The following is a 72,089-nucleotide window of genomic DNA, read 5'->3' on the forward strand; positions in this document are numbered from 1 at the left end:
TATCCATGCCAATCCTTTGTGAGATGTTTTTAAAGCTTTTTTAAAAGATGTTTTTAGAGATGTTTTAATATATTTTAAAGTCTGTTTTTAAGAAGTTTTAGAGTGTTTTAAATGCTTTGTTTGCCGCCCTGGGTCCTTCTGAGAGGAAGGGAGGGATATAAGTTTAATAAATAAATAAAATACTATCAATGAAGGATGAATAAAAAAATCCTGTGGTTATATGATGACTGATTATTCTTTGCAAATGTACCTTTCTAAGTTCCTTTGTTGATGCATACTGAAATTTCATAAAATATATCAAAGCTGTTGATAACATACATAAATTCTCTCTCTCACACACACACAGAAAAACACACAAAAATGTTTAAATCACAGGTCATCAGCTATTACAAATGTGTTCATTTGTCTGCATAAACCTGACATCATATGTAGTAATGACCTCATGAAGAAAGATTGAATTCTCTTAACAATAAAGGATAGAAACAATATGAAATTTTGCCAGTAGCCTGCTCTTCATAATATGTCAACAAGCAGTATACCAGTCAACAGAAATCTGATTTATTGGGATAAGAGAGACAGTATTTTTAAGTTTTGGTACCAAATACCATAGGCTGAATCCAACTAAGTCTTACTTGGTTGAAATACTAGGAATGGTTAGGTGGTTTGTAGCAGAACTTGGAAAAGTTACTTTTTTGAACTACAACTCCCATCACCCCAATCCAGTGGCCATGCTGGCTGGGGCTGATGGGAGCTGTAGTTTTAAAAAGTAACTTTGCCAAGGTCTGGTTTGTAGGAAGGAGGTGGAGAGGGATAGGCTGCTGTCAGCTCTCCTCAATGATGAGCTGGAGTTCTTGGGTTCATACAGCAGAAAACAAGAGCAGATCTAAGTACCGTCATCTGATGTAAGAGGGGGGCTGATAACACTTTGTGGTGATTTCATGGAGAACACAACTCATATTATTTTGCATCCTCTGTTTATATTTTGGGCAGAGCTGAAACTCCTGCCAACCTGGCATCAGAATGCAGTAACTCACTTCTTCCTGAAACTAGCATTCCTATATACCAAATCCAAATGCTGTAAAACTTCAATAAAACTGCTGGAACATAATAGTATAGGTAAAACAAGATTGCTGAAAAATGCACAAGGACCCAACGCTCTGTGCTTCCCAGTACTCTGGGGAAAAGGGAGGTGAAATAGCTATTACAGAGTGTACAAAGTTTCCAGTTTTGTTATGGATGTCTCCAAACCATGTAACTGCAGCATACTCTCTGAGATTGTATCAGTTCTGCTAGAAGTTGATATGGGCACAACAATTAACCTGAACATTATATGGGAAAAATATTTTGATCCCCCCCTCCCTAAAACAATCCCAGCATAAGTTAAAAGCTAGGTGGTAAATTTGGCATTCCGTTGATACATGACCCCCTCACAAACAAAGACTGTCACGAACCAGGAACTTGATATGTACTGCTTGTTGGTGAGGGTGCTGAGAAGTAGACTCCTACTTGCATATGTGGTGGGCATGCCCATGGGTTCAGAATATTATGGAACAAAAGACTTATGAAGTATCACAGTTGGCACTCTTAAATGTATATGCTAACAAAAAGAAAGGTTTAAAAGCACAGATTTAATATGCCATTTATTAATATGCAGTTCGATCAGTAATAGCTAGAGCATAAAAAGGTAAAGGTGTCCCCGCACTTGTAGTGCAAGTCGTTTCTGACTCTTAGGGTGATGTCTTGCGACATTTACAAGGCAGACCGTATATATGGGGTGGGATTGCCAGTTCTGTCCCCGGCCTTTTTTACCCCCCAGCATATGCCGGGTACTCATTTTACCAACCACAGATGGATGGAAGGCTGAGTGGACCTCGACCCCTTTTACCCAAGATTCGAGTTCCTCCTTTCGTTGGAATTGAACTCTGGCCGTGAGCAGAGCTTCGGCTGCGTTACCGCTGCGTAAGACCTAAAATGACTTCATTTGAATGCTTGGTATAACCAAGTCTAGCATGTTGCTGGAAAAATTAACAGACTAAAAATAGACATATGCATGGACAAAGGAAAAGGGACATGTTCACTCTGGTTTGGTATGATTTTATCCAGAAGTTGACAGCAAAATGCCAGACCACTGCCTTTGACCTATACCCAATTCTGGCTGGTATGAGGGAACGAGACTTTCATTGGAAGGCTGGTTGCAACAGTTCAAAGATCCAAAATCCTAGATTACATACCTATGGGGAAAAAATATATAAAGTACCAGTTGGTCTCTGCACCTGAAAATGTAAGAAGGTGTTATATTTATGGTGATTGAGCCAAACAGTATATGGTAATTACTGTCTTGCTTTTTGGTTTTTTTCATCTTACATTATTTGAGATTTGAATGTGTATGGGGGAAATTGTTGTCAGGATGTGTTGTAAGGATGAAAACTCACAAAGCTAAGAATCTACAAGATGATATTGGAGCAACTCAGTCTCTCTCTTAGGGTCTGTCACCATTCCCATCTCTCATGCTAATGACTTACTTCCAGGGGCTAGGTTAAAGGATATACAAGATAAATAATGGATAGCAAAAATAAATGCTTTAAAAGGCCTAATGGTGTAATGCAAAATGAAATGAAAATATGCATTTTCCTAGGTTTCTACAGATAAGATCTTGTTCAGAAACCACAGTACAGTATTTTTTTTTTCATGATGGATCAGGCCTTCCAACTTAAATTTTAGCATTAGTCTCAATAAATATATAATTTCCTTGGTTAATGATTTTTTTATGGCAGCATACCATTCATCCATGCTGTAGAGTATTGGCTCTTCTGGTTTGCCTTGCCAGGAACTGCTGAGTAAACTGTCAGGCACTGGACTTCTAGTTCACCATTCCGCATTACAAAAAGCTCCCTGCTGCGTGATGCCTTACCGATGAACCAGTTTGTATTAATGTGTTGTTTTTTTTGTGCATCCTCCATATAGGTCCCTCTTCCTGATTCAGAAAGAGGGTAGGGTTGCCAGGCTCAGGGTCTGAGACTGATCCTGTATCTTAAGGAGAACAGAAAGTCAGCCAAGTGCAGGAGCTCTTGCAACCCTGTAATGGGAAAAACCACAAGGTGGAATTCTCCCTTCCCCCTGCACAACTTTTAAAGATACAGAAGACCTCTTGGAGGCTGGGCCTGGCAACCAAGAGGACCTCTGTATCTTTAAAAGTTGTGTAGGGGGAAGGGAGAATTCCACCTTGTGGTTTTTCCCATTACCGTGTTGCAAGAACACCTGCACTTGGCTGACTTTCTCTTCTCCTAAAGATACAGGATCACTCTCAGGCCATGGACCTGGCAACCCTATTCCTAATAGCTTTCCACGTGCCTTCTCCCCAAGCTGAGCTTCTCTGAGTCTCACATTGCATCCAGGTGAGTGAAATTTCCAGAGTGGAGGAATATGCTACACTGACTCACTCCCCTAGATAGCTCACCTGAGCCACTGTCCTTTAAAAAAAATGCCTTAACATTCATGGGTGATGCTTGGGATAAGGTGCTACAGACAGAGTTAGATACTAAGGAGCAAAGATCAGTTTCTTAGTCCTGTGCTAGCAGTGAAATGTGTATGGTTGGAGAAGGAGGAGGCAGCCCTAACTCTTTCCCTGCCTATCACCTTTGCCTGCTTTCCCGTCCTGCTCAGTTCCTCCGACTTCTATTCTGAACAAGGAGAGGTGAACACTTGTGCCCCTCCAGTTGTTATTGGATTACATCATCCAAGGCTAGCAGAAAGGTCAGGGACAATAAGCGTTTTCATAGAGAAGAACATCCATTGTTGCATGCATGAAGTGCATGGGGATGCTGATGGATATAATGAATACAGAAGACAAATGGGGAAGGGATATCTTTCCTGGATTATAAACCTCTTACAAAGCCGTACTCATTTCTGGAGAGATGACTAGGGCTGTTGATCACTGCGCTCTGCAGGTGAGGGCCTCCTGCAGATACCATCTTATCAGGAGGTTCGTTCTGCACAATATAGGAAATGGACCTTTAGTGTGGCAGCACCTACCCTGTGGAATTCCCTCCCCTTGAATATTAGCCAGGCGCCATCTCTGCTATCTTTTCGGCGCCTTTCGAACACTTTCCTCTTTCAACAAGCCTTTTAAGTTGAGACCTATCCCAGTCTGCATCTGTGTCGGAATTGTTTAATATGTTATTAATAATGTTTTTAACCCTTTTTAAGGTTGTTTTTTAAAAAATGTTTTTAGCGATGTTTTGTTTTAATGTATTTTAAGATCTGTTTTTATGATGTTTTAAAGTTTTTTAGTGCTTTGTTTGCCACCCTGGACTCCTGCTGGGAGGAAGGGCGGGATACAAATTAAATGAATGAATGAATGAATGAATGAATGAATGAATGAATGATTATTATTTATTTCTGGTCAAGTCCTTTCTGATGTTGCAGTGTTGCCTGGGCGTTCCTCTGAGGCCACACACCTATGCTGCTCCTCAGAGTTGAAGGCTGCCAGATCCCCCTGTGTGTAATAGCCATTTAGTCCAATTTTGCTGTTCTGTTCATTCTTCACTACAGCCACTCCGAGACCTTGCACGCCACATCAGTTGCTTTTCCTGGAGGAGTATACCATTCCTCCCCTGCTGGCTTAACTGCCATCCTACTGTCAGTTCTCCAGGAGGAGTCATGTTAGAAGTGTATAAAATTATGCATGGCATTGAGAAAGTGGATAGAGAAAAGTTTTTCTCCCTCTCTCATAATACTAGAACTCGTGGACATTCAAAGAAGCTGAATGTTGGAAGATTCAGTACAGACAAAAGGAAGTACTTCTTTACTCAGCGCATACTTAAACTATGGAATTTGCTCCCACAAGACGCAGTAATGGCCACCAGCTTGGATGGCTTTAAAAGAAGATTAGACAAATTCATGGAGGACAGGGCCATCAGTGGCTACTAGCCATGATAGCTGTGCTCTGCCACCCTAGTCAGAGGCAGCATGCTTCTGAAAACCAGTTGCCGGAAGCCTCAGGAGGGGAGAATGTTCTTGCACTCGGGTCCTGCTTGCGGGCTTCCCCCAGGCACCTGGTTGGCCACTGTGAGAACAGGATGCTGGACTAGATGGGCCACTGGCCTGATCCAGCAGGCTCTTCTTATGTTCTTATATTCTTATACTCCAGTTTCCTTAGCAACAGTTGCCAGAAGCCCCAGCCCTCACAATTCTACTTATTCTCTGTTTTATTTATTTATTTCACAAAATTTATATACCATGTGACTGCAGAATACCTCTGTGTAGTTTCATAAGGCAAATGGCTTTATAAAACATAAAAAACAAGAGCAATGGTATTCAAACCAAAACCACATGAATAGTTATATCTTCTGCCATTCATGTATTTCCAGGACCATGACACTATGATAGGAAATGCTGAATTTGAGGAACTTTAGCCCTGTCGTGGAGGATGTATAAGGAACCCTTGCTGGCTTTGGCTGATGGGAGTTGTAGTCCAAAATATGTGGAGGGTGCCATGTTGGCAACCACTGCCATACCATGAGGAACATTATCTGGCCAGACTATTTCTCCCTTTAGGTGGTTGCTCTTCATGGGTTGGGGAACCAGGGTCCCTCTAGACGCTGATGGACTCCAACTCCCATCAGCCCCAGAAACATAGCCAATGGCCAGGAATGATGGGAGCTGCAGTCCAACAACATCTGGAAGGCCACTGATCCCCCCATCCCTGCTACAGTGTAGGCACAATTGCTTATAGGACACATATACTTGTGGGACACTGATGCCACTAATCCAGAGCTCAACAAACCTCTCCACCACCCATTCCCATCCTAATGGATGCAACGCTGGTGGGAGGCTGCTGGTGTGCCCCTCCCATGCCACTACTGCTCTCTCTCTCTCTCTCTCTCTCTCTCTCACTGGGTTTACTGTCCATTTGCCATGCAAAGGATAGGAGTGCTACTTCCCTTTCAAACTACCATATATCCATTGCTAGCTTCCCAGTCATTAACCTTCTGGTACACTGCTACACCTGGCTGTGTCTTTCCCTCTCAGGCTGCTTATCTGCAGGTAGAACATGCTGGAAATGGGAGTGAACCCTTTCCTTCAGGAGTGGGGAATCTGTGGCCCTCCAAACATCACTGGATTCTGAGTTTGGACTCAGACAGCATGGCCAATAGTCAGGGATAATCAGTGCTGTAGACCAGCAAAATCTGGAGAGCCGCAGGTGCCCCCATGCCTGCTTTACTGAGTGCAGTACAGTGTGCAATACTAACTGAAATATAAGCATTTCACTCGGGTCCATTCTGTCTTGTTCAGCTGATGCCATAGCCTCCAAAGTTCTACCTAGAAACTTTACAGCAAGGATGGGTTATAGTGAATCAGACCTTTCATCCATCTAGTGTAGTATGTTCATCACTGAGTGCCCATGGCTCTGCAGACAGGGGACTGGAAACAATGGGGATCATACCAGCGATCCCTCTTAATGCAAAGCAGATGTTCTTCTACAGTACTTATCTGTGGTCCTTTCCCCAGTCATTTGGAGCAATAATGTAATCTCAACTCTGCCCTCAGTGGGATTTTTTTTTTTTAAAAAAAACACCTTAAAGTAATTCCAAATTGCCCTGCAAATGAGGGAGAAAAACAGAAGACCCTTACACAGGGGGAGATAACATTCAAGACATTGTGTGACAGATTTTGACCCAGCATTCATTCTAGTATTCCCCCCTGTATTGATTGTGAGATTGCCTATAGTTTCTCAGATCTTTGCTCCTTCCCCTTGAAGAGTGGGACAAGATTATCCTGTCTCCAGTGAACCCAGCTGTGCCAACTGTGGCCGCTCATTTCTCATATATCAGAATATATATCAGAACAGGTATGTCTCTCTGGATTTCTTGCGAGAGGTACTTGCATTTATGGGTTATGGTCTCATTTAAGCCGATGAATTTAGATCACTTGAAGGATTTGAGTTCAACATGGTTTCCAGGGAGGTATTTCCATCCCTTCTAATTTCCTCACTCAATCTAGTGCAGATAAAGCAACAGGGAGAGCTGTCAGGGGCAAAGGAGGTTTTTTGGCTGGCTTCAGATCCACTTCCTCTCACTGTGTCTCTGGCACAGTAATACACAGCGGTGTCCTCGGCTTTTAGGTTGTTCATTTGCAGATACAGCATGTTTGAAGGGTTGTTCCTAGAGATGGTGAAGCGTCCTTTCACCGAGTCAGCATAATATTGGTTGCTACCATCATACCATATTCTTGCAATCCATTCCAGTCCCTTCCCAGGAGCCTGTCTCACCCAGTTCATGTGGTAGCTGCTGAAGGTGAACCCAGAGGCTCAGCAGGACAGGCGGAGGGATTCTCCAGGCCTTTTGACATCCCCTCCAGACTCCACCAGTTGGACGTCTGCTTGGACACCTGTAAAGAAAGACATTTTGAAGAGGTCTGATTCATATAACCCCAGGAATGGAACTTCCCTTTCTGTCTGAAAGGAGAAAAAATACCTCCATAAGCTGCTAAAGTGAAAACAAATGGAAGCCAAAGCATCATTTGTCTCCTTGTTCCTTTGAGGGCGATTGACTGGGAAGTTGTTGAGCACACAGGTTTATGCCTCCTGAGCTGGCTGGGGCAGGGAGAGGGAATGACTGATATAAAGAGGAAGCCTCCCCTGCATTTACATAAAGCTCAGCATAAAATAGCAACACAGCCCTTTGGCAACACAGATCTCTTTATGTGTATACATTGGAAAGCTGATTTGGGAAGGGGGAGAATATCCCTTCAATATGTATTCATAAGAATAAGGTGGGAATTGTGCACACATAGTATGTGACAAGAAGGCAGGTTTAGATAAAAATCTGAGTTAAAGATATAGCTGCTGACCTATGGAAGAAATGGTGCTTCAGTCTCCTTGTAGGATTTGTGGATACCCACCAGAGATAGCTTAAAATTAAATATCCTTCTTTGAGCAGGGCTGGCCCTATTATTAGGCACAGTGAGGTGGCCACCTCAGGCAATAGATGCTGGGGGAGGGCAGGGGGTGGCAGCAAGGTATGAGAGGCCAGAGCTGTCTTGAATTCCCCTGAGCTAGCTGGCTGCCCTCAGGTATGGTAGAAGATGCTGCCATGTTGCCTTTGTTGATTTGGTGGCCAGGCTGGTTAACTTGTGACCATGGAATGGAGGAGTGCCATCTTGTACTTCACCTCAGACAGCAAAAATTCTTCTTAACATGTTTTTAACATCACAGGTCAGAACACAATTGCAAAGTCTAATTTGGCACCTAGAACGTTATGTAACACTGCCTTAGCAATTATGGGAAACTTTTTGTGGGGAAGTCTTTTGAGGATTTAAAAGTCTTGGATGATCAGTTTTTATCCAAATGGCTTAGGAAATGATCAGCATCGCAGCTGAAACCACAAAACAGCACACTCAGCTAACCCTCTTATTTCCCTCCTGGGAAACAGAGCAATCAATCATAATGCCTCTGCTGCCCTCTCATGTAAAGGAGGCGAAGGGCATTTCATGAAGAGATGCAACCAGCACAGGCTACTTCAACACTGAGCATTGCCTTGACAATCCACATCATAAAAATCTTCGGACTTTGGACCAGGTGATCTGACCTGGCACAAAGCTGGTTCATAGAGATTACCTAGGAGCAGGCACAGGACCAGTCAACGTTCCTTTTGCTCCTTGCTTCTAGTCTAAAATGTGAAGTTGGAGCCCGATGAGCTGCAAGGGAACTTTGGAGTTCCTGAAATCAAACGGGGGTGCTTCCATATAACCCTTTATCGCACAACCACCAGGTCCCTTTCAGTCACATTTCGGGTATGTTCATATGACATCATTTACTTTTTGGAACAGCCCATGTTTTACCAGCACTTCTTCTGCGACTTTCCCTAATGCAGAGAATCCAACTGTCTTTAAAGGAAGTGAATATCCATGCAGGCTTCACAGATGGGAATACCTCCACAGATGGGAACGCTTAGGGGCTTTGTCAGCCAGGATATTGAGGAGTCTGTAGCTTGATGCTGAAACAAGGGGTATAGAGTGTTGTTGAGTTCAGAGTCCTGGAGCTCTTAGGAATAAGAACCTGGACTGAGAATATGGTTGTTGGTGAGCCTTGCCACAGAATGCACTAGGGTGGGTTCCCCTGCACACGCCACAGGCATGTTTAAAGCATCAAGGTTTTGAGTGCAGTGGCCTGAACTATTACAGGCCCAGCAGACCTGTTCAGATTGAACCCACTGTGACTCCTGGCTGCATCCCAAGGCCGAACCATATGCACATGCCAACAAGTGGCCACTATCTGCCCTTTCCCCCACAGCCGGCCTAGAAGATGTCATGGAATGTAACCACAGACCCTGATGCTCAATATAGCAACACAAAGTTGGGTCCAAGGCCACCCTCTGTCTAAAATCCTCATCATACCGCAACCAAGCGGTGCCTGAGAAATCCCGAAATGCCCTATGAATGATGTCCTGGTACTTTATCATAGATAAAGCCCTGGACAGGTAAGTCTGGGTCATCACACCTATGCATATGGTATACGCATTGAGGCAATTAGGCCAGAAGTGGTCAACCATCCTCTTCTTGGCCGCTTCCTTATCCTTTACCTCTCCAGCCATGTTGGGTTGTTCTTTCACCTCGCGAAACAGGAGGGTTAATATGTCTATATATTCCCCACACCAAATCTTTTTCCTAGTGGTCTACGTGAGGTGATCACCCAGCGGGAAAGATGAATCACATTGTAGGTACACTCCTATTGGTAAGGGCAAAGTCAGGGATAGCTGAGCTAATGCAGCCATGGGTGGCTGCCATGGAGTCACTGCTACCAATGGCCACAGGATGTGGGGCTGTGAGGGAACTAACACTCCCCCCATGCATACCATCTGCTGTGTTGTTGTGCCTGTAACAAGTGGAGCCGACCCACTCCCTTGCCCCGACTGTGTTACCACCAGAACTAGCTGGGTGTGAGTGATGGCAGCGACAGGCATGCCTGGCTCATCTGCAAGAGTGGGAGGGGATGCCAACGCTGCAGACTCTGGTGCATTCAACGCAGGCAAAGCCACTCCAGCCGCTGACAGCATGGCTGGAAGCTCAGGCACAGCTGCATCCAGAGGGGCAACTGCAGCTCCCAGGAGAGGATCATGTGTAGAGCCACAGGAATGCCAGTCATCTACCAAGATGACTCATGTGGGACCTCCTGAGCTTTGTTGGCTGAACCCTGTTCCAGATGTGTCACCCTGTCAACGAGATCCCAAAGAAGCCAGCCTGGTAGACTTTTTCACTGGTGCCTGAGGACTATGTCCTGCTTCTAGGTCCCCCCCCGGTGTTCATTTTCGAGCACCTCAATCCTGGCCACAAGGGCTCTCACCAACTCCCAGTCCTCATCTTCATCTGATGACAGAGGCTGTGCCTGTGGACATTTAGCCCCCTTTCTCAGTACCTTAACCCCTTGGTTTTGTATAACCCTTTTAGGTGGCATTTAGCTGTGTAGCAAGAGTCCCTCTGACTGCTGTTCAACAGGGTGTAATTGAGACTATTATTCCTGCTAGGTTGAAACAATAAGCTAGTACAGCCTGCCTTAATAGTCGTGTTGGCTGTACAAAAATAACAACCACTTGTTTCCAGCTACTGGCACTCCTTCGGGGAGGGGAAGCCTACCTGAAGCCTCTACTCCCGACAATAGTGCAGGGCCCTACACCCCAAGTGCCAGTCAAACCAGAATAACAATGCTAATGATAGTAACCAATGGGTGTGATGATTGTGATAACTATACTAATGTGAAAGGAAAAAACACTTCAAGGGAGCCAATATGATAAAGAACTGCCAAAGAAGTGTTATTGATAAGCAACAGCAAAAGTACTGATGATCATCAGGAGAGAGTGTCCAAGCATGAACGGGTCCCTCTCAAATCATGGTCACACAGGTTTATATAGTTGTACATATGTCACACAAAACATTCTAGATTTATCCCATACGTGGTAAGCTCCCCAATACATGAGGTGTGGTTAGTAGTACATGTGATGTATCTCCTCCTTAGAGCGAGGACAGGTTTCAGAGCTTGTGTTGAGTGCATGCACCTATGTTGCTTCACAACTTTTGGATGTGCTGCAGATGCTGAGTTGCACCCTCTTCCCTGCACAGGTCTTGATCTGGCAGATAGAATACATAGTCTGTTGGTTGTATCCTTTCCTCCTCTCTCTGCTCTTATATAGCTTTGCAACAGGATGAGTCAGCACCGGCTGTTTCCTGTGGTCATTGAGGTGACTCCTCCTTCTACCTAAAAGGAGAGTCATGCTTTCTTCATGACTCACCTCTTTCCCAGGCTTCTAAACACATAAAAGAGCCACCAAGTCTATGTGACCAGATGGATGTCTGACATTGCCCAGTAGCCCCCACTCCTCTTTCTCTATTCTTTCACAGAATGAAGCTCTGAGTTACTACTCGTTGTTGTTATGTGTCAAGTCAATTACGACTTATGGCGACCCTATGAATCAGTGACCTCCAAGAGCATCAGTCATGAACCACCCTGTTCAGATCTTGTAAGTTCAGGTCTGTGGCTTCCTTTATGGAATCAATCCATCTCTTGTTTGGCCTTCCTCTTTTTCTACTCCCTTCTGTTTTTCCCAGTATTATGGTCTTTTCTAGTGAATCTTGTCTTCTCATGATGTGTCCAAAGTATGATCATCTCAGTTTCATCATTTTAGCTTCTAGTGACAGTTCTGGTTTAATTTGTTCCAACACCCAGTTATTTGTCTTTTTCGCAGTCCATGGCATGCTCAAAGCTCTCCTCCAACACCACATTTCAAATGAGTTGATTTTTCTCTTATCCGCTTTTTTCACTGTCCAACTTTCACATCCACACATAGAAATCGGGAATACTATGATCTGAATGATCCTGACTTTGGTGTTCAGTGATACATCTTTACTACGGTATATAAAGACATAATTTTAAGCAGTTCCAGACCTTTATATAGGCTCAGTTAGGGCATTAATGTGACAATTGGTGGAATCCACATATCTAGAAATAATATGACATTACAGAGGGCTAGATACTTACTTTTTTAAAAATAAAGAAAACTCAGAGTCTCAAGCTTACATAAAATCATGATTATTTTCTTATCTCTTTCAATTAGCTCCACTCATTTCTTCACAGCATTTCATTTAACAACTCAGCTGGAGAAACAATGGCCTTTAATGATAAAATGGAAATAGGAGGTGGATTTGACATCGTGAACCTGCTCATATTCCCAAACAACTCCTTCCACCGAGTGAAAGTTGGATGGGTGGATCCTGATGCCCTTACAGTGAAAGAATTCAGCATTAACAAAGATATAATTGTGTGGCACATATATTTTAACCAGGTATAATTTTAGCGTATTCTTGGGGACCCTCCACCCTCCTGGTTCATCAATTGGGTACCAGAAAATGCATCACCCCCATAAATATCTCCATTTCCATTGGATAAGGCCATTGTTTAATAACAAAGCCCATGCAGTGTTCAACCCCACTGGCAAAACTGGAACAGATCCTTGCCTGAAACCCTCAAGAACTGTTGCAGGTTGGTGTAGACAACACTGACCTAAATGAAGCAACAGTCTTCCTATGCAAATGTTATTGGGACTGAGTAGTTGACATCTTTCTTTGTAGATCAGCCTGCATTGTAACTACTTCAATTTTTTATGGACAGGTGCTTCCTCTTTCTCTGTGTAATGAACCCTGTCAGCCTGGTAATCAGAAGAAGAGGAAGGAAGGGGAAACATTTTGCTGCTATGATTGTGATCCATGCCCAGAAGGGAAAATTTCCAACCACAGTGGTGAGTGATGTTTTAGTCCATTTTTTCCATCTGTTGTTGTTATGTGCCTCCAAGTCAACTGTTAGAATGCGAAGTGAAAGCTGCTCTTAAAATACTTGGAAGAAACAAATCACCAGGAACAGATGGCATACCAATGCAGTTGCTACAGGTTACTGAGACTGAATCTATCCAAATTTTGACAGAAAATGGTCATGAAATATGGAAAACTAAACAATGGCCCACAGACTGGAAGTGTTCAATATACATCCCAATTCCAAAGAAAGGGGATCCCAGGGAATGCAGTAATTATTGAACTATTGCCTTAATATCCCATGCAAGTAAAGTAATGCTCAAGATTCTACAACAAAGGCTCTTACCAAATATGGAGCGAGATATTTTCCCATTATATAGGATTAATTCATTGTTGGGTCAAATCTATGACCAGTTAGGGTTTGAATGATCTTTCAGTTTCAGTTTCTCAGTGTCTTATTTTCCCAATCTTATGTTCAGTTCTCCAGGTTTCTGCAGCATTTTTGAAAAGAAATCCTCATACATTTCTTCAGCATTTTAGTGCAAATGTTTTGTGGATAGACACATTTTTGTTGCAGTTTTGACTAATGTACACATTTTTGCAATTTCACCTAATATAATGGATTTTTGTATGTTATTTTCACTAATATATTCATTTTTATACACACTTTCCCCTAATATATGCATTTTTGTGAACATTGCTTTGTTGAAGAAATGCATTACCAAATTCAGGTTAAGTACAACTTTTGAAGGATAGCTGTGTCTCAGTTGTTTCAGCAAGTGCAAATTTGATATATTCACCTATTAATGCAAACTGAATTGAATTTCTCTTCATCCCTAATGGGCACTTACAAATGGTAAATTTGCAAATGATGTGTGTGTTACCACGTTGCTGTATCACAGATGTGAACAGCTATTTAGTGCTGTCCAGGATCTGCTCTAGGGGACTTTTAGAAACCAATATGGTTACAATCTTTTGAACACCAATTTCAGAGTTAATCCTATTAAACCCAATAAAATGAATTTGTCTGTATATTTTAAAATATCCTAAAATCAAATGAAATCATTTAAACACAACTAGAGATGAAGTCAACAGTAAAATAATGATGTTGATAAGCCAAAGACAGAAACAGTTGGGATAATATTAAAATATTAGTACATTTGGAACTAGAAACAGCAAAGAATCTTGTGACACCTGTAAGAAAAACTAACGTGTAATGGCATAGGTTTTCATGGACTCTAATCAACTTCATGAAATGTTACCTTGAGTTGTAGCTATATGAACACATGATGGGGTGGAGAGCTGTAAATAGTGAGAACTAGAACAGTCAGAACCACAAATTATCAGAGCTTGGAAAAGTTACTTTTTTAAACTACAACTCCCATCAGCCCCAGTCAGCATGGCCACTGGAGTGGGCTGATGGGAGTTGTAGTTCAAAAAAGTAACTTTTCCAAGCTCTGCAAATTATACAACTATAGTTAACCAGTGTTGAGAAAAAAATGCACAACAAATGTCACTGCAGACATTTATAATTAAGCTATAAGGAAAAAAACCAATCTGATGAGTTTTGGAGTGTATTTTCTACCCCAATCAGATCTTGACCCCAGATAACATTTGTGTCTGTTGTGCCAAAAGAAGTGTGCTGGCCAGTACCCAAGCACCCAGAGCCAGAAAACACTAATTCAGAGGAGCCAGATTGTTGCTCTTTGTTGATCAGTCCCTGACCATTGTTTCTATGAAAAAAACTATGGGGTGTTTTTATCACCCGAGACCCCTAACATTTTTGTGGACTGCAGTCCACTTCATCGGATGCATGAAGTGCTATCCTGGGTTGGGGGCATATGTACAAATGATGGTGGTGGGGAACTGTAAATAATGAGAACAAGAACAGTCGGAATCACACATTTCAAATCAGCATAAACATCAAATGTCACTGCAGACAACTACCATCAAGGCACTTATGATTCGGCACTGAAATTCAACTCTTTTCATTTTTCAGATATGGACGACTGTTTCAAATGCCCAGAAGATCAATATCCAAGCAAAGACAGAGATGGATGCAATCCTAAGACAATAACCTTTCTGTCTTATGAAGAGCCTTTAGGGATCAGTTTAGCCTCTCTTGCTGTTTTGTTTTCCTTGATCACAGTCTTGGTGTTAGCAGCTTTTATTAAGCACAGAGATACCCCCATTGTCAGAGCCAACAACCGGGACCTTAGCTACACTCTCCTCATCTCTCTACTGCTCTGCTTCCTCTCTTCTTTGTTATTCCTTGGAAAACCTGGGAAAGTGACCTGCCCCATCCGTCAACCAAGTTTTGGCATTGTCTTCTCTGTGGCTGTTTCTTGTGTTTTGGCCAAAACTACCATTGTTTCTTTAGCATTCATAGCCACAAAGCCTGGCTCCAGAGTGAAGAAATGGGTGGGAAAGAGACTATCCAACTCCATTGTCCTTTTCTGCTCCTTCATTCAAGCAGGCATTTGTACTGTGTGGTTGACAACATCTCCCTCGTTCCCTGATTTAGACACATACTACACTACACTAAAGGTCCACTTCCTATGTTGTGTGGAACGGACGTCCTGATAAAAAAAGGGAAAAAGATGGCGACTGAGGTGGATGCTTAGCAGGGAGCTCTGCACTTCAACTTAAAAACATCTTTAAAAAAACTTCAATGCCATCAATACCATCATTATCATCTGCCGGTTTGTCTGCCTGTCACTACGGGCTGAATATTGCTGCATACCTGGGGCTGTTGTCGCCGCCGTTACCCGCTGTTGTCGTCCTTGCGGGCAGCCCTTACACACTGCTGTAACCAGGAGGGCAATGCCCCAGCGGTGCCCCACCTCACATGCCATGACTGCTACATGTATTTCTCTCTTGTGGATGGGGACAGAGGGACTAATCTAGGAGTTATTATGGGCTATTATACCAATCCTTTCCATTCGCAGGTCTCAAACACACTGAGCATATATGTGATAGATTCATATGCATGAGAATTGGAGAATAACAGCTATGATTCTATAATGAAAGGTTCTGTTTTTGGTATTTTCTTTTTGTCCTAGTACCAATGCTGTTATTATAATTCTATAATTTATGGTGGAATTCAGTTCCCCTGTGAGGGTGTCTGGATCATGTAGGAGCCTGTCAAAAGATCCCCTTAAATATTAGGCATCATCTCTGTTATCTTTTTGGTACCTACTGAAGACTTTCCTCTTTCAACAAGCCTTTTAAGAAGAGACCTTATCCTAGTCTGAGTCTGTTCTGGAATTGCTTTTTAAGATGTTTTTAAAGCTTTTTTAAAAAAATGTTTTGTTTTGATATGTTGTAGAGTGTTTGTAGTGTTTTTGCTTGCCACCCTGGGCTTCTTCTAAGAGGAAGGGCAGGATACAAATTCAATAAAATATAAATAAAAGCTATGAGAGGTAGGTTGTGTGGAAACCTTTTGATGTGTTGCTTGTGGCACATTGGCAATTGCACCACCTTATTTGACGTGCTCTCTGAACTACATATCCTTAAATTCCTTAGTTCTTGCTGGAATCTCTTTCCTAAACATGTTAATTGGAAGTAAATGGGATTCTTACACAATGTACATTTGATAAGACAAGACTTTTATGAATCAGTGAGAGACCTCCCACCCTCCTCCCATGGATTCCAAGCGTCTTCAGAGCTCCACGGGCTCTCTTGCCTTCATAAAACCTCTGGAGTTCTTCACTCAGATCAGTTCAGAGCCCTTCTCATCATCAGAGCCCTACTGAGATCCATTAATTTATGTAGGCTTGCTTCCCTATTCATCCCTCTATCCACAGGTGTGTATGTAGCCTCTCTGTTCATATGGTTAAGCTTCTGCCTCCTTGACTTGCCACTGGAGTGGCTAGCCCCAGAGTTTCTGTCTTTTCCTCCCTTCTATGGTGTGTCCTAAGTCATTATGGCAAGGTTTGCCCATAGGCTAGCTCTTTACTCTTTTCCAACATGAGCCCAGGAGACTTCCGTTACTCTCTAGATGTAAACATGTTTGAATAAGTAGAAAGTAGAAAGTGAGGAATCCACATACAACCATTCTTCTTCTCTTAGAAGAACTGTCATTGAGAAACATATGGGAAAAGTGTTCTTCCTAATGGAAAATCCATGTCAGTATTCAAAGCAGGAATTATTCAGTGGAAGAGACCAGTCTCCATGAATATGCAACCAAAAACATTTCTTAAGTATACAACACCCATCCACACAAATTAGCCCTGAGTAAATCCATAACTGACTTCCTGGGCCATGTTGGTGGAAGCCCAACACTCCCACCCCTCTTTAGGCATTTGATCTCTTATCAATGGGGATGGGTAGACAATTGTATCATTGCATGTTATAAATAAAAAAAATGTGTCCTTCCTGGCTTCACATTAGAGCTGGGATGAAGCACCTGTGGCCTGCTGATGTTGAGGGACCACAACTCTCATCACTCCTGATGAGTGGCCATGCTGGCTGGGAGTGATGGGAATTGGAGTTCATCATTATCTGGAGGGCCACACGTGGCTCATCCCTGCAGTCCAGCCTAACTCTCTCATTAGTTTGTTCACTGTGATCATCAAAACCAACCAGCCACTTACTGTCCTGTTAAATAGTATAGGAGTGGAAATATCATTTGCTTATCCATGTTGCCCCCTAGAGACTAACCTTTGCATCAGGAATAATTATCTCCCCTGTAATTATCTGAAATACTGTCACTGGTTCTCCTTACCAAAGCTCCACCAGCTTTCCAGATGGTAGTGAAAAAGCAAGCCACAAGCAATGAAGAAACTTGTTAAAATCCCTCAATTTCTGCCATTTGAAGCTGGGATTAGGAACATGAAGCAGGCAGGGCTCTGTCACTTTCATTGCAGAGTTATGGCTTCCAGAACCTTAGTTCAAATCATGCTACTTGTAAACTGAGTGATTTTAGAGTTCAGGTTGGTGCTTTTCTCTTCACCAAGCATATCAGCAGAGTTGGCTGCTGTCCAATTTAGCTTGTTTCAGCTAGGCTGATAGCAATGATAAACCTGCTGATGAGCAGAGCAGCACATAGTACATCTAGGGAGAAGCTTAGGCATCTGATGTTGGTGCTAGTGACGCTGCTGCTTCAGTTGCCACTCGTGGCATGCAAAACCGAAGCTTCAACGTGTCCTGGAAGTGAGCCCATTCCTCTTCCTCATGAGTGGTACCAGCCTGGGCGCCTCCTCATTGGTGGGGTTTCTTCTCAGATCATGTACCTTTTCCCTCAGCTTTCCTTCCAGGATCACCCATCTCAGGAGCTGGGCTTTGATTGCCCAATGTAAGGAATTCTCTATCACTCTTTTTAAAATCTTTTCCTATGCCATTTGAGATTGAAAACTTAAGCATTTTTAATACAAGAAGTTTTGGAGATAATACCCAAATCCATATCAGTATTGTTGGCTTGTACACCACTTTCTCAGCCACTGATGTTTTGTGGGTCTCACACTTTGTACATATTTACATGCTCTTTAACTCAGTATATGATAGACCTCCTTTTATATTGCCTTGGTATATTGGAAGGTGCAGTTCTTAACACACTTATCTGGGTAAAACCTATTGAACCTATAGAGCTTTATTTCTGTGGAATTGCACTTTTAGCATTGGGTTTTTAATTACACTGAATCAGCCACATAAGACTTTTAAACACCCTAATGATTTGAACAATTTTATTTTGATTTCTAGAAATCAAGGGCAATGAAAACAACACCTGCAATATTAAAGCTGGAGGAGGTTACAAAATATGTCAACGTGGAGGAAACATACACTTTAGCAAAAAATATGATTCAATGCAAAATTAAGGAAACACACCAAAATCCATCCATTGGAAAAGAGTCCCAAGAAACTTAACACTGATGGGCTTAATGGTAAAGTGCATTCTTTGAATGCAGAAAGCTCCAAATTAGATTCACATAAGTCACAGCAAGACCCCATATCCCATCAGCTACAAAGAATGAATCAAAATGTTACCAAGAAGTGATTTTCCCAAAGTTGTTTTTGTTTTAAATATTAGTGTGAATGTCCAGCATTTGGTAGGAGTGACTTGTGAGTTCCAACTCACAGCATACACTTGAGCAAGAATAGGACTCAACACAAAATTGAGTAAACAAACAAACATTCTTTGGGATAGATACTTCTAAGAGAACCAGTATGAATGGAGAAAGGCTGTAAGACTGTGGCTGAGCATCTGCTTTGTATGCAGATGGTCATTGGTTTCAATTCCCAGCATCTCCAAGTAGGACTGGGAGAGATCCCTGCCTGAAACCCTGGAAAGCCACTGCTAGTCACTGTAGACAATATTGAGCTTGATGAAGCATTGGTCTAACTTGGTATAAGTCAGTCCCATGTCCTTGTATTGCTAGGCCATAGCGCAAAGGTAAAGTTTATGTGTTGAATGCAGAGAGTCCCAGGTTCAATTCCTGACAGTGCAAGATCCCTTGATTGGACAACACCATATGTCCAGGAGCTTAAAAAGCTTCCATGAGTCAGAGAAGACAATAAAGGGAAACTGGACCAGTAATGGCTATAGATCTTGACTGCACAAAGTTTTGCTTGATGTGGCTTATATGATTCCCTAATAGTTGTCTACAAGTTGTCATTGTGCTATTTTCAGTTGGTACTTCACAAATTAGCATGCTTTTATGTTCCCTTCTCTTCTCTTGTACATTTCTGTGGTTTATGTTCCTCATTGATCACTCATTTGGCTTATCTCTGCAATTCACATCAGTGGCAATTTGCTCTCTGTCATTCTAACCATGATGCAATTTGAATGGGTGATTTCTAAAAATAGATTTCATTGATTTAATACCCAGATTGACTGATCTTATGATCAAATGATTCCATTCATTGTAGAATTCTCAGTTGAAAGATCATTTAACTCTCTTTGCAGTGTTGTGACAAAATTCTACCAGCACATCCTGGCCTTGGCATTTGCTGTAAATGAGGTGAACAAGAATCCCAGGATCTTACCCAATGTCACAATTGGGTTCCATATCTCTGATAGCTACTATGATGCAAGGATGACCTATCGTACTACTCTGGATCTACTCTTCAAATCATACAGATTCATCCCCAGCTATGAATGCCAATACCCTAAAAATCTCATAGCTATCATTGGGGGACTGAGTTCTGATATCTCCTTCCATATGGCAAATGTCTTAAGCCTCTATAAGATTCCTCAGGTAAAAGCTGTGTGTGAATGAATGGGGATATTCACAAATTACGCCTGTCATCTACTCTTCATTCTAGGAAGATTCTGTCTATTTCTTTTGCCTCTGTTTCTCATTTTTCCAGTCCTACATTCAGTTCACTTTAATTCTACATCTTTTTTTTATTCTACATTAAAATTTGTATGCAATTTTGCAAGCCAGTTCCCCTAATATAATGTACTTCTGCATGATGCATACACAATATACACATTTTTGTGCACACTTAAGATATCGGTTCCAGAAAACTGAATTAGGTGGATTTGTGTTACATTAGTTTGAGGCAAGGAGGATTATGACTGATTGTTTAAAGGCATTTTTGATGTTTTAAACATAAAACCAAATGTATTCAGACAGACTGTAGAAACTGGGAACACAAAGTAGAGCTCTGGCACTACTCCATCATACCCTCAAATTTCATCCAGGAAGTTGTGATTTTATAAAACTTACCAAATATTCATTTCATGAAAAAGGCACTCACATACATTCAGGTATTCCTCCTAACTCATCCCTAAAATATATGCACATTTCCTTTTCAGCTTACCTACGGGTCATTTGCCCCAGAATGGAGTAGAAAGAGGCAGGTTGCCTCATTTTACCGCATGGCCCCGAATGAAAACGACCAGTATATGGGGATTATCCATTTGCTTCAGCATTTTGGATGGACGTGGGTTGGCCTCCTTGCTGTAAGTGATGACAGTGGAGACCATTTCTTGCGGGTGCTTGAGCCATTGCTTTCCCAGAACGGAATCTGTTCGGCCTTCACACAAAGGATCCCAAACCAAGGTCGTTCCCTTACCCTTGATGAACTGATTGTGATGACCTCCCAAATTTATTTACCTTTTTTGGATAGGAAAGTCAGAACATTCGTTGTCTATGGAGAAAGTATGATCATCCTGTGGCTGAGTGCCTTAGTGGCTCTAGAAGACCCTGAATATAGGGAAAACTCATATGTTGGAAAGGTATGGATTATGACAGCCCAGATTGATTTTGCTGTAACAGGTATAATAACACGTAGCAATTTCCAAATATTCCACGGCAGTATTTCCTTCACAATTCACTCAAACAAATGTCTGGGATTCCAGACATATATCCAAAACATTCAGCCCTACAAGACACAATATGATGATTTTTTCAAAGACTTCTGGGAACAAGCCTTTGACTGTTCATTGCCAAATCCAAGTGTGCCAGTGAACGTTGACAAACTGTGTACTGGAGAAGAGAGACTGGAGAATCTTCCTGAGTCTGTCTTTGAAATGGACATGACTGGCCACAGCTACAGTGTCTATAATGCAGTCTATGCAGTGGCACATGCTTTACATGCCATGGGCTCATCTAGATCCAGTAACAGAGCAACAGTGCAGGGGACAAGGCTTGAAGATCTTCACCCTTGGCAGGTAATGCCTATACTACAAAATGGCTTTGTTACTATGAATATATTTATACAAAGAAAAATGTGTATCTGTATCCTCCGTGAATAACTGCTAAAATGATGTATGTATTGTGTTATAGCCAACTAAGTCCTCCTCAGAGTAGACTCATTGAAAATAATGAACTTAATTTTGTCATGCCCATTAGTTTCAAAGGGGTCAACTCTGAGTAAGACTAATATTGGATAAAACCAGTATATATAAAGAGGGATTTTTTTTCCCTTCTGGGAGGATGAAATATTTCCTCTTAAACCTGGAGCCTAAAAAACTGTAAACTGTAATTCTTCAGTATTCTACTACTGCCAGATACCAGCAGGTTGCTCAAACTGTAAAATGGCACTAAAACAAATGAGTTCTCTCTGTGTGTGCTTTTCTCTCTCTTTCCATCAGCTCCACACAGCTCTTAAAGACATTTCATTTAACAACTCAGCTGGAGAAACTGTGTCCTTGAATGATAATGAGAGGATGGGAGGTGGATTTGACATTGTGAACATGGTCACATTCCCAAACACCTCCTTCCTTAGAGTGAAAGTTGGAAGAGTGTATCCCAAGGATCCAGATGGAAAAGAAATCATCCTCAATGCAGATTTAATTGTGTGGCATGAAAGCTTTAATCAGGTCTGAATTCTATCACATTCTTTGGTGCTACTCTGCTATCTGGATGGATGATCTCAGGTGTGGAGATTGATTGATTGGTTGATTTAATGTATAACCTGCCTTTTTCACAAAATGAGCCCACAGCGGCAAATAAATAAAACACTAACACCATCTTAAAAATAAAACTTCTTTAAAAGAAACTACAAAACAATACCCATACAGATGCTGACTGGGATAAAGGTCTCTAAAGAAAAGGCATTTGGGATGAGGAAGGTTTTTGGTTGGTCTGAAAAGACAACAGAGATGGTGCCTGCCTAATATTTAAGGAAAGGGAATTGCAAAGTGTTGATGCCACAGCACTTATGGTCCAATTCCTATGTTGTGTTGAATGGATCTCCTGATGAGATGGTATCAACAGGAAGCCCTCACCCACTTGCAGAATGTTGCGATCAACTGGGTATATAGGGGATGAGACAATCTTTCTGGTATCCTTATCCCAAGCTGTATATGGCTTTATAGACAAAAACAAGCATCTTGAAAGCCCAGTAACAAATAAATTATTTATGTCAAGGTTAGTCTATTGCAGGGATGGGGAAAATCTTTTACCCACCAGATGTTGCCGTACATCAGATCCCATCATCCCTGACCATTGATTAGCTGTGCTGGCTTGGGCTGGTGGAAGCTGGAGTCCAACAGCATCTGGAGGACCAGAGCTTTCCCATTCCTCTTCTATTTGGAATGAACTCACTACCACATTTTAAAAAACAAAGATAGAAAATCAGAGATCTAGTGCCAAGTACATCTAATGCCTAAGAACATCTGTACAAATGAAACATGGCAAAAATTTACCACGCCACCTGAAATTTGGTATATTTGTGAAAGAACTAATCCAATATTGCTGCATTATGACTGCATATGCTGTAGACCACTGTTTGACCAATCTGTTTCTAAGAGATGAATCCTCAACTGAGCTGTAATTTGTTTTCCCTCCTCTGTTACCCAGATTGTCCTTCAAATAATAATACTGAAAAAATACCACCTGCCAAATTACTTCCAGATATCCTGCATGAAGCACATTCTGTTTACTGGTATTCTTCTAAAACTGCATTATTAGGGAAACATATTTGTAGATCTTGCTTTATGACACCAATCTGAGCACATGTTTGTAAACTGGTGACTTGTTTCTTTGTAAATCAGCCATTGAACAGCAATAGCAGCAAGTCTAATTTCCCTGATCCTAAACTGACTTCATGTTTATGGTTAGGTTCGTCCCATTTCCATGTGTAATGAACACTGCAATGCTGGCTATCAAAAGAGGAAGAAAGAAGGGGAGAAATTTTGCTGCTATGACTGTGCTCCATGCCCAGAAGGGAAGATTTCCATCCTGAAGGGTAGGTGACATAATGCAACAAATATCCTGTCACAGAAAAAAGAAAACCCATTATAAAATGTTAACTTGCTATGGTGTGTATGTAACCACTTATCCAGCTAGGGATCTGTATCATCCTGATGGGAAATCTAGGGAATGAAGTCTCTTCAAGCACAATAATTTTCAATGGAGTGAATTCAAATGTTCATCTGTGACTCATCAAGTGATATGTGAAAGAGCCTTTAACTGAAAATTGGGAGACTTTACCAGGCTGAGGACCACATTACCCCAGTGGAAACTGCTGGAGTTATATTCCAGTAGTAAGTGGGATTAGACACCAAGTTTGTTGGGGTCAGACCCACACACAAACATATGCACATACCTATTTTTCAGAAGTTTATATTTAATTAATAACTCCATTCAAGAATCAACTTCCATTTTCTCCATTTCCTTCCCCCCCGAACTTAGTTTTAAAACAACTTTCCAACACACTTTATTGTACTGATTATGTACACTGCAAAAATAACACAGTCACCACCATAGAAGAGTGTAAATAATTTCAATGCCCCGCTGGACTTCCACCTATTCACTTCCTGAAATTTGCACACCTGAAATCGCAAAACATAGTGATTTTTTACATATTTGCAAGAACAAGATGTCTACCTCTCTGCTGAGACATTTTTCTCTCTGTTTTGATCTTGCAGCAGATCTTGAATAGGAAGGTGGTGCAACTGCACATTTTGTGCAACACCAAAGCTTTCTTCCCTTACAGCAACTCAATGCCCCTCTTTTAACTGATGAAAAATATGGAAAATTTGGATACCCAGAAAGGGTGGCAACTTTCTCAGTCTATTTATCCAAATCATGTTTTTTCCTCCTTACATTATTCATTTCCAGGTTCTAGAAACTAGAATCTCTCCAACCGAGGCTAGTGCCAGACATGCTTGGGCCCAAGGCCCCGGGACACACATGTATGCACACATGCTCCACCTACCTACCTTTCCTTTGGTGAATGCTGCCCGCACTGTGCATGCATGCCTACCACAAACCAAGATGGTGGCTGAGGCTTCCCTAAGGGGCTGATGCCTCCACCGCCATCTTGGTTGATGGCATACATATGTGCTATGCATGTGTATCCCTGCCGTCAACCAAGATGGTGGCAGGGGCATCAGTCCCTTAGGGAAACCTGGGCCACCATCTTGGTTAATGGCAGGCTTGCGCCCACAGCACAACCAGCATTTATGTCAAGGGAGAGGTATGTGGGGCATGCAGGTGGGTGTCGCCAGCCTGCACGGCAGTAGGAGGGTGCCTGGCAGCTCCCTCTAATGATCTGTGGCAGGGTCAGGAGCCGATGCTGCTGCAGACTGCGGAAGGGAGCGAAAACCAAGTGGGAACCAGAAAAAGATGGCCAGGTCGGTTGCAGCTCACTGTTGTTGTGCTCCGGTACTTATCTCTTAAAACTCCTTTAGCAGCTGCTTTTTCTTCTATTTTAACTCCAATTTTAAATTTAACCTCTTCACTTTCATCTGTGAAGCAGCCAGAGTGCGGGAGAGATTTGTTTTTGCCTCGGCTTTTGAATGTTTGTTCTTGCTTCCTGCTCGACGTGAAGATCAGTCCTCGCACTCTACTCCGGCTGGGGAGAGGTTTGACTTTCTCTGCATTCCCCCCTCAAGACTCTTTAGCAGAGGAGGCTCTCGCCAAAGCCCTTATTGGAAAAGGACTGTTGCAGTTTATGGCAAGAGAAGTTGTGTAAATTATCCCCTTTACTGCCAGCTCAGAACTCCCCTGTCTTTAATCTGAATATCAGGACCCGTAATTTACCTCGGCTTTCCTGGCAAGATTTCAGAGGTCTATCTTAATTACATCCCCATTAAGGGGTGGCAGAATATCATGCTCACCAGAAAAAAGTGCAGAGACCTGGGGATTACTCCCAACCTGCAGAGCAGTCCCCCTGAAACACAAAGGAGGCAATTTAAAATCACTCAGTTCTTCAAGCTAGAGGGGGAGAAGGAGAACCACACCAAGCTGTGTGAGTTAAAGCAGGATACAATATCATCTATGCAACCTATGCAAACTAGGCTGGACTGGTCAGTAGATCTTAAAGGGACAATACAAGAGCCTAGCTTTACTAGGCCATCGATAGACCTAGCCTCAGAGTTGGCCATAGCAGAACACATGCCAACCACAAAGGACCTACAACAGATGGTTGTGGCTGAACCACAAGACAAACCTGAGGTTGAGCTGATTGACCACTATATGCAGAGACAAATCCTTGAGTTCAGTGATAATGTCCCAAACCTGAGACACAAATCCACCTCCACTCAAACAGAAGCAACAACACAAGGTGATCCCCTAACTAAGTGATGGCTCTCCATGATTTGTCAGGAATTGGGTCTCATTAAAAACTTCATCTCAGAAAGTAACAATTTGTTAACAACAATGGCCAAGAACTATAGAGTTTCAGGGAGGGGACCCTGGACAAAAGAAACCGAAAGCTGCTGCACTCCGGTTGGGATAACAACCAAGAAAACAGCAGAAACCCATACTAAGGATGCTAATAAAGAGGGCTTAAAAGGGGAGCGGATAAAACTAAAGAAAAGTAAGAATATGAAAAACATTAAAAAGCGGGAGAAAAAAGCCAGTTGTTGTTGGAATAAACAAGAGACTGGTTAAACTGCTAGACAGCAAGATAAACCCAGATCCTAATAAGAGCGCCCAGACAGATCCTAAGGGAGAAAAGGAAAAGGAAATAGGATCAAATAACACTGCCAGTCGGCAACCGATAGAGGAGGAAGAAGTTGGGGGTGAACATCAATCAGAAAATAAAGTAATCAAGGCAACTAAGCTGGAAGAGAAGCAGGATCCATGGACAAAAGTACTCAGCGCTAATGCGGGAAAGTATAATGCTGATCCCTGCATCCCTACGTTGGGCCCCACACACTATTGCACGGAGCCACAGCCAGATAACCAAATGAGAAACAGCTGGAACTTAGTGATGATACCACAAAAACTGGCACTCGTTAATTACCCTAAACCAAAGGGCTTACTGCCACAGCCGGAGCGCACACTACACCTTCTACAAATTTTAAACAGAGTGACGTCAGGAACACTGAGCCCAAAGGATATGAATGAATGAATGTTTATTTCGGTCCATGGCCAGCAAGCCCAAAGGATATAACTCTTGTTGAATATCTACACTTTAATGGAATTAGGGCTCAGGCTATAGTCACGTTTAAAGATCGGGCTACAGCCGATTACATCAATAGAGCCAGGGAGGCTTTCTCCAAATGTAATATAGAGATCATAAGGTTTTTTGAAAATCAGGGCCCCCCCAGCTCCCTTATGTGGTGTCCCAGCTGATTATCATATTGTCGACATGCGCTGTTCTGAACACCTTATTGATTTAAACCAGACTCCAGACTCTGCTTCACCTTACACTCAACCAAGCTCCCAGGGATTACTTTTGAGAGACTTGCCCCTCACCTGCAGCCTACAACAAGCCTCCATTCAAAGTGCTGAAACCTTTGATGCAGAGGAGAAAGCCTTACTAAACTCATTCTGGATGTTGCCTACTGTTGATCAGGCAGAGATTTTAAATAGATTTGATTTATTAAGAAGCAGACTAAAGGAAAAACAGTTTTGTCCGTTAGACAAAACAACAGATCTAAAGGAGAGGAAAGAGAAGTGCAGCCACCCGACTGCAGACAATATAAGAGCTGGCAAACATGACGTACCCCAACTAAGAGAAGAACCTGCAGCTGGGGTATCTGCTAGCAAAGAGAAAGATGAGATAGGAGAAGATATTTTAGTAGAAATAAACCCCACGGTAACAGACACAGGCTCAAACCCAGTCAAACGAGATCACAGTGCACCAGCTAAGTGCTTAACAGGGAACCAACTTAGTGACATAAATTGGCTGGCAATGAGATATCTGGAAGAGGACGAGTTGAGAAGCAACATGGAGCCGGAAAAGGTAGGGCTCCCTCAAATAGACATCATTCATCCAGTTCGATCTAATGTTAGCAAATTGAGCCCACTTAAAGATGAACTTTTATATCTTGGTTCAGGAGATGAATTACCTTCTGCTCAGTTGGAAAGCATAATTAATATGGACTAACACAATGGCCCACACAGAATACGGACAGAGCTTACCTTAGAACGTCCTGACCAACCTTTAGCGTTTCAAAGGAATCTCTCAATCCTCACCTGGAATATTGCAGGATGGAAATCAAAGACCAGAGATAACTCCTTCATCAACTACCTACTTAATTTTGATATTCTGATGCTACAAGAGACCTGGGCCTTAGATGACATAGAATTAAATGGCTATATCATTCACCAGCTACATGCTTCCCCCAGCGATAAGAAGGGCAGGCCTAGGGGTGGCTTAGCAATACTGATCTCTACTAGACTTTCTGTTTCAATCATTAACCTTCCCTCCCTGGATCAACTTGCAATAGTAGTGGTGGTTAAACTAAAACATGCCAATATGATACTCATAAATGTATATTTCCTCCCTCAAGGTCCCCGGCCTCAAATAAGACTGAGATGGCAAGGCCTAGAAACCTACATTGGAGATTTATTACAAACCACCTCTGACATGCAAGTGCTTATTGGGGGAGACTTCAACGCCAGACTGGGGTCAAACAATAACGACCTTTATGCACACCATCATGTATGCCCTCCAAATAGGCCTTCCTCTTCCATGATAAGACAATACTTGCAATTATGCAGGACTTCAGCTGGCCCAGATGACACAACGAATGGAGCTGTGTATTCTAAACGGCAGTGTAACAGGTGACACCCCAGGAGAATTTACATTTTGGTCAGGTGACAGGATGAGTGTCATCGATTATGTAATTTCCTCCCGTAACTTGCTAAATTTTGTGGTCCAACTGGAAATAGACAGCCACCCAGATAGTGATCACTTCCCATTGGCCCTGGCTTTAAAGCCTTTAGACTGGCACATGTTCGCAGTAGCCGCCTTCCAGACTAACATTGAGGCTAACGTTAGAACCACTAGGATCAGATGGTCCCTGAGGATCGAAAGGGCCTTTACACAGCTTCTATGCACTGACCAACTCCACATGATCCACTCTTCGATTATTGCAACAGGCCCAAATCAGGGGATCTTAGATCACTATGATATACTGGTTAAAGAGCTGAAGGACCACCTAACAGCAAACTGCACAGGGAAACCACGAACCAACCAACTCAGATCTAAGAGCTGGTTCGATCATGAGTGTATTGCTGCAAAAAATGCTCTCATTGTGAAATTCAGGTTGTATAAGAAAAATCCCTCAATGGTACCACTGAGCGACTTAATATACTGTAAAAAAAAATATAACACCTTGCTTAAGGCAAAAAAGGTGAGCGCACAACGAGCAGCATGTGAACAGCTCATCTGTGCAGTCAAGTCCAACGATACAGCTTCCTTTTGGCGTTTAACTGCAACTTCATCTAATTCTGGCCCATTGCGTTTTGACTGCCACATCCCTGCTGAGGCTTGGGAAGCCCACTTTCATGGATTGTATACAGAGGAGGAGCCGTCAACCTTACCACTGGAATGCACTCTTGGATCTCTACCCGAATGGCCCCCTGTCTCAATTTCTGAGATAACTGACCTGGTAAACCAACTAAAACCAGGCAAGGCACCAGGCTGTGCTTATATCCCCCCCCCCAGAGCTCATTAAAAGAAATATCGAATGGTGGGCCCCAATACTAGCCAACCTCTTTACCTATATAGACAAAAATGCTCACATTCCCCCTGACTTGGGCCTGGCTGTTATCATTCCCATTTTTAAAAAGGGAAGGAAACATAACCCAGCAAACTATCATCCGATTAGTTTACTGTCCATAATCAGCAAGCTATATGCTAGACATCTTTATTGGAAACTCCTAGCTTGGATGGACCATGAAAATATTCTAGCTGACCAACAGGCTGGATTTAGAGTAGGCCGATCCACAATGGACCAGGCACTAATTCTGCAGCACTTAGTGGAGAAATATAACAGCAAACCCAAAACATATCTGTTTGCTGCCTTCGTTGACCTCAAATCTGCCTTTGATTCTATCTCCCGAAACAAACTCTGGCAAAAACTTCAGGCCTTCACCGTTGACAGTCGCTTGCTACTCCTCATGTATAAACTACATGAAAGCATCTCCTTAAGAATCAGGTGCAATCCAGAAGGCTTCCTTTCAAGCCCTGTTCCAACCTCCAAAGGAGTAAAGCAAAGATGCATACTAGCCCCACTGCTGTTCAATTTTTATATAAATTCACTGCCTACAGCCCTCAACTCCCTAAATATACATCCTCCAAAGCTAGCCCACAGGCACCTATCAGTGCTACTATATGCTGATGATGCAGTATTTTTGTCCCAGTCACCTATAGGACTGAAGAGAGCCTTGCAAGTCCTTGCACAATACTGCCATGATGAACAGTTACAAATAAACTACCAAAAAACAAAAGTCATGGCCTTTGCTAAAAGACCGAGGATGTACAAACGGTCTATAATGATCACAAGATTGAACAGGTAAAGACTTTCAAGTATCTGGGTGTTGTTTTTCAGGCAAATGGCAGCTGGAAGGCCCAAGCACAGTACGTTGCCCAGTCAATCCAAAGGAGTGCTTCTGCCATATTAAACTTTATCCACACCAGAGGCGGCCATTACGTACCAGCGGCAATAAAGCTGTGCAAGACTAAGTCTTTAACACAGCTTGTATATGGAGCTCAACTTAACCCTTATCCCAGTTTTACACCTCTGGAAGTGGTACAATTTTAAATTTTTGACGGCTGTCTTCCAAGTACCCCATTGTGTCCCAAATGTTGTCTTACGATTAGAGGCTAGCCTGCAAAAGGTCGAAATCAGGGTTTGGCTCGCTATTTTCAAACTCTGGCTGAAACTAATCTTTTTTCCAACTGGTTTGGCCCCACTAACACTACAGGACAAGTTCCAGTCATTATGGAAACAAACCTTGCCTCAAAAGTTCCAGCTATATGGTCTTTCCCTGGGCTACCTCATTTCGCAAGGATATGATATGGCTTGGTCAACATTTAGGCAACACATTGCTGATATCGAGCACCAACAAGACTTGGGCTTGTCCTCTAAGTATGCCTCAATGGATAGAGCGCTGCATTTCAATAAACCCGCAAATTATCTTTCTACACTCTAAGTGCAAAAACATCACAGAGCGTTCACACTAGCATGTTTCAATGTCCTCCCTTCTGCTGTCCTGGAGGGCAGATATATAAAAAAAACCTTACTATGACCGTAAGTGCCCTTGTGATGCTGGAGAGGTGGAAACAGTGACCCACATCCTCCTGCACTGCCCATTTTATTCTGATCTATGTAGATCATTAATTGTATCTCTCCTATCAAATACCCCAGGACGATCAGACACATTTTATATCCTCCTACTTCTCTCTGATCAAAATACTTTTATTACTTCCAGTGTTGCCAAATTTTGCACTGCAGAGATCAAAATTCGCCATGAACTGACTCCAGCCACCTTGTAATTTCTGGTTGTTCTGTTCTGTTTTGTTTTATATTGGATTTTATAACTATGCCTTTTATAACTATGCCTTTGATAATTCTATTTTATAGTACTGTGTTTTAACAATTTTATCTGACTATCTCATGCTGGTCACTGACCGTAACAATAAAGAATTGAATTGCAGAAGGGAGCACTAACCACCCACCCTAAAGAGGGGCCCTTCAGGGGCCCTCGGCCACAGCCTGACCTGGCCACCCTCTGGTGCTGTCCCTGTCCCCAACACATACAAGGCAGGGTTGATTCTGATGACTATATCCAACACAATTGGGTAATGCAGACAGACCTTCCTTGGCCTTATCACAGAAGCCTGGCTCCTCACCTCCATATGGAGCCTGACCAGCCCTGGATCTCAGTCTGGAGCCTCCTGGTCCTCCTCTGGTGAGGACTCCCCTGGCTGAGATCTGACAATCACACATTGATTGAATTTTAACTGCCAGCACTGGTTAAGGAGATGGTTGTGTATAGCCTCTATACACTGATTTTACTGTGCTGCTGCACGTTCCTGAAAATATGGCTTCGAGAGGTGAATGAAAAATCTATGCATGCGGAGTTCTGTTATTGCCCTCAGTCTACACATCAATGTAGTGATTGATTTGCTCAAGAACTGAGAAAATGCTGAAGACATTTCATACTACTACAGCTCGTACTAATGTTAAGAATAATATTACTGCTGTTGCTAATAATAACAGTAAATAGCAGCTGAAATATAGAACACTACAATGCTTTTCCACACTACCTCTTCCACCAAAAGAAGCAGAATTTAGAAGTCAGCATGACCAATGGCATTGTGGTCAATGGCTGAAACAAGACACAGGCACCAAGAGCTGGATTGAACTAAGCGACACTTTATTAGACATTCAACTAAACCTGTAGGGGGTGGAGAGCCTGGCTGGGAGTCCAGAGTCTGTAAGTTCAAATCCCCGTTCGTGTCTCCTGGGTGTCAAGAGCCAGCTAAAGATCACCCTGTCATGACCCTGGACCACCAAGGTACTGGGTTCATGCATCAGACTCAGACCCCCACCCTTAGGGAAATGAGACTGGAACCAAAAAGCTATTACTTCACCCTTGCCAAGGCTGTGTATGTTCACAACAACCCTGCAAGGTAGAAGGTAGGCTGCCACCACCCCTGTATACTGGTCCACTCAGAGCCAGGGGATCTCTGAGTCCAGAAGATATATAAAACCAAGGTCCTGAAAGGCAAGAGTCACAGTTACACTCCTTGCCAGGCACCTCTGGCTTAACACTTAAAATCCAAGCCTTTAACTTCTTAACCCTCTTTGGTAGTTAGTGACTGAGATTGGTCAAGGTACTGAATCCAGAACCACCCTTTCTCTCAATGAACACACCAGGTTAAATAGAAGTAGCTTTATTAAGATATATAAGTGCACATAAAATATAGCAGCAAGTAATCCTTTAAGACCATACACCCAAACAGGGGTTTAGGTTCTTACAAGAGAATTCATACACACAACAAGAAAATAACAAACTAAACTCACCTAACTACTTACACACAAGGTAGTTGGTTGCAGTGGCATCTCCCCCCAGAGAGATGGATGTTCAACATAAAACAATGGAACCAGACATAGGTTGCCTTCCAATAAGCAACCCCTGGAACCATAAGGCAGAAAGGTTTGGAACTCTGGTGCCAGTCAGCATAGGCAGAGAACAGAGAACAAAGGCTATGGGTCTCTAGCCCTATACTTAAAGGAAAAAGATCCTAACGGTCCAAGTTTAATTGACCAATCAGGAATTGGCTGATGTAACATTCTTCTCGATGTTTCTCACATTTTCGCGCCTTCAGGCCCCCCTCCCAACTGTGTTTTCCAACTGTACAGGCCAAGGATGACCTTGGGTACCAGGCACTTGCTAATCAGCAAAGATAAACAGGTGCAGCTTGTTAAGACTTCTCTAACCATCTTCAGCTGGGAAGTGAAACTCAGAATTGCAAATTGGCAAAGGCTTGTCTTTTCTAACTGTAACCATCTCCCAGAGTCCCTTGCTGGAGCCAAAGTATTGCTATTAAATTTTTAATAACTCATGAACATTACAGGTTCATGACACACCCCACAGTGAGTGGCTCAGGGGTTACGTGCCCTGCCACCTGTGCAGCCATGGGCAAGCTGCATAGTCCCAAGGAGCACAGTTGCCCCCACCTGGCAGTTGCGGACAAGGAAGGGGCTGGCTTGTGCAGCTGTGGCAAGCTGAGCAGGCCCTAGCCCACTGGGGATCACTAGCCTCAGAGGGAGGCAATGGTAAACCCCCTCTGAATACTGCTTACCATGAAACCCTATTCATAGGGTCACCATGACTTGGGATTGACTTGAAGGCAGTCAATTTCCATTTTGTAGAGGGAAACAATAAGTATGGGAGTGTTGCGCTGCAGCCAACTCAGAAGGGGCAGGAAGGGGGGAGGCATGAGTTTCAGGCGCCTCCGCAGCCAGAAGAAGCAGAGTTGGGGATTGTTGTGTCTGAGCAGGATCGTGCGGGAGGGGGGCAGCCTGCTCTCCAGCCAGTTCCCACGAGTAACGCCCTTTCCGAGGAGCCGAGCGCACCACCCCCAGTTGATGCAGAGGACTTGAGGGGGGAAGCTTCAGAGTCAGTGCCAGCTCCTCCCTTGCCAAGCAGTTCCCAGGAGGATTCCAGTGTGGCACCGCCCCCTGACCTCAAGCCCATTGCTCGGGAGCAGGTGTCTTCAGATGAGCCGTTGGATGTGCGCCCCCTGTCTCCTCGTTCCCATCGCTGCAAGAAACGGACAGGGCAAAGACAGGAATTACGAAGGAGTCAGAGATTACGTTCGAAAACATTTCCTATATAAGCCTGCCGCTTCCAGTGGGGGGTCGTTGAGTCAACTTCCTTCACACGCTGCAGAGCATGTCTAGAGTATAGTTAGGGACTCTATTTATTTATTTTTATTTATTTCATTCCATTTCTATACCGCCCTTAGCCAATGGCTCTCTGGGCGGTTCACAGCAAGGAATAAAATACAATACAGTAAAATAAAAATCAGATAAAATCACTAAAAACATACAACATTGAGCATTTAACAACTTAATATAGAATAACTTAACAATAAACAGTAAACATTAAAATGCCTGGGAGAATAAAAAGGTTTTCACCTGGCGCCGAAAAGAGAAGAGTAGGTGCCAGGCACACCTCATCGGGGAGACTGTTCCATAATTCGGGGGCCACCACTGAAAAGGCCCTGGATCTAGTAACGGCCCTCCGAGCTTCCCTATGGGACGGAACTCGGAGGAGGGCCTTAGATGTTGAACGTAGTGAGCGGGTAGGTTCATAGTGGGAGAGGCGTTCCGCAAGGTATTTTGGTCCCGCACCGTGTAAGGCTTTATAAGTCAGAACTAGCACTTTGAATCTAGCCCGGAAACAAATAGGTAGCCAGTGCAAATGCACCAGAACAGGTGTTATGTCTGCGGACCATCTGGTCCTCGTCAGCAGTCTGGCTGCTGCGTTTTGCACTAGCTGTAGTTTCTGAATTGTCTTCAAAGGCAGCCCCACGTAGAGTGCATTGCAGTAGTCCAATCTCGAGGTTACCAGAGCATGGACGACTGAGGCGAGGTCATCACTATCCAGATAGGGGCGTAGCTGGGCTACCAACCGAAGATGGTAGAACGCATTCCGTGCCACCGAAGCCACCTGAGCCTCAAGCGACAGGAATGGATCGAAAAGGACCCCCAAGCTACGAACCTGTTCCTTCAGGGGGAGTGTAACCCCATCCAGAACAGGTTGAACATCCACCACCTGGGTCGAGAAGGTGCCCACCAACAGCGTCTCAGTCTTGTCAGGATTGAGCTTCAGTTTGTTAGCTCTCATCCAATCCATTATTGCGGCCAGGCAACGGTTCAGCACATTAACAGCCTCACCTGACGAAGATGAAAAGGAGAAATAGAGTTGTGTGTCATCACCATACTGATGACAACGCACTCCAAAACTCCTAATGACCGCTCCCAGTGGCTTCATATAGATGTTAAAGAGCATAGGGGACAGGACCGATCCCTGTGGGACTCCACAATGGAGAGTCCAGGGCATCGAGTAGTGTTCCCCAAGCCCTACCTTCTGGAGACTATCCAGCAAGTAGGAGCAGAGCCACCGCCAAGCGGTACCCCCAACTCCCAATTCCATGAGTCTCTCCAGAAGGATACCATGGTCGATGGTATCAAAAGCAGCTGAGAGGTTAGTTAGCGTAGGGTTTCCTATGAAGCGCAATGCCTTTGATGTATCCATTACTCTAATAAAACGAGATTTACTTGCACACACACTCCAGCCTCATTCTTTCGGCTCTGGATGGGACAGGGAGCTGGCTATGAGCTATCACACAATGCCTACTGTTATTGGGCATTATGTGATCAACCCCAGCCAGGGTAAGGACAACGCATTCTGCCTACCCCCTACCCAGGCCATACCCTGAAATTAGTAGAGAGGCCTTCCTATATCACCACTACCTGCAGCCCCACAATTCCAGGCAGATGAGGTAAGTTGTATCCTGCCCCAGGGTTCTATAGCCCTGAGTTGCAGGCTTCAAGAGCCACCGATCACCCCTAAATATGCTTAAGGTAAGGGTCACCTAGCTGCCCTTTCCTATTTCCCTTCCCGCACCTTCCTGGCAAAGTGACCAAATTAACCCATAGCTCTGATGCCAGAATACCCAAATTAACTCAATAAACAAATGTGAGAATAACCAAATTAACCTACTATTTCAAAACACCTGGTCTAACCACTCCACCTCCACAACCAAAATGTAAAGTACAGGAAAAACACCCATAAAGGGAAGCAGTTGGCAGGTAGGCCAAAAACTGCTTCTTGCCTCCAAGGTCACAAAGTTGATCACAATATGGAAAATGTAAGGGATACGATTTGCAGGCCAAAGATGGAGGGAGAAGGTGGTGCAAGGTTAAATAAGCTCAGCTACCCAGACCGCATGCAGAAAGTGCCATGTGACCATGCTCACCCTTCACTAAGGCGACAGCCATGGCTTCAACAAATCCCTGCAAACATGCCCCATGCCCCAATACTGCGGTCGGGACAGCAGAGCAAAAATGATTGAGAATGAATAACACTTGTATTTGAACTAAAATGGGATGTCTCCCTCTTTGCCTCACTCTTTCATATTTTCATCTAGACATGGACGACTGCTTCAGGTGCCCAGATGATCAATACCCCAGCAAGTACCGAAATGCGTGCATCCCCAGAAATATAACCTTCTTGTCTTATGAAGAACCTTTAGGGATCAGTTTAGCTTCAGTTGCTCTTTCCTTTTCCATCATTACAGCCTTGGTGTTAGGAACCTTTATTAAGCATAGAAATACTCCCATAGTCAAAGCCAACAACCGGGCCCTCACCTATACCCTCCTCATCTCCCTACTGCTCTGCTTCCTCTCTTCTTTGCTATTTCTTGGACAACCTGGGAAAGTGACCTGCCTTCTCCGACAACCCACTTTTGGCATCATCTTCTCAGTAGCTGTTTCTTGTGTGTTGGCCAAAACCATTACTGTGGTTGTAGCTTTCATGGCCACCAAACCAGGGTCCCGAATGAGGAAGTGGGTGGGGAAAAGACTGGCCAAATCCATTGTGTTTAGCTGCTCCTTTATTCAAGTGGGCATTTGCATTGTGTGGCTAGGAACCTCTCCACCTTTCCCGGGTTTTGACAAGACATCACTAACTAAAGAAATTGTGGTCGAATGCAATGAAGGGTCTGTCACCATGTTTTATCTTGTCCTGGGCTACATGGGACTTCTGGCCATCATCAGCTTCACTGTGGCTTTCCTGGCCAGGAAGTTGCCTGATACCTTTAATGAAGCCAAGTTCATCACCTTCAGTATGCTGATGTTTTGCAGTGTTTGGTTGTCTTTTGTTCCATCGTACCTGAGCACCAAAGGGAAATATATGGTGGCTGTGGAGATCTTCTCCATCTTGGCCTCCACTGCTGGGCTGCTAGGTTGTATATTTTTCCCCAAGTTCTGCATTATTATACTGATGCCTCAGTTGAACAACAGGGAGCAGCTAATAAGAAAAAAGAATTCAAGACTCTAAAATACTGTTGTACAGTCAGGTGTGTGAGGTGGAGCTAACCGCTGTGTTGCCCTCCCAGCTGTGGCAGTGCTGCCACTTGCTGGGACTGGGATTTGGTGGGACAGAGTGTCAGGGAGGTGGAGGAGGCACAGGATGCTACACCTGCCACCACTATCAACCTGTTGCTTCCCCACCCACACTTCCATCCTGGTCACAAAAAGTGGCAGCAGCACCATAACCAGATGGCTCATGAAATGTTTGACACTCCACCTCATGTGCCATGGCTATTATTTGTGTTTCACTCTTGTGGAATGGAGACAAAGGGACTAATCTAGGAGTCATCTTGGGCTATTATACCAAACCAATACCTTCTATTCACATGTCTCAAGTACTCACAGCACATACTGTATTCATAATGTACACAAAAAATGGAGAATAAATGCTATAATTTTATAATGGGGGTTGTTCTAGTTCTAACACTTAGAATTCTATAATTTAGGGTGGTGATCAACGCTAGTCCTACTCAGTGTAGACTCATTGACATTGATAGACATGAGTAACTTATGTTCATGAATTTCAATGGGTCTGTTGTGAGTTGGACTTAGTTGAGTACAACTCTTATTCTTCACTCTTTCATGGTAACCATATTCATTCATGTGTTAGTGATCTTCTGATTAGACTATTGTTGTACACATCATGTGGGGCTGCACTTTGAAAGCACCCTGGAACTTCAATCACTCCAAAATGCTGCCAATAGCCTGTTGTTTGGGTCTCCTTATTTGGAGCATGTTATTTGGATGTTTTTTTCTTTGTTCATTGATGGCAAATGGAGAAGTTGTGATTTGGCAGTTAAAGAAATTACTGGGTTAAGATCCAAGAAGAACAGAATTCTTAAGTTGAGAACAAAAGAGCATCTATGCAAAAAAGGAGAGAGAAAAACAACCCAGGAATTTGTATAACTAATAGTGCACTCATCAATAAATTTAGATTGATATTTATTTTCCACTTGTTCACAAATAAAATTGATCAAATTATTGATCCTGGCCTGGGATTCCGATTTTTAAGCACCCACTTCAAAGCTAACAAAATATTCCCTGGGGAAAGGCCATAGCTCTGTGGTGAAGAATCTACCTTGCATGCACAAAATTTCTGGTTGATCCCTCAGCATCTCCAGGCAGGGCTGGATATGTCCACTACCTGTAGCCTTGAAGTGCCACTGCCGGTCAGTGCAGACATTAGTGAGCTAGATGGACCAATATCAGTATAAGACATCTTCCTATGTTCCTATTCATGGTAGGTCTGCCTTCTTCTGTAGATTCCCTTTTGTTCCATGACCCCTCACCAACTGCATAGTGGTGATGAATTCAAGGAGTGGAGCCTTTTATTAGGTGTGGTATCAATACTATGGAATTTCCTCTGACCCAATCTCTGAATTCATCCCATTGTCAGATTATAACTTTTTTTTTTAACAAGGACAGATTTAAAGGGATATGTGAATGGCTTTCCTTCAAAGCTCAAGCTAGTTTTATAACTTATATGCTGCTACTTGATTTTGGTTTCTTTGCTGCTCTTGTATTACATTGTATTTGGGCTGAATTTGAGTTTTGGACTGAATATAGTTATTCCACTCTGCAAGGGTGAGAAATCTACTCTCAGAGACTTATGGCATCTGATGGATTCCTGAATATTCTGGGGATAGTCCAGCTGACATGCCTGTCACTCCTGTTGAAGCTCTTGCCTTCTCCTCCTTTCCTGACTTCTGCTGTAATGTGTGAAGTAAAAATTGTGCTTCCACCACTCCATGGGAAGACACGTGGCCTCCAGACGACCACCACATTTCCCAAATACCAAATCCACAGATCAAATCCACAAATCTAATTTCTCCTGCTAATAAGACGTTAGCTGCAAGCAAGACATAAATCCTTATGCTAATGTTAAGAACATAAGAACATAAGAAGAGCCTGCTGGATCAGGCCAGTGGCCCATCTAGTCCAGCATCCTGTTCTCACAGTGGCCAACCAGGTGCCTGGGGGAAGCCCGCAAGCAGGACCCGAGTGCAAGAACACTCTCCCCTCCTGAGGCTTCCGGCAGCTGGTTTTCAGAAGCATGCTGCCTCTGACTAGGGTGGCAGAGCACAGCCATCATGGCTAGTAGCCATTGATAGCCCTGTCCTCCATGAATTTGTCTAATCTTCTTTTAAAGCCATCCAAGCTGGTGGCCATTACTGCATCTTGTGGGAGCAAATTCCATAGTTTAACTATGCGCTGAGTAAAGAAGTACTTCCTTTTGTCTGTCCTGAATCTTCCAACATTCAGCTTCTTTGAATGTCCACGAGTTCTAGTACTATGAGAGAGGGAGAAGAACTTTTCTCTATCCACTTTCTCAATGCCATGCATAATTTTATACACTTCTATCATGTCTCTGACCCGCCTTTTCTCTAAACTAAAAAGCCCCAAATGCTGCAACCTTTCCTCGGAAGGGAGTCGCTCCATCCCCTTGATCATTCTGGTTGCCCTCTTCTGAAACTTTTCCAACTCTAGAATATCCTTTCTGAGATGAGGCGACCAGAACTGTACACAGTATTCCAAATGCGGCCACACCATAGATTTATACAACGGCATTATGATATCGGCTGTTTTATTTTCAATACCTTTCCTAATTATTGCTAGCATGGAATTTGCCTTTTTCACAGCTGCCGCACACTGGGACGACATTTTCATCGTGCTGTCCACTACAACCCCGAGGTCTCTCTCCTGGTCGGTCACTGCCAGTTCAGACCCCATGAGCGTATATGTGAAATTAAGAATTTTTGCTCCAATATGCATAATTTTACACTTGTTTATATTGAATTGCATTTGCCATTTTTCTGCCCATTCACTCAGTTTGGAGAGATCTTTTTGGAGCTCTTCGCAATCCCTTTTTGTTTTAACAACCCTGAACAATTTAGTGTCGTCAGCAAACTTGGCCACTTCACTGCTCACTCCTAATTCTAGGTCATTAATGAACAAGTTGAAAAGTACAGGTCCCAATACCGATCCTTGAGGGACTCCACTTTCTACAGCCCTCCATTGGGAGAACTGTCCGTTTATTCCTACTCTCTGCTTTCTGCTTCTTAACCAATTCCTTATCCACAAGAGGACCTCTCCTCTTATTCCATGACTGCTAAGCTTCCTCAGAAGCCTTTGGTGAGGTACCTTGTCAAACGCTTTTTGAAAGTCTAAGTACACTATGTCCACTGGATCACCTCTATCTATATGCTTGTTGACACTCTCAAAGAATTCTAATAGGTTACTGAGACAGGACTTTCCCTTGCAGAAGCCATGCTGGCTCTGCTTCAGCAAGGCTTGTTCTTCTATGTGCTTAGTTAATCTAGCTTTAATAATACTTTCTACCAGTTTTCCAGGGACAGAAGTTAAGCTTCCGGGATCCCCTCTGGATCCCTTTTTGAAGATTGGCGTTACATTTGCCACTTTCCAGTCCTTAGGCACGGAGGAGGACCCGAGGGACAAGTTACATATTTTAGTTAGCAGATCAGCAATTTCACCTTTGAGTTCTTTGAGAACTCTCGGGTGGATGCCATCCGGGCCCGGTGATTTGTCAGTTTTTATATTGTCCATTAAGCTTAGAACTTCCTCTCTCGTTACCACTATTTGTCTTAGTTCCTCAGAATCCCTTCCTGCAAATGTTAGTTCAGGTTTAGGGATCTGCCCTATATCTTCCACTGTGAAGACAGATGCAAAGAATTCATTTAGCTTCTCTGCAATCTCCTTATCGTTCTTTAGTACACCTTTGACTCCCTTATCATCCAAGGGTCCAATCGCCTCCCTAGATGGTCTCCTGCTTTGAATGTATTTATAGAAATTTTTGTTGTTGGTTTTTATGTTCTTAGCAATGTGCTCCTCAAATTCTTTTTAGCATCCCTTATTGTCTTCTTGCATTTCTTTTGCCAGAGTTTGTGTTCTTTTTTATTTTCTTCATTTGGACAAGACTTCCATTTTCTGAAGGAAGACTTTTTGCCTCTAAGAGCTTCCTTGACTTTGCTCGTTAACCATGCTGGCATCTTCTTGGCCCTGGCGGTACCTTTTCTGATCTGCGGTATGCACTCCAGTTGAGCTTCTAATATAGTGTTTTTAAACAACTTCCAAGCATTTTCGAGTGATGTGACCCTCTGGACTTTGTTTTTCAGCTTTCTTTTTACCAATCCCCTCATTTTTGTGAAGTTTCCTCTTTTGAAGTCAAATGTGACTGTGTTGGATTTTCTTGGCAATTGGCCAGTTACATGTATGTTTAATTTAATAGCACTGTGGTCACTGCTCCCAATCGGTTCAACAACACTTACATCTCGCACCAGGTCCCGGTCCCCACTGAGGATTAAGTCCAGGGTTGCCGTCCCTCTGGTCGATTCCATGACCAACTGGTCTAGGGAATAGTCATTTAGAATATCTAGAAACTTTGCTTCTTTGTCATGACTGGAACACATATGCAGCCAGTCTATGTCCGGGTAGTTGAAGTCACCCATTACTACCACATTTCCTAGTTTGGATGCTTCCTCAATTTCATATCTCATCTCAAGGTCTCCCTGAGCATTTTGATTTATGTTATGTTATGATTTGAACAAGTCGTACTCAGAGGTATGCTGCCTCCAACAGTGGAGGTATAATGTCAGTGGCTTGCATGCTGTACAGTCAATAATGTGCCTTCTGTTTTACTATAGTTTCAGGACACTCACATGCACGTGTGCACACACAGGCGCACATGTATAGTGCTATCAATGACACAATCACAATCACATTCTTTAGCATTAACACTTATCCTTTAGAGAAGTAAGTGACACAAACAATACCCCCCATACACACACATACACAATGTGTCCTCACCTCCTAGCAAAAGTGCTATCCTCAGGATTCCAGGCAGGCAGACATGCCTCCTGTGGCATGCTATTAACTGCAAGAGGCTCAGATATGGAGCAATTTCTTTTAGAGGGAAACAGTTTTCTCTTGAGGTCACATCTGCACCAAAAATGTAAAGCCCTTTTAAGGCACATGGTTTCCCCAAACAATCCTGGGAACTGTAGTTTCTAAATGGTGCTGGGAATTATAGCTCTGTGAGGAGTGGTCAATTGCAGTTCTCAGGATTCTTTAGAGAAAGTCATGAATATATTTTGGGGATATTCGTAACACCACCATCACCATTATCATCTATTTATGGAAATAAAGCCATTTCACTGTAGAGTCAATACCTGCCAAGGGTTCAGATCCTGAAGTTCACCTCCTTGACCATCCAGCTTTGCTCCATGTTTCAATCTAAATGAGTTCACATTGTGCAAAACATACGCCAAGGCATAGACTGCATTGTATATATTGTAGCTGTGATTTATCATGTGCATTAAAAAAAGGCTCAAGGAGGCTCTCCAGCCTGTCCTGGACAGTACATGCCCCATAGAGCTTGGCTGGCACCCTGGATCAGAAACTGACCACTTGAAAGCTTGCTCAAAGAACACCTTGAGAAAAGCATCTGTGTCCAGCAAGGTTTTAGTTTATGAAGGAAGTTCTGGAATCCTAGAAGTTCATTTGAGTAAATGCTGATGGAAATGGCACCTTGAAACATTTGCAAGTTTGCATCTTTTTGGAAGGCTGATAATGGAAAATCTATTTGGGCTGTTATAATCCACACCTTTCCAACAAATGTGTTCCCCTTATGTACAAGAGTTCCTCAATGAATTATGTATCTTAGCCACAATAATGTCAAAGTTTCCCCATAGACAAAACATGTGGTGGCTCTCTTATCCATGAAGGAAAGGTAAATGTCTGAGACCATATCATGCAGTTCATCACCACTATGAAAAGCATGTTGTTTTGGGAACCTATTTGTGAAGGCTGAACAGATTCTGGGAGAGTAATGGCTCCAGGACCCACAAAAAAAAAGGTCCCCACTGTCATCAACTAAAGCAAAAAGCCCAACCCAGGCCCACCCAAAATGCTTAAGCAAGCTGATCATTCCCCTGTACTGATGGGATTATTTTAGAACCATATGGTAAAAGGAAGGAAATTGTGTCATCTTACTCTCTGCTGGGGCAAAAAAGCCATAAGTGAGCTAAAACATTTTTTTTAAAAAACACACAGAATTGTTTCAGTGATATGTAAGCTTAAAAAACGATCAAACATATAGTTTGTATTACAAAACCCACTATACAGGTGATACTGAGCTAGATAGACTGATGGGCTATCTCAGTCAACAGCAGCTTCTTATTTTCCTAGGAGGAGACCTTTTCTGGCATCTGATTTTGTCAGCACACTTCATGATGGGAAGCTTATCAGCTTCCCTTTTAGCTGCCACAGGGTGAGAAACGCATGCCTTAGAAAGCCAGCAGAGACACCCATAAATAAAATAGAACTAAGCAGTGCTGAAGGCAAGAGCCATAGCTCATTGGTAGAGCATCTGATTTGCTGGCAGAAGGTCCCAGGTTCAATCCCTGGTGTCTCCAGCACGGCTGTGAGAGACTCCCTGTCTAAAACTCTGGACAGTCACTGATAATCAGTGTAGACAATACTATATGCACCAATGGGTATAACACAGTAGAAGGCAGTGTCCTGTTTTCCTGTGTCCATTGTTAGACCAGGATCTCTTCTAAGGTGATATGTATCATGACCTTCTCTGTGAAATACATCTGGTCATCTGGTCCATTACAACAAGCTCTTGGCCATCACTTCTCAGGAAATCCAGAGTGTTACCAGGTTTGTTACATTTTGTTTTGTATTGTTGCCCAGTGGGCAAGAAAAGCATGTTTTGTCTGAAGGCAATAAAGCTGTCACTAAATACCAGATAATTGGCCCTGCCACTACAGACAAAGCAACCACTCCATGGCAGGGATGTGGACGTGTTGGTGGCTCTGCCATTCCATTCAGCCCCATCAATGGTAGTGGTGAGGAGGTTTGGATTGCACCCTAATGGCTTCATGCTTTTATTTCAACAAGACATCTATGAAGTCGATAAGGCTCTGTGGCTTCCTCCAAGGCACCCATGCTTCATAAGCCATAGCTTCCCAGGCGATGGCTTCGTACAGACCTGAATTTGGCTCTCTCCACTGTAAAAGACTGAAATGTATCACAACCAATTATTCTATGGTCATGAAGACAGAAAAATCTGCAGAGAGGTGACTGCTTCTGGCCTGCTGTTGATAATGCTTTTATTTTAATCCTCATGCAAAGGAAATATTAGGTTCAAACTATACATTATGCTCAGCTAAGGGTAGACAACGTTGTGTGCTCCAGATGTTGTGGACCATGACTCCTGTTAGCCTCAGGCAGCATGGCTATTTATGAGGAATTATGGGAGTTATAGTCCACAAAATCTGAAGAGTACCACATTGGCTACCCATTTGTTAAGCACACTTTTTTTCCTGATCCAGATTTACGCTATGTCATGCACATACTTTTTAAACCCTTTTCTCCTGTTCATGCAGAAGGTCCCAGGTTCAGTCCCTGGCAGCTTCAGATAGGACTGAGAAAGACTCCCTGCATGAAATCCTGGAGCGTTACTGGCAGTCAGTGAAGTCAATCTAGACAACACTGAACTAGATGCATCATTGGTCTATTTCAGTATAAGGCAGCTTCCTATGTTCCTAGTATAAGAAGAGCTTGCTTAATCAGGTCAAAGGCCCATTTGGTCCAGCACTCTGTTCTCACAGTGGCCATCCACTTGCCCACGGGAAGCCCGCAGGCAGAACAATGCAACATTCAGGTTCTGGAACAGGTGTGTGTATTATGTGTCTTCAAGTCTATGATGACTTATGGTGACCTATGAATCAGTGACCTCTAATAGCATCTGTTGTAAACCACTCTGTTCAGATCTTGTAAGTTCAGGTCTGTGGCTTCCTTTATCGAATCAATCCATCTCTTGTTTGGCCCTCTTTTTCTACTCCCTTCTATTTTCCCCAGCATTGTTGTCTTTTCTCGTGAATCATGTCTTCTCATTACGTGTCCAAAGTATGATAACCTCAGTTTCATCATTTTAGCTTCTAGTGACAGTTCTGGTTTAATTTGTCTTTTTCACAGTCTCTGCAAAGCCCACCTCCAACACCACATTTCAAATGAGTTGATTTTTCTCTTTTCCACTTTTTTCACTGTCCAACTTTCGCATCCATACCTAGAGATTGGGAATACCAAGGTCTGAATGATCCTGATCTTAGTGTTCAGTGATACATCTTTGCATTTGAGGACCTTTTCTAGTTCTCTCATAGCTATACTCCCCAGTTCTAGCCTTTTTCTGATTTCTTCACTATTGTCTCCATGTTGGGTAACGGCTGTGCTAAGGTATTGATGATCTTTGGACAAGTTCAATATTCTCATTGTCGACAACATTCTCTGGTATTCTCTTCATATATATTTTTTTAAAGTAATGAAACACATGGGAAGCTTCAAAACAACAGTGGAGGCTCTCCACCAGAAACAATGAAAGCAAACATTAATATTACTACCCAGTGCTATGTCTTGGAAACCAAACCTCAAGAGGCATTTATCTATCCAGCAATTACCTGTAACAAGTCATTTCCAGAAGAGCAATCCCTAAGCAAGTCTGAATGTGCTTAAAAAATGCTCCACTGGTTTCATTCAGAGCTGGGAGGAGATGCAAAAGGCAGGCAGGGCTCTGTCAGTGTGAACTGTAACCATTGCCCTTTCTTTGCATGGTCCTGACTTTAAATAAAGAGTTTGGTTTTGCTGATAGCGCTGATGTTGTTTGTGAAATGTTTTGACAGAGTCAGCTGACATCCAATGTAGCTTCTTTAAACTATGCTGATGCTCATCTGATCCAGCTGCAGCAAAGATGTTTTACCCTTAAATAGTGGTGGGACTGGTGCTGCCGCTTTTTTGGCTTCCACTCCTGTGCAAAGTAAATACCATGGCGTGCCTTGGAAATGATTCTCTCCCTGTCCCACATGAGTGGTATCTGCCTGGAGACCTCACCATTGGTCTCATGGCTTCTCAGATCATTTACATCTTCTCTGAAGTTTCGTTCAAGGAGCACCCTTCTCAAAAGCTTGGCTTTGATCTCCCAATGTAAGGATTGTTACGACTTTCCAGTGCACTTGAAAACACGTGTGGCTTGTGGGGTTCCCGCAGGCATGTGGCTGTGGGAACAGGATAATGGACTAGATGGACCTTTGGTCTGAGCCAGCAGGGCTGTGCGTATGTTCCTAAGAAAATTGAATCCAGGAAATATAATATTTTCAAATAATATAAAGTTCTCTACAATTGACAACAAATTGTGTAGATAGGAGACAACTAGTTCAGAAATATATCAAAGGTGTAAAAGTGTTTCTGTGTGTGTGTGTGTGTGTGTGTGTGTGAAAACTGATGGGCAGGAAAAACATGCAGCATTTACATTTCAAAAAGAAAGGGTTTTTTTTAAATGAAAAATCTAAAAATACTGATCAAAGCAGGTCTCAGGACGGGGCATTAGCTAGTATGTGTGTGTGTGTGTATATATATATATATATATATACACGTAATTGTGATGAACAAAATAGAGGTTTTTAATATATTAACAAAATGTTTCAGCTTCCGCCTTCATCAGCCGCCAACATATAAATGCTGTTACCAAGGTGGCAGTTATAGAGCTTTGAGGATGGAATGCTCAGAGGGGCTTCATTGGCAGAAGCTAAGCGATGCTGGTACCGTCCTCCAGGTTCAGGCCATGTGGTGCCAATGTGTCCACAGAGTATATCCAAAAGTTCTCCCCTTTAGTCGATGCTGCTGGATCTGTTGGCATCTCTATAGCTGTTATAGAAAAGTCCAACAGGCTGTGACCCTCAATGTTGAAATGTTTTGCAACTGGCTGCTCCACTTTTTTTGTTAAGATTGCTGATTTGTGGTTTCTGAAGCATGTGCGTAAGTCAGTTGTGGTCTTTCCTACGTATTGGATATGACATCCTGGTCTTTTGCATTCGATGACATAATTATATTGCACGACCTGCAGGTGATGTTCTGTCTGATTAATATGTCCTGTCTGCCCTAGTGCTTGTAAAAGTAGCTCTCTCCCCGAGGTACACAAAGGTGATACAGCGTTTGGAGGGACAAGGATGAGACCCAGGATTGGTGATAGGTGGCTTAAACACAGCTCTCACTAACAGTCTGCACAAATTAGGAGGCTAATTAATATATATATATATATATATATATATATATATATATATATATATATATATATATATATATATATATATATATACTGAAAAATTATGCAAATGACCTTTGCTGGTCGTAATGGGATGTTACAACAAGTTGGATGAAAGCATATCTTCCCCCTGGTGCCCTCTCCCTCCAAAATCCCTACACACATTCAACACAAAGTCGGGGGGCCAGGAAAAGTGGAGACTTTTGGGAGGTGGGGGTTAAATTCTAAAGACATGTATTTACTATCAGTTACAAGCTAACTAAGGGATTTTATTTCCCCCCCTTCCTTCTTTCCAAAAGCCAAGGCTCATGTTGCTCCACCCAAAAGCAAAGAAATGTGCTTGCTACATGCATTGAAAACAAATGTCAGCTTATGCTTTATTTACAAGAGAAGACTATTGAGGGAGCAGATGCCACCACAGTAAAGGCCCTGGTGGCTGTAAGATGAATTGTGGGAGCATGTGACACCACAAAAAGAAATTTATCAGAAGACTGCAGGAACTGGGCAGGGGATGGACAGGAAGAGGCAGTCTCTCAGATAACTCCAGAAAATAGAATGCTTCTGAAAAGTTATTCTTACAGTGCTAATTTCTTTCTTTAATGTATGTTGCCCTTGTTGATTTCCAGTTTTTGTCATTACCCTCCTTTGAGTGTGGTATAGTGGTTGGATTGGTGGACAAGGTCCTGGGACATCAGAGGTCAGATCCACACTCAGCCATGGAGTTCACTGGGTTTCCTTGGGCCAATCATTAGCACTTATCCTAACATACCTCATGTTGGGAATAAAGCACCAACACTTGTAACAAGTAAATTGAACCAGTGGAGGGGCCATAAACAGAAAGGCAACCTATTCTTCCCTTGCGTCCTTTTTTAGTAAGCACTTGTTAATATGTAATTGTTTTTTCTTAGGCTTTACTTCCTTCCTCTTTCTTCTCCAATGGTGTTACTGTCTGGATGTTAATCTTTTTACTGCATAATAGAGACATGTATGTCTGTACTCTATTTCCCAGGAGTAATAAACCTTTAAGTTTCTTTATTCTTTCAACCATCAGTCTTACGAAACTATTGAGTTCTGCACTTTGCAGCTATATACGTACCAAATCCCAATGCCTCACAAGGTCGTTGTGAGGATAATATGGAGACGAAGAGAACTATGTACATCACCACGAGCTCCTTGGAGGAAAGGTGGGAGAGAAATGTAATAAACAATGAAGTAAATTTCACATTTTCAAAACATTTTCTGCTACCCTGTCTCTTGTCCTCCTGTCCCTTGCCCCCCCCTTTCAGTGTCTGATCACCTGAATGGCTTTTCTCTGTAATGCTTTCCACTATGTCTTTATCCTCCTTCATTCAGTGGTGAAAGCTGATGATGCTTTGCTTAGTTTGTGCTCCAGATTAGGTTGCCTTATTTAATGGAGGTGATCCACTGCTCTGATAAAATAATTAACTATATGTATCATATGATTCTCCTGTGAAAAAAACATTTAACTCTTTATTTGTAGTATGGTGACAAAGTTCTACCAGCATATCCTGGCCTTGTCATTTGCCATACATGAGATCAATGAGAATCCGAAGATCATACCCAACGCCACACTCGGGTTCCACATCTATGACAGCTATTATGATGCAAGGATGACCTATCGGACCACTCTGGACCTGCTCTTCAAATCACACAGGTTTGTCCCCAGCTACAAATGTGGTACCCGGAAAAACATAATGGCAGTTACTGGGGGACTAAGCTCTGATATCTCCTTCCAAATGGCAGATATTTTAAGTCTCTACAAAATTCCACAGGTGAGTTCTGCTCATGGAGAGGTGGGGATATTCACATGTTTCACATGATATTTGCTCTGTACTTCTTCCTGTATGAGTGGTTTTGTAGTTCAGAAAGGAGGAGATGACAGAAAAAAAGTTTGACAGATAAAAAATACAATATTCTTGGATTTTTTTTTTTTTAAAGTAGAACACAAATGAAGAATTGTTTCAGTCAGGGGAGGCAGCCAGCATTTTTTCATGAATGTTCCCTAGAAATGTCATCATATTCACCCAATTCGAGCGACTAGAGTGATTTGAATTTCAACACTGTTAACTTTACCAAAGCTGGACAAATCAGGATTTCATATTCAAATGCTCCTTTTTAAAACCAGTGTGTAAAAGATATGTCAATTCCCTTTTAGCTCACCTATGGCTCCTTTATCACAGATGAGAATGATACAATACAGGCCCCTTCCTTTTACCGGATGGCCCCAAATGAAGGCCGTCAGTATATGGGGATGATCCGCTTGCTTCAGCATTTTGGATGGACTTGGGTAGGGCTCCTTGCTGTGGACGACAGCAGTGGAGAGCATTTCTTGCAGGCCTTGGAGCCATTACTATCTCAGAATGGAATCTGTTCAGCCTTTGCACAAAGAATCCCCAAACAAGGCCGTTTGCTTAACATTGATGAATTCAATGTTGTGGCCTCAAATATTTTTCTACCTTTAATGGATAGGAACACCAGAGTTTGTGTCATCTATGGTGAAACTTTGACCATCATGTGGCTGAGCACTGTAGCAACTCTAGCTGATCCTGGACATAAAGGAAATACAACTGTTGGAAAGGTTTGGATTATGACAGCCCAGATTGATTTCACTCTCATGGGCCTTTTAATAAGTTGGGATTTCCAACTGTTCCAAGGCACTATTTCCTTCACAATCCACTCAAATCAACATCTAGGGTTTTTGAGGTATCTTCAGAACATACATTCTCATTGGACACACAGAAATGGTTTTGTCCAGGACTTCTGGGAACAAGCATTTGACTGTTCATTCTCAAATCCAAGCATGCCAGAAAAGAACAACAGGATATGTACAGGACAGCAAAGGCTAGAGAATCTTCCTGAATCTGTTTTTGAAATGCACATAACTGGCCACAGCTACAGTATCTATAACGCTGTCTATGCTGTGGCACATGCTTTGCATGCCATGGATTCGTTGAGATCCAAGCACACAGCAATAGTCTTGGGTAAAAGACTTGATTATCAACATCTCCAGCCGTGGCAGGTAATGGCACCATAATGAAAATGCTTTCTTACCATTCACATACAGTATTAGTATAAGGTGAACTGAACTCTCCTTCTTTGCTTAATGAGTGAAATGGTATTATGCACACAGTTCATTGACATCTCCTGTAGTGGGACAGGATACATACTCCCCTTCATGAAACAAGCTAATGTGTAACATTCCATCTTCTATCATTGAAAAATATCCACATTACTAGGGTGGGTATTTGAGAGATGGGAAAATGCGTAAAGCTGGGCTATTATTTATTTATTTTATTAATTTATTAGATTTATATCCCACCCTGCCTCCCAGTAGGAGCCCTACAGTAGGAGAAATGGCTTGTAAATCTTGTATTAAAGAAGACTGTAATATGCATTATTCTCTGCATCGTTTCCCCCCCCCCTTTCAAATAGCTCCATTCATTTCTTCAAGGCATTTCATTTAACAACGCAGCAGGAGAAATTGTGTCCTTTAATGATAAGAGGGAGATGGTTGCTGGATTTGACATAACGAACATGGTCACATTCCCAAACACTTCCTTCCTTAGAATCAAAGTCGGAAGGGTGGATCCCAACGCTAAGGAAGGAAAAGAATTAATCATGAATGAGGATATAATGCAGTGGCATGGGAGCTTTAACCAGGTGTGGACTGTGCGATATCCTTCTGTGACGTTCTTGAAGAGCACTCTTTCATGATGATGGAATGGGAAAGGGCAGTAGAAGAGAGGCAGAGCATCTGCTTTGCACGGAGAAGGTCCCAGGATCGATCCTCAGTACCTCCAAGTAGAACTGGGAATGTCCCCTCTCTAAAACCCTGGAGAGCTGCTGCCATTCAGTGTGGATGATACTGGGCTAAATGGAAGAATGTGTCTGGCTCAGAATAAGGCACCTTCCTCTGTTCCTATTTGTCCTACTAGGCTCCTCAATGCAGTCAATACGGACGCCTGAGCAATCTGATTTCTGTTTACTGGTGTGAAAATGACTTGATCCATAGAGTTGTATCCAACTAAGCCCTGCTCAGTTCACTGAAATTAATGAACCTAAGTTAGCCATATCTACTCAATAGGTCTACCCTGAGTAAGACCAGCACTGAATCCTGCCATATCTTCCACCCTAATGTGCAATTCAGAACATAATTATCCTTTGAATTCTGCAGTTTTCTGAAATTTGCAAAACAGCTTAAAACACAACAAGTTTTAAATACCTGATTTAAAAAAGAATAGAAAAACATACATTGACAGGAAATACATATGTAAATGCATTTTTTTTTAAAAAAATGGTGCCAATATTTATTTATTTGATTTATATCCTGCCCTTCCTCCCCGCAGGAGCCAAGGGCAGCAAACAAAAGCACTAAAAACTTTAAAACATCATCAAAACAAACTTTAAAACACATTAAAACAAAACATCTTTTTAAAAGTTTCTTAAAAAAAGCTTTCAAAACTTCAAAATGTTTCAAAACAAAAGTTACAGATAGGGAGATGGAAATGAGATGGAACAGAGTTATAAATGAACAAATGTGGAAAGACTGGTCCATCCATCTGTAGACATCTGGGTTGTATATCACATTCAAAAATGAAAGAGAAATAAAGTATTAAAATGCCATTTATCTCTTTTCTTCAAAACATATATTTTTGAACAATATGGTTGACTGCAAATACAATGCATGTTGCATTTCACTTGGATTCCTGCACTTAACTTGGATTCGCTCATCAGAGGTTTGGATTTGGTGGCCTTATAGACCCCTTCCAACTCTACTATTCTTTAATAAGATCATGCTGGCTGATTATTTTTTGTGCCTTGTCTTCTCAGTTTCTTTAATGCCAATTTATCACTGGTTTATTTGTGGATCAGCTGATGAACCATGGAGTCTGTAATTTTGCCCATTATAAACCTGCTTCCTGTTGACAGATAGGTGGCTCCTGTTTCTGTGTGCAGTGACTCCTGCCCCCCTGGTTATCAGAAGACAAAGAGGGAAGGAGAGAAATTTTGCTGCTTTGATTGTGCTCACTGCCCAGAAGGGAAGATTTCATATAAAAAGGGTAGGTAATGTAGCACACCTAAAAAATCTAGTATGCATAGTTAATACCAATGATTGTCGGTGGAGCCAGAGCCAATGATATGCATAGCCAATGAATTCTAGTATTGTCATTCTCCTCTCTGCTGATTTCTATAATAGCAAGGCTGAGATTAAGGAGTAGGAGGAAGGTGACAGGCAGTACCACTCCCTGGACTGAACAGAAGTACAAAGGCAGACGGGGGGGGTTGACTGAGAGCAGATAGAGGCTGGTGGGGCAGTGCCTCTTTTGCCCTAGTGGATCAGCCTCTGCTGCTATGATGTGCATGCAACCCCAGGATAAACCAGGGGTCTGAATTATGGTATTAAGACATTAGGAGGATCTTACCACACTTGTGTCCTTAATGGAAAATCCAAGAAAGCAGATAACTTCAAATAAAATGATTTTCAACAGCATTTCTCTATCAGTCATCAAGGGAGCAGTGTTTTGTTTATTTATTATTTTATTAAAATATGTATATATCACTTGTTATGTAAAATATATCTAGTTTGGGTTCAAAAATAACAATACAGATATACAATATGCTAAAAACAAATGAACATAGCACAAACAAGTAGCCCAAAGCTTTACATTATAACGGCTGGCACAGTGGCCCATCCAATGCAATGGCAAACAAGAAGTGTGCCCCTTAACTGTGACCGAGGTGCTGCATGTTTTATTTCTGAGGCTATATGAAAGTGTGGGTGCTATCACAGAAAAGGCCCTCTTCTTGGCTGGATATAATCAAGTGATATAGATTAATGTGTGAACAGCCCTTTAGCTGATGAGTCAAACAGTAAAGACACTTAATGGCTTCGAAGCAGACTGGGTGGTTCCTCAACCAACAGATAGACATGCAAGTTGAATATTCTATCTGGTGCAGACCCCTAGTAAATATGCCTGCATGGTTTGTTCAAAAAAGCAAAACATGATTTAAGCACAATTAAGAATTAGCATAATACCAAAGCCAAGTAAAATGTTGGGACAGCCATAGCTCAGTGCCTGAGCATGTGTTTTGCATGCAGAAGATCCCTGGTTCAATCTCCGGTATCTACAGGTTGGGCTGGGAATGTGCCCTGCCAGAAACCCTGGAAAGCTGCTGCCAGTTAGACAATACTGAACAAGATGCACAAGTGGTCTGATTCAGTATAAGGCAGGTCCCAGTAGTGGACCATGAGCTTGAACTGAAAATGGAACTGCTTCTTTTTTTTTTCAGATGTGGATGACTGTTCCAAATGTCTAGAAGATCAATACCCAAGCAAGGGCAGAGATAGGTGCCTCTCCAAGGATATAACATTTATGTCCTATGAAGAACCTTTAGGGATCAGTTTAGCTTCTGTTGCTGTTTCTTTTTCACTCCTCACAGCCTTGGTGTTAGGAATTTTTATCAAGCACAAAGATACCCCCCTTGTCAAAGCCAACAACCGGGACCTCACCTACGTTCTCCTTGTCTCCCTCCTGCTCTGCTTCCTCTCATCATTATTATTCCTTGGGCGACCTAACAAAGTGACCTGCTTACTTCGACAATCTGCTTTTGGCATCATCTTCTCTGTGGCTGTTTCTTGTGTGTTGGCCAAGACCATCACTGTGGTTGTTGCCTTCATGGCCACCAAACCAGGGTCCACCATGAGGAAGTGGGTGGGGAAAAAAATGACCAACTCCATTGTCCTTTCCTGCTCCCTCATTCAAGCAGGTATTTGTGGTGTGTGGCTGGCAACCTCTCCCCCATTCCCAGATTTGGACAAGCAGCCTCTGACTGCAGAGATCATTGCATTGTGTAATGAAGGGTCTGTCATCATGTTTTATCTCGTCCTGGGCTACATGGGAGTTCTGGCTTTCATCAGTTTTTCTGTAGCTTTCTTTGCCAGGAAGTTACCAGACACATTCAATGAAGCCAAGTTCATCGCCTTTAGTATGTTGATGGTTTGCTGTGTTTGGTCGTCTTTTGTCCCCACTTACCTGAGCACCAACGGGAAAAACATGGTGGCTGTGGAGATCTTCTCTATCTTGGCCTCCAGCGCTGCATTATTGGGCTGCATCTTTTCACCCAAATGTTTCATTATTCTGCTAAGACCTGAACTGAACAACAGAGAGAAACTAATAATGAGAAAGACTTCAAGAATATAAGGGTGCAATCCTATACAAACCTATGAAGAAGAAAGTCAGTTTGGGAATTTTTCCTGTGAAATTGGGGCATTGGGATTACACTAGGGGACAGCTTACATGTCGGTTTCTTCAGTTCTACACCTATATCCCAAGCAAACATAACCTTTATGTGAAATTCAGATGAATGAAAAGTGTTAGTCATACTCAATGTTGCAATTGTAGCTATGTACTTATACTTTGAGCCTGGAAGGATAAATATCCACCATGCATTACACAATGGAATGAGGACTTCACTGTCCTTGCTACATTGGGTCATAGAGCCATCACTTTCGAGTGGATACCTATTTGGATGTTTGGATGGTTTATATAAATGTGCATGCTTAACTGAAGATGCATGCACTGATGGTTAATGTAAACTGACAGTGATTTATTTTTAACAGGAGTAGCACCCATATATTATTGCCTTTTCTTTATTTCTTATTTTTGTACCTTTCATTTCATTTCGTGATTTTTCTTTTGTGTTTTCTTTCTTCCATGGTTACATTTGCAAATGCAAATTAATAAAAAAATGTTCAGTGTTAGTCACACTCATTGAAATAATAAAAGCAACTGAAATCCATTGCTTTCAATACTCTGAGACAGTTGCTTCATTTCAGTTGAACGTCAAAAAGACTAAAGTAATGACAACAAGATTTATACAACTTTATAGTTGACAATGCGGACATTGAACTTGTCAAGGATTATCAATACCTTGGCACAGTCATTAACCAAAATGGAGACAATAGTCAAGAAATCAGAACAAGACTAGGACTGGGGAGGGCAGCTGTGAGAGAACTAGAAAAAGCTCTCAAATGCAAAGATGTATCACTGAACACCAAAGTCAGAATCATTCAGACCATGGTATTTCTGATCTCTATGTATGGATGTGAAAGTTGGACAGTGAAAAAAGCTGAAAAGAGAAAAATCAACTCATTTGAAATGTGGTGTTGGAGGTGGGCTTTGCAGAGACTGTGAAAAAGACAAATAATTGGGTGTTAGAACAAATTAAACCAGAACTGTCACTAGAAGCTAAAATGATGAAACTGAGATTATCATACTTTGGACACATCATGAGAAGACATGATTCATTAGAAAAGATAATAACGCTTGGAAAAACAGAAGGAAGTAGAAAAAGAGGAAGGCCAAACAAGAGATGGATTGATTCCATAAAGGAAGCCAAAGACTTGAACTTACAAGATCTGAACAGGGTGGTTCATGACAGATGCTCTTGGAGGTCACTGATTCATAGGTTCGCCATAAGTCGTAGTCGATTTGGAGGCACATAACAACAACAAATTCTCGTATGGCTTAGCTGGCTGTCACTCTGGAATTTTTGTAAAGACTTGTTCAGTAACATGCTTTTATTTCAATATTATTTTGAACTTGCATATTTTAGGCAATGGTTCTCCATAGTAGTCAAATTAGTCCTTGACAAATGTACACATTAAGGATCTTTTTCTTTGTAATTAGGGTCATAGATCAATGGCAGAACATCTGCTTGGCATACAGAATGTCCCAGGTTCAATCTGCGGCATCTCCTGGTATGGTTGGGAATTTCTCTTGCCTGAAACCTTGGAGAGCTGCTGCGACTCAGTGTATACAATACTGAGGTACGCAGACCAATGGTCTGACTTGGTATGAGCAGTTCCCTATGTTTTCATTTCATGTATATTGCCATTTATATGTGAATAATAGAATGAGAGTGAATATGGTTAAACTGATGGATTCTTGATTCTTGGTGTTATTTACTGATATATGCTGGGATCAATGGTTTGACAAGACATGTTTTCAACATTTATCAAGATGAGAATGGAAATTTCCTCTTTTGCAATTAAACGATTGAAACAGAACTTGGGAGTCCACAATATTACAAATTACTATCAGGAAACAAATCTGGAAAACTTGAATAATTGGTATAATTCTGATATTATAAAGCAAGCAGGAAATCAATTGCTAAACAAACGGCTGAAATATATGCTTTGGTACAAAGAACAAAACTGAGTAGAAATCAAACACCTCCATTGGTTTGGTATAAGAAACAAGCTATGTAAAGTCTTTCACTTCACCATTTTAAAATGTATTTTTGATTCATACATCTGGCATGTTGGGAGATTTTTCAATATGGCCTCAAGCAGAATTAGATTATATTCACTAACTGGCAAAAAACCCTTGCGGTTTAAGAACATATCTATAACCAACAGATATTTCTATCAAACTTTAAAAAGCAGGGAAATTGGGCAGCTATAGTGAATGCACCAGGGGAGCAGGAGACCTGACCTCTTCTCTGAGATATTGGACTGTCCTACAAATTTGTAAAAATGCAAACACAGTTTGGGTTGGTCTTTCACAGTCCAATCCACTTCCTGTGTAGCTTAGAAGAATTTAGTAATATGTGGGTGGGCACTGGGCAGAGGGAAAACCCCTTTCCTTTCCAAAAGGAAAACATTGTTAACAGTATTATTATTTTTGAGGGCTTCCCCCACCTTTTTATTCTATAGCAGACATGTATAGTCTCCCACCTAATTAATCAGAGCTGTCCCTGGTTACATCCATACTAGACATTTATTGCACTTTAAACAGTCATGGCTTCCCCCAAAGAATCCTGGGAAGTGTAGGTTGTGAAGCATGCTGAAAGCTGTTAGGAGACATCCTATCCCCTCAATTTCAACAAATTATGAGAACTCTGACAGAAAAAAGTCCAACAGGGATCTGTATTATTTTATTCTTGTTTTAGACTGAATTCTGAATATAAGCCCACTCCTCCACCTAAACTTCCTCCTTACATTTTTGTCTGTGACCATCCTCCCTCCCTTATCTTCTTAGAGGCTAAGTAGGATTGTTTTGGGTGGAGGGGATTCCTTGATTGGCATTAGAGTTCCTCATTTTTCACTTACTTTGAACAGCTGGGGATGAATTTGTTTGGCATTTTGGAATGGTCTGATGTGATTACCCATGAGGCATTGAGTATGGGCAGGTGAGGAAGTTCAAGAGAAAAACATTAAATATGGTGAGACTTTTTTGGGCTAAGGGTATCCTTTAGGGATCTTACAGTGAACTATCCAGGTGGGGTTGTAAGGAGCCTGACATGCACATCCTGGGTGAATTCTGGATAGCTGGTCATTGAATGTGTTAAATCTACAACAGCAAAATGGAAGGAAATTATGGCTCCCTTGACTTCAGAATGGTTTGACAAAATACGGAACATAGTATTTAGTTAACTAAAGTATTATAGAGAAACATGTAATGACCAAGCAAATAGTTTGTTAGACTAAGGGTCTCTGTTTCATTCTGAAACCAGATATGCATATTCCCCAAAGCCTGTTGGGGATTATGCATAATGTAGAATGCACAAAATTCAGGTGATATATTCACATTCCCCAAGTCCTGTTGCAGATTGTTCATATTGACTAGGAAATGTACACAATTCCCTCTTCATGGAAGTATAATCTCCATGAGGCCTGGTGAATGTGCACAATGGCTGGTTATTATGTACATTAACCGCTCAATTTACATTCCCCTTAAATAATGTATACAGTGATAAGATGTTGCATAAGAAAAACAACAACGTGTATTTACGTTTGATTTTTTGGGGAACTGTTGTAGTGTGGTGCTGCGCAAATGCACTCCTGCACATTACCTAACAACATGCAGGATAAAGAGAAAATCTTGATATAAAGAGAACAAGTGATGGTGTAGTGGTTAGAGTGTTGGACTAGGGCATGGGGGACCAGGGCTCAAATCTCCACTCAGCTCACTTGGTCATCCATTGAGCGAGCCCTTGTGTCTCAGCCTAACTTACTTCACTGGGTTGTTGAGGTGAGGACAAAATGTCTATATGGCCAGCGGGCCAGTGTTATCTCTTTGTACATGTGGATGGATCCACCCTGACTCAGTTTCAATTTTGGTCCATTGTTTGGAGGGCCTTGTTGGCCAGTGGACAAGAACCTGGAATCTATGGGCTCCATTCCTTCCAGATTGGAGTGGCCACGGCCGCAGCCCTCATGGGCATGTGCGCGGATAGTATCCAGGTGATTGGCAGATGGCCGTCTGAGGCTTTTAAGACCTATGTGCGGTTTTGATTCTTACGTTAATTGTTCTTCTGTTCCCCTTAGGTGTGCGGAGCCTTCCAGTCTCTGCAAGGATCGTGTGTGGGCATTCCATTCTATTCTGGGCCCATATGAGGGTTTTTTCTACAGAGGCTGGGATGCAACTGCACCTATCTGCCTGAGCTACAGTCAGCTGGGAGGCTAACAGGGACATGCTGTGGGGCGAGCTGTTGCCATTGGTATGCTGAATCATGTCTTCGGCTCATCGGCCCCATGTGTTGTTAGTGTATTTGGGTGAGAATGACTTTGTTCAGCGTCCAGGTATGGATCTGCTGCTCAGGGTCACTCGCAATTTTACCTGGCTCAGGCGCTCTTATCCAGATTTAATTATTGTTTGGTCGGATATCCTTGAGCGGAGAGTTTGGAGGGGTGTTCTTCACCCCAATAGGATCGATAGATCCAGAAGGTGGGTTAATAAAAAGGTTAGGGACCTGCAAAAACAGGTGTATTCAATCAAACATCAGGAAACAGCTGGATCCATTGTGTGCAAGATCTGAGATGGAGAATTATTATGACATCCTAGGACTCCATGTAGATGCATCGCCAAGAGCTATTAAGCAGGCATATACTACGCTAGTCCTGAAGTGGCACCCTCAAAATCACCCCAATAATAAATCACAGGCAAAAAAGAAATTCAAAGAAGTAACGGAGGCATATACAGTCTTATCAGATCCTCAAAAACACGGTTTTGTGTTCCAACTCCTTTTTCCTGAAGACTGGGAAGAATGTTTGGGACTGATCAAACTAGGTTGTAGCCATAGAATAAATGTTTTGGTAGGGGAGCAGATTGCCACTCAGTGAGGGAGGGGCAAGAGAGACTACCTGGCTCAGACACTCTTATTCGGATTTAATTATTGTTTGGTCAGATATGCTTGAGCGAAGAGTTTGGAGGGGTGTTCTTCACCCCAATAGGATTGATAGATCCAGAAGGTGGGTTAATAAAAAGGTTAGGGACCTAGTTTTGTCTCTTGGTGGGGCCTTCATTCCCCATGATAGGATCCAGTTTCATTGTCCACAATTATTCTGAGATGATGGTGCCCATCTCTCGGAATGTGGGTGTGATTTGTTCTTAGAGGATCTTAGGTTGGGTTTGGGGGCTTTGTTTTCTTTGAATTGAGGGGACCAAGCTTCAGCTGATCCCCTCTTGTGGCGTGGAATTTGGGTAGGTGAGGTAATTGGGGAAAAATTGAGGAGGCTGAGGCATTCTGGTAAGGGCACTCCCTAGGGAACCATCAGTGCTTAATGTCTGGTGGGGATCTGGGCAGTGTCCTTGTGGGACCGGCTTGCATATCATGGTGAATGCCTGTACAGCGGGGCCAGGCTGCGGAGGTTGGAACCACATACCTGACTCCACTAGCAAGGCGGGATACATATTCCCACATCCTTGACTGGGGAGTTACAGTCCACTGTGACTGACTTGCCTTGAGGATGGGAGGGAGTATTTCCTCCCAGTTAGATTGAGCCTCACCTCCCCGAAGTAGTTGAAATTCAATTAATTGGCTGGAGAACCAAAATGGCGTCCTGAGCAGTGGGAGTGTTTACCGAGAGCTCTGCAACTCATTGTAATTTACTGCAGCCTATTTGAGTCTCAAGGTGAGGAGAACTTATCTCAGCAATGAAATTACAGCAATCTTATTTCTACTTACATCTATTTGGCTACACTTTGGTTCTTTTGGCTTCATTTGTTCTCTCCTATCTGTCCCCAAGAAGCCCTGTGCATTCCTGCTGACTATACAAAACACTGTTATGTCAACAGCGTTTGCATATTGCAAGATACAAACCCTAAAGCCAATTGCTTTGAAAGATGGTTATCACCAGGAAGATGAGCAAAGTCCTGGGCATGCCTTTAGAGGGGGAAAAAACGCCTCCTACTCTTAAGACCGAGCAGTCAAAAATAACTCATTTCTTTCAGCCTAACTTGAAGGAAAATGAAACTGACTATGCACTCCCACCTGCTGAGGACCACAGAATTAATGAAGCCATTGGGTGAGAATGACTTTGTTCAGCGTCCAGGTATGGATCTGCTGCTCAGGGTCACTTGCAATTTTACCTGGCTCAGGTGCTCTTATCCAGATTTAATTATTGTTTGGTCGGATATCCTTGAGCGGAGAGTTTGGAGGGGTGTTCTTCACCCCAATAGGATCGATAGATCCAGAAGATGGGTTAATAAAAAGGTTAGGGACCTGCAAAAACAGGTGTATTCAATCAAACATCAGGAGACAGCTGGATCCATTGTGTGCAAGATCTGAGATGGAGAATTATTATGACATCCTAGGACTCCATGTAGATGCATCGCCAAGAGCTATTAAGCAGGCATATACTACACTGGTCCTGAAGTGGCACCCTCAAAATCACCCCAATAATAAATCACAGGCAAAAAAGAAATTCAAAGAAGTAACAGAGGCATATACAGTCTTATCAGATCCTCAAAAACACGGTTTTGTGTTCCAACTCCTTTTTCCTGAAGACTGGGAAGAATGTTTGGGACTGATCAGACTAGGTTGTAGCCATAGAATAAATGTTTTGGTAGGGGAGCAGATTGCCACTCAGTGAGGGAGGAGCAAGAGAGACTACCTGGCTCAGACGCTCTTATTCGGATTTAATTATTGTTTGGTCGGATATGCTTGAGCGGAGAGTTTGGAGGGGTGTTCTTCACCCCAATAGGATTGATAGATCCAGAAGGTGGGTTAATAAAAAGGTTAGGGGCCTAGTTTTGTCTCTTGGTGGGTCCTTCATTCCCCATGATAGGATCCAGTTTCATTGTCCACAATTATTCCGAGATGATGGTGTCCATCTCTCGGAATGTGGGTGCGATTTTGTTGGGCTGTTGACCCATAGGCATTACTGTCTCTAGTTGTTTTCCATAAAGCCTGCAAGTTTGGAGAAGTAACTGTTATCTCCTGGCCTGAGAGAGAGCAGACATCCAAGGCCAGCGGTTGTCATGGTAACGTGAGATAGCAACTGGGAAAGTTCTAACAGAGTCTGTAAGTTGTGTCTTCTGTATATTGCCTCTGAACTGAGAGGTTGTCTTCTGTGTTTACCTTTGGAGAGAGATGTACCAGAAGGGGGGGGTGACTGAAGAAACTCTACATGTATTTACTCTTAAGCCTGTTGGCCCTAATGTCTTAATAAAGACTCTTAACCTGATCTAATGCATCTGAGAAGTTTCTTGCTCAACTTAACTCCAAAGTAACATATGCTGTGTCATGCAAGAACCGCCACCATCAACAGATTTGTTCTTAGATGATCTTAGGCTGGGTTTGGGGGCTTTGTTTTCTTTGAGTTGAGGGCACCAAGCTTCAGCTGATCCCCTCTTGTGGCGTGGAATTTGGGTAGGTGAGGAAAATGAAACTGACTATGCACTCCCACCTGCTGAGGACCACAGAATTAATGAACCCATTTGTTTGAAAACCTCCCCCACTAAATCTGCCACCCCAACCCCCTTGAATGAGATACTGGATTGGGCGATAGACATGAAGAACTCCCTGTTACAGGAACAGCAGCCTTTCCCAGTAAATAACTTAGCCTTAGAGTTAGAGCAGGCGGAAAATAGATCTTCAAGGCACTCATGCCAATCACCAGAAAAACTCCCATCCCCTGCGCACATCTCTGAGAACTGTAATACAACCGACCCGATAAAGTCAAGCTTGTTACTAAAACTCTCAGACCATTTTAACTTTGCTCTCAAGCAACTCGAAGATCATAATTCTTTGACCTCACATCTCATTGTGGTCTCCAGGTAGATCCGTTGTATTAAAAACTTTATAATGGAGACTAATAAACTCCTTACAATACTAACGGAGGAATTTAAGAAGCTGAGTGTATCCAGTAAAACAGAGACTCTTGTTTCAGTTACTCGCCACACGGGCCTGGAGAGTCAGAGCTCAATTTGGTGGATCACAAACCTTAAAGGACCAGTAACATCCAAAAGCCATCCCAAACTCAAAAAAGCTATTACTGGGGGAAAATCTAAAAATATCAAGAATTTTAAGGCAAGAAGAAGCAGGAAAATGAATTTCTCCAAACTTTTTAAAATCCTTGATGCTGCAGTCAAATCTGGGACTTTCCAAGCTAATTCTCTACAAGGTCAGAAAAACTGTCTCTCTCAGCCTAACACTCCTCTGCAGCCAAAGCATATTTTGATTTCTCCTCACATTTTGCCTTCAGTAAAGTCAGCTAAATCTTCTTCCCCAGAGGAGCAAGCATGTCTGTTACTCTATGACTCTCAAGATTTGCCCCATGATCGGATAGTGAATAGTGATATCTTCTGGGATCTACAATTAATCCCTCATAAAATAGCTCTAATAAACTGTCCTCCAGTCAACTTTTATGCCCCGCAATCAGTCCGGAAATTATACATCACCAAATTTTTTCAACCAGTCTTCCAGGACCAGATCAAAGCAGCTGATATCAAAGTGCGTTATCTATATAGTAAATCTATAAAATCAAAAATTTTGCTGACTTTCAGAAACTCTGCTATAGTTAGTTTCCTTATTGCAAACAGAAGGGCTTTATCCACGCATGGGATAATTGTTCAAAGATTTTTCTTGAATATAGCTGCTCCATTCCTGCTTTTTCGCTGTCTGCATCATTTTCAAGTCATAAAACCCACTAGTCTGGAGTGACAAGTTCTACTCACAAGGCTCAGAAAAGGTGCCCATCGAGAATACAAACGAATCCACTACCTAATGATACGGACAACCTGCAGTTTACTATTACCTCGGGGCTACCGTCCGATCTTCGGCAAGGCACACCAACTAAGATATGTGGTTCTAATCTGTCACCCAAACCAACTGATACACTAAAAGAAGATAGCCATAGCCTTTTCAGTGAGGAGGAGGAGGAGAACCTCTTTGTAGCTTTTGACAGTCTCCCCAGACCTGCACAGCTGGAAATAATTTTGAGACTGCAAAGCCTACAAAATCGACTACAAGACAAGATAGGGCCACTGGAGCCCAAGGAGAACTCACTGGGATCTTTACGACCCGCCCCGGGATTACAAGATATCTATCTGCTATCCAATAGAAATCCCAACGCTCAAGACTCTCCAATAGAATTTGACTGCCGCCCCCGTCCAAATGCTTCTGATCCGCAGCGGAGGGTTTATCTGAATACTCTTTCCAACCCCTCCTGGACAGATGCGAGATACTTGGAGAAAGAAGAACAGGGCTCCCCCCCAAAATGTCAGGCTATGGCACCTCAAAATCTGAAGGTGAGGTTTTCATCCAATGTTAGTAGGCCAACTTTTACCTGTGAAGCGATAGCTCATCTTGACAAAATTCAATCAGCGCAGCTCCCTGAGGTGGGTCCTACTGCCCCTTATTCATGACTGCAGTCTGGATTGGTAAATACCCCTTCATTGTTTAAAGTTTTATCCTGGAATATGGCAGGCTGGCTGGCCAAAGTGGCAGATACTACCTTTAAAGCTTTTTGTAAACAATTTCAAATAGTATGTCTTCAAGAAACATGGGTGACGCAGGCATCTTTCCCTTCCCTTCCAGGATATATGGACTTTTCTATTCCAGCAAGAAAATCAAATAAAGGCGGCAGACCAAGTGGTGGATTAGCAATTCTAATCTCGGTGGATTCAAATCCATCGATCACTCAAGTGGAAGTGGGTAGCTCTAATAATATCCTGATCATCCAAATTACATGGCCCCAAGGGACAAAAAATATATTTAATTAATGCGTATTACCCTCCATCAAACTCCAAATATCCTGACTCTTCCTTCCGGACCGACTTAGACCTGGCTTTCTCCTCCTTGTATCAGACAACTTCAGATCTGTCAATTCTCCTGGCTGGCGATCTGAACTCAAGAGTAGGATCAAATAACTTTAAAATCGGTCGAAAACTTGGCCTTGACATGGAAGATTTGTCTTCCTTTCCAATGAGATCTTTGAGAGACCCAGCAATCAATGCAGCGGGGCTGTCTTTATTTGCTCTGATTTTCAAGTTCCAGTTATTTATCTGTAATGGATCAGCCACTGATGTGTCGTCGGACTCATACACATATATCGGTCCTAGGGGTAAGAGTGTAATTGATTTCATGATTCTCTCCCAACCTCTTGTCCCTACTTTTGTTTCTTTTAAGGTTTTAGCAATGGTGGAGAGTGATCATATGCCTATCCAATCTAACCTTGTAGTCTCACACGCCTCCCTCCCTTTGGCAGTCCCCTCCCCAGACACTTTATATTCTCAAGGGGAGAGAAGGATCCGATGGAATGCGGGCCTCCTCGAAGGCATAAACCAACATTTAAATTCCCCTAGGCTACTAATGTTGAGAGACTAGCTTTTGGTTTGGCCAACCCTTTAGAATGTTATAGTGCAATTATAACAGACATTAGGCCTTTATTGATCTCCTCACACCCTCCCAGACAGTCAAAAAATGGCTGGTTCGACAAGCAGCATGCAATTTACAAGTACTCCTTGTTAAGAGCCATAAACAATTTAAGGAGGGAAGATACGTTACAAAATTTTAATACTTATATCCACCTTCACAGAAATTATAAAAATCTTTTGTGCCCCCAAAAAGTAAAGTTTATTCGGCAACAGCTTGGTCTTGCCTCTTTGGAAAGAAACCCGGCAAGATTTTGGGAGCTAATATCAAAAGGGACAAGGGGGCCTAATACTCTAGTGGATAACCAAATTACCTCGGAGCAATGGTGTGCATATTTTGCTGCTTTATTTGCCCCTCCAAATACCACTTCTTTATATGCTGATATTCCTCTGGCTATAAACTTCTCCCCCTTTCATCAGTGTATGGAGTGGGACCCAGTTATGCCCCAGGAAATAGACACATTGATCAATTCTCTCCCTCTTAAAAGGGCCCCCGGTGAGGATATGCTCCCAGCAGAATTGTTTAAATCTAATCCGGAATGGTGGTCACCAATTCTTGCCAAAATTTTTAGATACATTAACCTACATGGAAAGGTTCCCTTGGGCTGGGACACAAGTATAGTTGTCCTGATTCATAAAAAGGGCTCCAAAGCTAATCCAAAATTTTTAGGCCAATCAGCCTTCTGGATGTAGTGGCCAAAATATATGCTAAATGTTTGCTGGGTAAACTAGAAAAATAGGCTGACGAGAACCTGATCCTCGCCGACGAACAGGCGGGTTTTGTTAGAGGAAAATCTACTATCAATCATAGTTTTACGCTCCTTCATTTAATTCAGAAATATGCGCAAAGGGGTAGCAAGGAGTTATTCGTTACTTTTGTTGATTTTACTACTGCATTTGACCTTATAGATCGTGGGCGATTGTGGTACAAATTAGGGATGGCCAATATTGACAGAAGGTTACTCTTTCTGATACAACTGCTCCATTCGAACACCTCTCTCAGAGTCAGACTAGGAGCAAATGGTCTGCTATCTGAAACCATCCCTGTCCAGAGAGGGGTTCATCAAGGCTGTCTTCTTGCCCCTTTTCTTTTTAATTTTTATATAAATAATATTGTTCATGAATTGAAAGGCCTTGAATACTTTCCTGTCACAATTTTAGATACTAAACTTTCAGTTCTTTTATATGCAGATGATTTAGCTTTGATTTCAATTTCGCAAGTAGGGATGAGAAGGCTGTTAAGAGCTCTGGACAATTTTTCCACCAAAGAACATCTAGTGATTAATCACGACAAAACGGTAGTGGTGGTATTCAGAAGAAAAAGGAAAACACATGTCTGGAAACTAAATAACATACTGATAAAACAACATTATAGTGTTAAATACTTGAGGCTGAGTTATCAGGCAAATCTTTCTTGGAAATCACAATTTGATGCTGTTAAACTGAAGGCCTCCCTCTGCATGCATTCTCTTTTACGCTTTTATAATACCAAAGGTGGGGGTCTGGTCTTTCCAACTGTCGAGATCTTTAGGAGAAAAATAGTCCCTCAGCTTCTTTATGGAGCTGAGATTTGGGGACAGGCTAAATTTTCTTCTTTATAGTCAGTCCAGAATTCCTTTTTAAGATCCATGCTGGCTGTCCCTCACGGCACTCCAGCAGCTCAATTGCGGATAGAAACTGGACTCCACACATTGGAATATGTGGTTCACGTGGCCCTTGCCCTTTATTGGCTCAAGTTGGCCTGCATGCCCGACTCCCGACTCCCCAAGAAATGTTTAGTCAAACAAATACAAAACCCATCCACATTTACGTGGTTTAAACGGACCAATACAATACTTTCTGTCTATGGAATAAGTATTGATTCTTTCCCCTCAAATACATCAAAGAGAGTGAAGCATCTTTTAAGGGAAAGAATCTACCTTTATTCCAGAAGATGGGATTTGTATTTTATAAATCATTCGAACTTCTCCCCGTGGTATTCATTGTTTAAAACAAGTTCTGGTATGGAACAATATTTCACCTTTTTAACTTCTGTCTCCTTGAGAAAATCATTTACATCATTGCGCTTTCAAACTATGCGCACGGCCCTTCTCGAAGGGAGATATGCAAAAGTTCCTATTGACCAAAGAGTCTGTCCCTGTCTCTCTGGGGCCATAGAAGATGTTGCACATTATCTCCTTAATTGTACCCTGTATAATGCTCCAAGACTCAATTTTCTCTCTTCTATTCTTATATCATTGTCAAATAGATCTACCCTGGAGCAAATCTGTATACTTCTTGCCAGGGATGATATTTATCTAACCACTCAAGTAGCGAAATTTGCCCTGGCAGCAGGCAAAATCAGAGCTAGATTGCATAAAAATCCATCTTAAATTTTATCTACGTAGTTTTTAAATGATATAATAACTGTGGTTCTAATTTTTAGTTTGTTTTAACTCCGTTTGTCCAGTCTAATGTTATATATTAAGTACATCACTATTTTTGATATTGAATTTCGTTTATACGTATTTTTTTTAATGTATATTGTGGCGGCCAATGGCTATGAACAATAAAAGTACTACAACTCAATTCAATTAATTGGCTGAAATTGAAACAGAAGGGAAAACAAGAGTGAGCAGAAGAATGAAAAAAATATTGTAATCTTGGGTGCTGGATTGTGTAAGTTTTCCTACTAAGTAAATGGGCATATACAATAGGGCCCCGCTTCTCGGCATTCCGCTAATACGGCAGTTTTCAATTACAGTAGGGCCCACTCATACGGCACTTGTTCTGCTTTTTTGGCATTTTTCGGGCATCGGGCACCATTTTATTGTCGGTGTTCCACTTTTCAGTTATTTTTGCTTTTCGGCGGGGGTCTGGAACCTAGGGGATAAGGCCGGGAAAGCTGTCTGAGCTCTTACTGGGTAACAATTGAACAGTGTACCTGAGTGGTACCGCTTCTTACTTGTTCCAGCATTCTGAGTGCTCCTTTCCAGTGTTGCCACCTCAGTTTAATTGTCAGTATATGATTTCTGTTTTGCATACATCCCATAGCAGCTGCCTTTCTCTATTTGGCTTTGTAGCCCCACTAGCATGAATTCTAGTAGCAATGCAAGTAAGGGTTTTGGCAAGCTCTTGAGAGCTCTCTCTTAAAGGAGAAAAAGAATTCCAATATTCTCTGACATGATATGTCACAGCGATGACAATTTAGTTTCCCCCCATGCTAGTTGAATATCTTTGTGCTATGAACCAGGCCTGACATAAGAAAAACAAAACTCTATTTCTGCTCAAGTTATATTCTGTTCTTGTTCAGTTTACTCAGTAAAGTATTGCCCATTTCTTTTAAAAAGAAAGAATATACAGTAGTCATCATGGCTAGTAGCCATTGACATCCTTATCCTCCATGCCTCATGAAGGAACAGAGGAAACTAAAATTGTTTGCTGTGAAATCATGCCACTCAGAGACAAAGCTATACACAGAGGCTGTTATCTTCCTTGCAATTATCACAGTATAATTATTACTTGTTGTGAAAGCGTCAGGGGCTTTCCTGCATTTATGGGGGATATGGTCAATAAACAAGCACAGAAGTGGTTATTTATAAACCTTTCCACTTCTTCCATTCAAAGCCAGGATGAAAGGGGTAAGAGACAGGCACCACCACTTTTATTCATTTAGAAAGATGTATGAACCACTTAATCAAAAAGCTCTCTAAGTAGTGTACATAACAAATTTGTAGATGAAACACAGCTAAAATCCACAAAATGATTTAAAAAATGAATAAAATATAATTATCATTGAAACACAGATAAAAGCTGTAAAATGTTTAATATTAATATAGGTAACTAAGGTCTATGTCTGGGTAGGCTTAATTAAACATTTTCAGCAGGCATCTAAGACAATACAGCAAGATTGCCTGCCTAAAGTCAACAGGCAGGGAGTTTGCAGAATGTTAAAGACCTGGCTCCACATCACTGCAGCTTCATCAACATTTTCTAACCTATCTGATGTTTAAAAAGAGTCCTGTTCTGCACTACTTGGGTATAGGTTGTTTGTTTTATATTAGACTGAGGTAAGGTTGGTGCGGCCACTTAGGCTGCTTTGCAAAAAAACCCCAACAACAACAAAGGAAACACTTCACCAAAAAAAGAGAGAGGGGGCATACTGAGATATTGGTTTGTATAAAATGTGCTCATGCTAATTGCTATACACGATGCACATTTAGGAATAATTGCTATCATTTCAACAGGAATGAAATCCACCTCACCATAGTGAGGAAGACTGTAACCAGGTGAGCTGTGTGCCTTACTGTGTCTGTTGTCAAGGCTGAGGGCTGAATTCAAGGCCCCTACTGCCCTTTCTTATGGTACATTTATATTTGAAATGGATAGCCCTTCAAATAAAGGTTGCCTTCAAATAGAGGACTGTTCTCTGTGAAGTAGGACGCCTGGTCAACCGACAGCAAATGTCTTTGACTGGAGAGATATCTTGTCACCAAATGGTTGTCTTGCTAGTGTTGCTGCTTCTGTTGCCCCGAACAGTAGAAGCTTGGAAGTGCCCCACAACTGATCCTCTCTCTGTTCCTCATGAGTGGTATGAGCCCGGTGACCTCCTCATTGGTGGGATTGCTTCACAGATAATGTACTTTTCGCCAAAAGTTTCTTTCACAGAACACCCATCTGAGAAGCTGGGCTTTGAACTTCCAATGTAAGGATTTTTTGTTGGTTTTCCTTCTTGTGTCCTGTGATCTTGAAAACCTAGAAAAAATACAGGACATCTACCACAAACATAAGCCACTGTGTGTTTGTTATATCTCTTTCTCACTTGCTTCATGCACTTAATGTTTTATATCAGGAATGGAGAACCTCTCTTCAGCCCGAGGGCCACATTTACTTCTGGGCAACCGCCCAAGGGCCACATGCCAGTGGTGGGCAGGGTCAGAAGCAAAAGTGGGAGGAGTAATGAATGTAAATTTTACCTTTATACACTAGACAGGTTTGTGGATATGCTCACACATCCCTCTCTGTACTTCAGACAAGCAAGAGGCACTATCCCAGGTGATGGACACATTACAGCCAGGCAAACACAGTCAGGGTAAGAAACAGGACCTGTGTTGGTGGTGTAGAGGTGGTGTAGCCTGGGAGAGTTTCAAGGGCCACCCAGAGAGGTCTGGAGGGCCACAGAGGTTCCCAGCTCCTGCTTTATACTGTACGTTGTTTAAAGTTAGATTTCCTTCCCCCACAATAAGAGTAACTCCACAAATTCCTCCCCCACCCCCAATTCTGGAAGGATAAATTTAAGTGTTTTCTTTAATTGTATCAATTTGCCTCCAGCCAGATGTAACTTCAAAACTGTATGAAACATTTTACAAAAGATAAACAGATCTGAGAAGTTAAGGTTTAAAGGCAATCAGGAGAGACAGAGAAGGATGAGCTATCTTTGCCTTTTAATCCTTCCCTTCTCTTTATGGTTTGAATGCCCTATCTGCCGTTGATTTTACTGACTTGTTTTAGCGGACTAGTGGAAAGTGTATAGGGTGTCTCGTGAAGAAATCAAAAATTGCTGAGATACATAAATGGATAATTGAATTTTGGACTTTTAATTAAAAAGATGTATGTGTGCTATTGAGTAGAATATTATATACAATCCTGCCCAATTTGATCAAAATTTGAAAGGTTGAGTCTGGCATCTTTTTTTCAAAATGGTATCCAATTGAATCGAGACACAAAACCTGCTCCTTGATCTCAGGAACCAGCATACAAAATATAGTTATGGCATCTTATGAGGTGCACAAATCAGTGCAGTTTGGATAGATTCAGCCCACCAACTTGATTGAAGGTCCAAGCAGAGACCAAAATCTGCTTCACAGTCTCAAGAACCATCATGCCAAATTTGGTCTCCTACCTTAAGAGCCGTCTGAATGCAGATGATTACAAAATATGCTGACATGGAGGACACTGGTAAAAAATGGTCAGCAGAGTTGAAAACAGTAGCCCTTTTGGAAACTGGTTGGCAGGCAAATAACAACAGTGATGGCTATTACCATGCAGGTCTTAATAGTGGAAACCAGGCATTTGGGATGAAGGATAAAATTGATTCAGCTCCCTTTTAAAGCCAAATCTCTTATCAAATTTGTGCTTTCTGAAACAGTAGGAGAACTGAAACACAGCCATCCTTTGAAATTTGTGATGCAGTTCTGTAATCAATGTTTACAAAATGCATATAGTGAGAGAAAGGGTGCATAAAAATGAATATATTAGTGAAAATAACAAACACAAGTGCATTATATTGGGAGAAAGTGCTTGCCAAAAACGTGTACGTTAGTCAGAACTGCAAACAAAACATGTTTATTAGGAGAAATTCACACTACGTTGATGAAGAATTTTCATGAGGATTTAAAAAATAAATGCCTGTTGCTGCAGAAATGTGGAGAATGAATTTAAGATTAGAAAAATGAAAAATTGAGAAAAACCAAAGTGTACAGATCCTTCAATCCCTGCCAGTCACCCAGATGTTACAAATTGGTTAGTGACAACTGATTTTCTTTTGTTTTTACTTATCAGATTTCACCGAGAAAGGATAAATCCAGATTAAAGGTGTGCATGGGGGGTGTAGGCTGCAATGATATTGTGTGGATGCTGTGAAAACTGACATAGATGAGGAGCACTGGCCTCACAATAGGCATCCTCTGTAATTTTTAAGAAAAGGCAACTAAAATGATAGTGAAGTTCAAGACCCTGGTAAAAGTGGCTGACACAATAGGAGGATTACAGAAAGTGCCTATGAATGTTCCTTGTTGGCAAATGAGGGAGGTTATGATATGATTTCAATTACTTAGGAGACTGCTGGCTTTTGTATATTTCTAACATGGATATGGTGATTTCCCCCCTCTTTCAAACCAATAATGGTGAAAGTGCTTGTGTTTGCAGAGGATCAATTTAAAATTAACTTAAAGCCACAGTAATCCACTGCTTGGATAAAAATAATAATATGCATTGCAGTATTTGTAAAAGATCACTTCATTCTGTTCTCAGCATGGTGACAAAGTTCTACCAGCACGTCTTGGCATTGGCATTTGCTGTAAAAGAGATCAACGAGGACTCCAAGATCTTGCCCAATGTTACTCTTGGGTTCCACATCTGTGACAGCTACTACGATGCAAGGATGACATATTGGACCACTCTGGACCTGCTCTTCAAATCACATACATTTTTACCCAACTATGGATGTGGCACCCTGAAAAATCTCATAGCCATTATTGGG

At 42.2% G+C, this 72,089-nt stretch overlaps 2 protein-coding genes across 2 annotated transcripts; both read left to right on the top strand.

The window, feature by feature from the left end:
• The first annotated feature begins 17,813 nt into the window (after positions 1 to 17,813).
• On the top strand, positions 17,814 to 37,013 carry LOC133366841 (vomeronasal type-2 receptor 26-like). Its single transcript, XM_061590366.1, has 5 exons — positions 17,814 to 18,094; positions 19,703 to 19,994; positions 21,839 to 22,066; positions 23,310 to 23,436; positions 36,103 to 37,013. The coding sequence occupies exons 1-5, from the start codon at positions 17,814 to 17,816 to the stop codon at positions 37,011 to 37,013; spliced, it is 1,839 nt and encodes a 612-aa protein (XP_061446350.1).
• A 12,391-nt stretch (positions 37,014 to 49,404) lies between these two features.
• LOC133367000 (vomeronasal type-2 receptor 26-like) lies at positions 49,405 to 54,388 on the top strand. Its single transcript, XM_061590573.1, has 4 exons — positions 49,405 to 50,205; positions 50,619 to 50,846; positions 52,120 to 52,246; positions 53,478 to 54,388. Exons 1-4 carry the CDS (start codon positions 49,405 to 49,407, stop codon positions 54,386 to 54,388), a joined length of 2,067 nt encoding a protein of 688 aa, XP_061446557.1.
• The last annotated feature ends 17,701 nt before the right edge of the window (positions 54,389 to 72,089 follow it).

The sequence above is a fragment of the Rhineura floridana genome, chromosome 11 (assembly GCF_030035675.1).
Source record: "Rhineura floridana isolate rRhiFlo1 chromosome 11, rRhiFlo1.hap2, whole genome shotgun sequence".
Lineage (NCBI taxonomy): Eukaryota > Metazoa > Chordata > Lepidosauria > Squamata > Rhineuridae > Rhineura > Rhineura floridana.

What these genes read in the sequence shown, in the direction of transcription:
- LOC133366841 (XM_061590366.1), top strand. Translation starts at nt 17,814, where the DNA reads ATGATAAACCTGCTGATGAGCAGAGCAGCACATAGTACATCTAGGGAG. An exon ending in CTGGGCTTTGATTGCCCAAT is followed by an intron (nt 18,095 to 19,702) that starts GTAAGGAATTCT and finishes CTCTCTTTGCAG; the next exon opens with TGTTGTGACAAAATTCTACC. An exon ending in GAAGATTTCCATCCTGAAGG is followed by an intron (nt 23,437 to 36,102) that starts GTAGGTGACATA and finishes ATTTTCATCTAG; the next exon opens with ACATGGACGACTGCTTCAGG.
- LOC133367000 (XM_061590573.1), top strand. Translation starts at nt 49,405, where the DNA reads ATGGCCCCAAATGAAGGCCGTCAGTATATGGGGATGATCCGCTTGCTT. An exon ending in GGCATGGGAGCTTTAACCAG is followed by an intron (nt 50,847 to 52,119) that starts GTGTGGACTGTG and finishes GTTGACAGATAG; the next exon opens with GTGGCTCCTGTTTCTGTGTG. An exon ending in GAAGATTTCATATAAAAAGG is followed by an intron (nt 52,247 to 53,477) that starts GTAGGTAATGTA and finishes TTTTTTTTTCAG; the next exon opens with ATGTGGATGACTGTTCCAAA.